General features: G+C 46.4%; 2 long non-coding RNA genes and 1 other non-coding gene across 4 annotated transcripts; all 3 read right to left on the bottom strand.

Moving 5' to 3' along the window:
* Positions 1 to 8419: 8419 nt before the first annotated feature.
* LOC135968834 (uncharacterized) lies at positions 8420 to 32456 on the bottom strand. The gene is made up of 3 exons (XR_010583806.2): positions 32402 to 32456; positions 12594 to 12688; positions 8420 to 10550 (listed from the first exon to the last, which is right to left on the bottom strand). It is a non-coding gene; the product is annotated as an uncharacterized lncRNA (long non-coding RNA).
* On the bottom strand, positions 28774 to 28877 carry LOC123571252 (small nucleolar RNA U13). Its single transcript, XR_006695435.2, has one exon. It is a non-coding gene; the product is annotated as a small nucleolar RNA U13 (small nucleolar RNA).
* Positions 32457 to 50047: 17591 nt separating the features above from the next.
* LOC123570451 (uncharacterized) lies at positions 50048 to 56086 on the bottom strand. 2 transcript variants are annotated; one of them, XR_006694619.2, is made up of 2 exons: positions 55332 to 56086; positions 50048 to 50349 (listed from the first exon to the last, which is right to left on the bottom strand). It is a non-coding gene; the product is annotated as an uncharacterized lncRNA (long non-coding RNA). The 2 variants fall into 2 exon arrangements; XR_006694620.2 differs by lacking the exon at positions 55332 to 56086 and adding an exon at positions 52263 to 52487.
* Between the last annotated feature and the right edge of the window lie 5541 nt (positions 56087 to 61627).

The raw sequence follows: 61627 nt of genomic DNA on the forward strand, positions 1-61627 counted from the left end.
CTTGTCTTAAATTAAAAAAAAAAAAAAAAAAAAAAAAAAAAAAAAGAGGTAAAGGTAAATCAGTGTGTGCTGCTATGAAAAGATCTCCAACTTAAAGGTAAGCCACACAACATAACGTATATTATTCTCCTCTGGATGTAAAACATGGATACAAGGTTTATTGTATATATATTTTTCTATATGCAGAAAAGATTTCTGGAAGGATAATAGGAAATCTATTACCTCTGAGGATGGGGCAGAAAAAAATAAGCCTTACTCTTCATTTGATAAGGTTTAAATGTTTTTACCATATGCATCTATCCAACAAATAACTATTGGGTGCCTATGACATACCAGATACTGATTCTAGGTGCAGGGGATACAACAGTGAACAAAACAGACAAAAATCTCTGCCTTGGTGGAGCTCATGTGGAGGTGGGAGAGACAAACAAATATACATATGAACTTTAGATAATGATAAATGCATGAAGAAAAATAATGTGAAAGGGTGGGATGATGAGAAGTTTGTTTTTGTTTTGTTTTTTGTTTTTTTTTTTGAGATGGAGTCTCGCTCTGTTACCCAGGCTGGAGTGCAGCAGCATGATCTCAGCTCACTGCAACCTCTGCCTCCTGGGTTCAAGCGATTCTCCTGCCTCAGCTTCCTGAGTCACTGGGATTACAGGTGCTTGCCACCACACCCGGCTAATTTTTTGTCTTTTTAGTAGAGACGGGGTTTCACTGTGTTGGCCAGGATGGTCTCAAACTCCTGACCTCAGGTGATCCACACGCCTTGACTCTCAAAGTGTTGGAATTACAGGCATAAGCCACCATGCCCAGCCAAGAAGGCTGTTTTAGAAGAGTGGGTCAGGAAGTTCTCTCCGAGACCTGAAGGAAGTTGGGAGCAAGCCACGCAGTTATGGGTGGGGTGGCAGGTGCACAGTCAGTGTCCTGTAGGAACTGCAAGGAGGCCCTGTAGAAAGACTGCTGACATGTGAATCCAGGGAGGAATCAGCAGGCCACACAGGACCTCCAATTCCATGGTGAAATATTTGGATTTAATTCCGAGGGTGCTAGGAAAACAATGTAAGGTATTTAGCTGGGAATGTTATCTCCATGGTGTTTTCAAAGGATCACTATGCCATAATGTGGAGGACAGACATTAAGGAGGCCAGAGAAGCAGAGAGACTAGTTAGGACATTATTAGACATCAAGACCTGATGGTGGCTTAGATGAGGGGTCTTAGTTCCTTGTGGCTGCTGTAACAAATCACCTTAGTGGTTCCCTTATAGTTCTGGAGGCCAGAAGTTTGAAATCAGTTTCGTTGGGCCAAATGAAGATGTTGGCAGGGCCACACGCCTTCCAGAGGCTCAAGGGGGAATTCATTCCTTGCCTCTTCTAACTGCTAGTGGCTGCTGGCATTCCTTGGCTTGTAACCACATCACTCCAATTTTCAAGGCTAGCATCTTCAAATCTCTCTCTGCTCCATCTTCACATTGCCGTCTCTCCCCTGTGTATGTGTCAGATCTCCCTCTACCTCTCTCTAAAGAGGACATGTAATGGCATTTAGGGCCTACCAAGATAATCTTCCCATCTCAAGTCTCACTCTGACGTCCAGGCTGGAATGCAGTGGTGTGATCTCAGCTCACTGAAACCTCCACCTCCTGGGTCCAAGCGCTTCTCGTGCCTCAGCCTCCCGAGTAGCTGAGATTACAGGTGTGTGCCATCACACCAAGCTACTTTTTGTAATTTTAGTAGAGATGGGGTTTTGCCACGTTGGCCAGGCTGGTCTGGAACTCCTGACCTCAAGCCATCTGCCCAACTTGGCTTCCCAAAGTGCTGGGATTACAGGCGTGAGCTACCATGCCCGGCCCCATCTCAAGATTCTTAATCACATCTGCAGAGACTATTTCCTAAAAAGGGAATATTTACAGGTTCCAGGGATTAGGACGTGGTATCTTATGTGCCATTATTCAGCCCACCACGTCAAGGATGCTAAAGGACCAGATAGTAAACATTTTAAGTTTTGCAGGCCCTATGGCCTCTGTCACAACTTCTCAACTCTGCCATTGTGGCACAAAAGCAACCATGACAACATATATATGAAAAAAAAAAAAAAAAAAAAAGCTGGGCGCGGTGGCTCACGCCTGTAATCCCAGCACTTTGGGAGGCCGAGGCAGCTGGATCACGAGGTCAGGAGATCGAGACCATCCTGGCTAATACAGTGAAAACCCATCTCTACTGAAAATACAAAAAAATTAGCCGGGCATGGTGGCAGGCTCCTGTAGTCCCAGCTACTGGGAGGCTGAGGCAGGAGAATGGTGTGAACCTGGGAGGCAGAGCTTGCAGTGAGCCGAGATCGTGCCACTGCACTCCAGCCTGGGTGACAGAGCAAGAGTCCATCTCAAGAAAAAAAAAAAAAAACGGGCAGAGAGGGGACATGCCTATGTTCCAATAAAACTTTATTCACAAAAACAGAGTCCAGGTCTTAGACTAGGATGGTGGTGTGGTGGTATTAAGAGGTAGGTGGATTTGGCTGTATATTGAAAGTAGAAATGATTGCTCAGGTTTTGCTCAAGGATTGAATGTGAGATATAGAAAGAAACTCACTGGACCGAGATTTGACTCTTGGGATTTGGGCCTGAACAATTGAGTTAATGGTGTTGCATTTAAAGACTGGGGGAGGAACAGAGTTAGGAGTGGGTGGGAATCCACAATTCCACTTGGGACATTCTAATGCTGAAATGCCTATTAGATATCCAAGTGGAGAAATCAAGAAGGCATCTGAATATGTGCATCTGACGTACATATTCACCTGAGAGACATTGTGGCTAGACATACAGATTTGGGAGTAATCATTCAGTGGAATCTAAAACCATGAGACTAGGCCGGGCGCGGTGACTCATGCCTGTAATTCCAGCAATTTGCGAGGTTGAGGCCAGTGGATCACTTCAGGTCAGGAGTTCGAGAACCACCTGGCCAACATGGTGAAACTCCTTCTCTACTAAAAATACAAAAATTAGCCAGGCATGGTGGCACGTGCCTGTAATCCCAGCTACTTGGGAGACTGAGGCATGAAAATCACTTGAACCCGGGAGGTGGAGGTTGCAGTGAACTGAGATCACGCCACTGTACTCTAGCCTGGGTGACACAGCAAGACTCCATCTCAAAAATAAATAAATAAATAAAACCATGAGACTAGACAAGATTTCCTAGGGGAGGGAGTATAATTCAATTTTACCTCATCATAAGTTTTTTTTTTTTTGAGATGGAGTCTCGCTCTGTCACCCGGGCTGGACTGCAGTGGCCCAATCTCAGCTCACTACAACCTCCGCCTCCCAGACTCAAGTGATTCTTTGGCCTCAGCCTCCCAAGCAGCTGGAACTACAGGCACGTGCCACTATGCCTGGCTAATTTTTGTATTTTTAGTAGAGATGGGGGTTTCACCATGTTGATCAGGCTGGTCTCGAACTCCTGACCTCGTGATCCGCCCGCCTCGGCCTCCCAAAGTGCTGGGATTACAGGCATGAGCCACCATGCCCGGCCTACCTCATCATAATTTTTAAGGAGATAAAAATCGTGAGTCTCATACAAACATAAAGTGAGTACATGTCAGGAATTATCTCAAAAAAAAAAAAAAAAAAAACTATCTTCAGCTATTTAATTAATGAGGAAACCAGTAAGATGTTAAAGCTGGGTCAAATGAGAATTTGAGGAACAAAGGTATATTAAAGATAAACAAGAAAGCGTGCTATAAGATGCAAAATTGTTTCATATCCTGTAGTGCAATAAAGTTTCATTCTGGGGGTATCTTTTTCTACAGGGCAAAAATAGTTGCATCTATGGGCGAGAATTGTCTGCACTGCTCTCTGTTTTCCATTTCCACCTAGTCTATAGAAAGGCAATTTAAGGTGCTTACCCTTGTAGAATCAGATTCTCCCCGGAGGATCCTCTAGGCACTTTGCTGAAAAGTCAACCAGTAATCTCTTGTTCATTCCTAACCCTTGGACAACTTTTTCTGACATTGTCATTCAACATTATTGAGCACCTACACAGTGACAGGCACCACTCTGTGCTACTAAAGTATGAACAAAACACAGTTGCCTTCCCTCCTGGTGCTTACATTCTAGTGGGGAGAAATAAATATAATAAACAAGTTCTGTAGTATAAAGGCCATAGGGAGAATGGAAAAAATAAAAGTAGATTATTAGCAGGTTAAAAGGACCAGGAATGCCAGAGTTGGGGAGGTGCGATTTTATTTTATTTTTTGAGACAGGGTGTTGCTCTGTCACCCAGGCTGGAGTGCGGTGGCACAACCACAGCTCACTGCAGCCTCTGCATCCCTGGACTCAGATGATCCTCCCACCTCAGCCTCCCAAGCAGCTGGGACTAAAGGCGTGCACCACCACACTCAGCATACTTTTGTATTTTTTGTAAAGACGGGGCTTTGCCATATTACTCAGGCTGATCTCAAATTCCTGGCCTCAAGCCATCCACCCACCTTGGGCTCCCAAAGTGCTGGGATTACAGGTGTGAGCTCCTCACCAAGCCTCAGATGTGCAATTTTAAATAGGAATAGTCAGTGTAAACGTCATCAAGAAATTGACATTTGAGGCCAGGCGTGGTGGTTCATGCCTGTAACCCAAACGCTTTGCGAGGCTGAGTGGGGAAGACCATTTGAGCCCAGGAGTTCAAGGGTATAGTGAGCTATGATTACACCACTGCACTCTAGCCTGGCAACAGAGTGGGACCCGTCTCAAAAGAAAAAAAAAAAAAGTGAGGGGCAGGGCTAGGTCCAGTAGTTCATGCCTGTAATCCCAGCACTTTGGGGCCGAGGCAGAAGAATCACTTGAGGCCAAGAGTTCTAGATCAGTCTAGGCAACACAGCAAGACGTCGCTACAAAAAAATATAAAAGATTAGCAAGGTGTGGTGGTGCACGCCTGTAGTCCCAGCTACTCAGGAAGCGAAGGCAGAAGGATCACTTGAAGCCAGGAGTTTGAGGGTGCAATGAGCTATGATCACGCCACTGCACTTCAGCCTCGGTGACAGAGCAAGACCCTGTCTCAGAAAAAAAAAAAAAAAAAGAAGAAGAAGAAGAAAGAAATTGACATTTGAGCAGACTGGAAGAAGGCGAAGGAGTTAGCCATGTATATGGCGTGATCTCGGCTCACTGTAACCTCTGCCTCCCAGTTTCAAGCGATCCTAGTGCCTTAGCCTCCCAAATAGCTGGGATTACAGGCACATGCCACCACACTGGCTACTTTTTGTATTTTAGTGAAATCGGGGTTTCACCATGTTGGCCAGGCTGGTCTCAAACTCCTGACCTCAGGTGAGCCGCCCAACTCAGCCTCCCAAAGTGCTGGGATTACAGGTGTGAGCCACTGCACCCAGCAAGATTTTAGAATTTTTAAAAGAGGGTTAATTTTTTGTAATTGATGAAGGGAAAACATGTAAGCAGAAAAATCTGTATCATAGATTGAGTCAAAACCATCTGTTTTCCTGCCTGTGACGTGTTCTTTCAAGTTCTAAGCATACTGGGATGCTGTGGGCATGAGATAAATGTTAAACCAGAAGAATGATTTTAACAATACTGATCTTTTTACCCTTTCAGAATGTAAATTGGCTCCTTTTTGATGGGAGGAGACGCCCATCTGCCTCGCTTTTCCACCCACAAAGAATCAGTCTGCCTGTGTGACAATACTTAAAGGAGAAATTAAAATTTTAGTAGTAAATAGCAATTCAAAAATAGGTTTCTTGAAAGAGAATTTCCTAGTTGATGAAAGTGCTGCTCTTGAGTAGACCTGGAACTCCTGATTTCTAAAACTCCGCTGTAGTAAATGTATGAAAATGTAGTTTTGTTTCCCTGCTCTCGTTTGGGAGGGCAAAGGGGATGCTGGGATTATTTCCATGTTAATTCAAGCAACTGTGTAAAGCACAGCCTTAAGACTTGTGCAAAGATTTCTCAAAGCACAGTTTTCTTCAGTGACAAAAGATGTCTTTCTTTTTCCTCTTGTCAAACACAATCACTCCCAGATAAAGTCAATTTGCTCTTTTGCCTTCAAGTTGGGCTATTTCCTTTTGCCAGCTGACTAACGTTTTCTAGGGCAGGTTGGAATTAATCATTCAGCACCCGGAGATTTTTCAGGCCAGCCAGGGCTGAGGATTAGAAACAATAAAATTCACAGTTCGCCCTCTAACAAAAGGATCTCACACTTGGCCAGAAGTGGATCATAGGCCTCCTTGGAAGCTACAGTATGGGAAATTTTACCAAATAGCCCAATCTTGATTCTCCAGATGTGGCAAATCTTGTTCATTTGTCACCTTCACTAGGCGTCTTGTGCTAATTTATTCCAGAAGTGGTGTGTGTGTTTCTCCCTTCCCCACAAGGTCTCACCATCAAGGCTGAGCACAATTCATTGTCTTATTTCTGAACCCCCTTGGGCCTCCTGGGAGCTTCACTGAAAATCCTCAAGCCCTCCCAAGCATATTTTCATTGCAGCAGCTCAAAGCTCACTGTTGATTCTCCATCCAGCCTCTTCAAGTGACCTGAAACGCCATGTTCTTTCCACCAGGGTGGTGCCTTAATTGGCTACTTTTGCAGAGCCGAGGTCGGTCTGCCTGTGCTCCACAAAAAAAACAGGTCACTTGCCCCTTTACGTCTGGAGCTTCAAGATCACAAGGCAGAATGTGGTCCCGGCACACACCCAGGAGCAGCAGGCTGGGACCAGCCAGCACTTTTAGACGGGCCAGCCTGGGTGCTAGAACAGATGTCAAGGGATATTTGCTGCAAAGAGGCTCCAGAAATAATGTAAAATTGTTCTGTCCTTTTAAAAATGGAAAATGCCTTGGCAGGGTGATATATTATTTGCCTGGCTGCATTTTCTCTCTGTCTCAGTCAAGGCTTGAAAAGTACTGGCACTTCTGCCTTTTCAAGCAGAGCTTGGTGTAACTGGACCACATCTAATGCCTGTACGATGCAAATGAAGATGGAAACTGTTGTTTCCTTTGATGTGTGTGACTAAATGCTCAAAGGGGATATTTTCTTTTCGAGCCTCCAGTGCATAGAGCCTCTTTAAAAATACCTGTTGGCTCCGTCTCCCCATTGGCAATTGAAGCAATTCTTGCACTGGAGACAGCGGTTGGGTACAGTCATGATGAATGTCTTTCTCTGGGAAGAATACCCTTTCCGTGTTTGCAATGATTGTTAAAGTTCTGGAGGGAATTAAGAAGCGTGAAAGGCACGCTAATGATGGGTATCTGCAATGAGCCACTCAGACTTGCCTGAAAAAGTCCAGAGAGCACATTCTGAGGGCAAACTTAGGGATGCAGATGAGTCACAGCTGGAATCCACAGCGGTTCCAGCACTCTCTGCAACCCAGTAGCCTACAGGTCCTGGGAAACCACCCCCCAAAACCCCCAGGCATTGACCAGTCAACCTTACCCCTCATCCTCCCTGGCAAGAGGGGAAACAATGCCAACAGCACTAGGAGAATCTGAGCTCTTCTCCGAATCTGGGTGTTCTCCGGAAGTACACATCCTAGGAAAGCAATAGTTCTGAGCGCTGTCAGAGCTCTAAGCCTCCAAACTGGCTATGCCAGGCACTTGGAACCACTTGCATACCGAGGGAAGCCTGATATGAACCCACCTCGGCCACTTTTTCTTGAATATCTTATTAAGCAAGGCAATCTACAAGAGAAGCTTGTGTTTAAAAGCAAGAACACAAAAGCAAAAAACCATTTGGAACCATCTATAAATCATGATTTGGGTCATTAATTTATTTTATCTTATTTTATTTATTTATTTTTAGAGACGAGATCTCACTCTGTCACCCAGGCTGGAGTGCAGTGCTGCAATCACAGCTCACTGCAGCCTCAACCTCTGGGCACAAGTGATCCTCCTGCCTCAGCCTCCCAAGTAGCTGGGACTACAGGCGTGAGCCACTGCACCCAGCCAGCCCATTAATTAATTAATTTTTTTTTTTTTTTGAGACAGAGTCTTGCTCTGTCACCCAGGCTGGACTGCAGTAGTGCAATTTCAGCTCACTGCAACCTCTGCCTCCCAGGTTCAAGCGATTCTCTTTCCTCAGCCTCCCGAGTAGCTGTGATTACGGGCACACCACCGTGTCTGGCTAATTTTTGTATTTTTAATAGAGATGGGGTTTTGCCATGTTGGCCAGGCTGGTCTCAAACTCCTGACAGGTGATCCACCTGCCTCAGCCTCCCAAAATGCTGGAATTACAGGCATAAGCCATGGTGCCCACACCCCATTAATTAATTTTTAATGTACCTTTTTTCTCTTTTTTGCCTGATAAATGTTTACAGTCTCTTACTTGAGGAGGACACTAGGGAGCCAGTCACTTTGGAGGTGGGATATTAGACAGTAGCTCCACGATGTGACTTTGTCACAGTCAAAGTTGTGTGCCTAGTGCTTAGCTAGGACAGGCACACAACAGTGTGCAATAAATACTGAATGGCTGGGCGCGGTGGCTCACGCCTGTAATCCCAGCACTTTGGGAGGCCGAGGCGGGCTCCCGGGTCAGGAGATCGACACCACGGTGAAACCCCGTCTCTACTAAAAATACAAAAAATTAGCCGGGCGCGGTGGCAGGTGCCTGTAGTCCCAGCTACTCAGGAGGCTGAGGCAGGAGAATGGCATGAACCCGGGAGGCGGAGCTTGCAGTGAGCCGAGATCGTGCCACTGTACTCCAGCCTGGGTGACAGAGCGAGACTGTCTCAAAAAAATAAAAATGAAAAAAAAAAAAGAATAAATAAATAAATACTGAATGAATGAATGAATGAATGCCCAGTCCAGCCCCATCCAAAGAAACCAGAGTGCTGTGGGAGTAGGACATTCACACACAAGATAATTAAAGGGACCAGGAGCAGTGGCTTATACATGTAATTCCAGCACTTTGGGAGGCCGAGGCAGGAGGACGGCTTGAGCCCAGGAATTCAAGACTGCAGTGAGCTATGATCACACCACTGCAGTCCAGCCTGGATGACCGAGTAAGAGTCCATCTCTATAAAAATAAATAAAGAGGGCCAGTCACAGTGGCCCACGCCTGTAATCCCAGCACTTTGGGAGGCCGAGGTGGGCGGATCATGAGGTCAGGAGTTCAAAACCAGCCTGGCCAGCATGGTGAAACCCCATCTCTACTAATAATACAAAAATTAGCCAGGCGTGGTGGCTCATGCCCATAGTCCCAGCTACTCGGGAGGCTCAGGCAGGAGAATCGCTTGAACCCGGGAAGCGGAGGTTGTGGTGAGCCGAGATCACGTCATTGCACTCCAGCCTGGGCAACAAAGCAAGATTCCATCTCAAAAAAATTTTAAAAAAAATTTAAATTTAAAATAAAGAAAGAAAGGTAGCCCTTGGATGGGTATTGTATCAGTTTGCACTGGCTGCCACGACAAAATATCACAGACTAGGGAGCTTCAACAATGTAAATTTATTTTCTCACAGCCCTGGAGGCTGATAGTCTAAGATCAAGGTGCTGGCAAGTTTAGTTCTTATTTGTTGTTGTTTTTTTAATTTTTTTTTTTTTTTGAGATGGAGTTTTGCTCTTGTTTTTTTTGAGATGGAGTTGTGCTCTTGTCACCCAGGCTGGTGTGCGGTGGCGTGATATAGGCTCACTGCAGCCTCCGCCTCCCAGGCTCAAGCGATTGTCGCGCCTCAGCCTCCCAAGTAGCTCAGATTATAGGCACGTGCCATCGTGCCCAGCTAATTTTGTATTTTTAGTAGAGATGGAGTTTCACCATGTTGGCCAGGTTGGTGTCGAACTCCTGACCTCGAGTGATCCACCCACCTCGGCCTCCCAAAGTGCTGGGATGACGGATGTGAGCCACGGCGCCTGGCCACAAGTTTGGTTTTTAAAACAAATGAGTACCAATTCCATTTCCTGCCACACCCATGAAGGTTACATTTTCCAGGCCTTTCATCTGACCATTGGCGAACTATTTAATGCAAGTATCTCTTCCATGTAAGCCCTGATGCAGTTGGTCCTTCAAGCTCCTGCGTTTCTGTCTTCTTTAGTTTGCATGCATGGGCACGGCATTTATGAGTCTGCATTCTGAGAGGCAGTGTGACCAGTTATCAGGACAGAGCAGCAGTGCTGGGTGTCCTCCTGGCTGCATCTGCACGAGCTGTGGCACCTGGGGCAGGGCACGCAGCGTCGATGATCTCCAGGCTCTTCATCTTTAGAAGGGGTTGATGATTCCTATCCTGCCTTCCTCACAGTATCACTGGAATAATCTCATCAGTTCACATGTCTGTCCTTCTTAAACCAGGGTGCAGAGGGGTGTAAGCCTCAGGATAAACAAGGTGCACCTGCCTAGAGCATCTGTTTTAAACTATGATTTTTATATTAAAATAAGCACACACGCATTAGGAAGCGGAATGGAAAGTTGGCATGAAATGCAAATAAAATTGAAGATTTCAAATAAATGGTGTCCTTGCTGCAATCTGTGTGCTTCTCCCATTCCAGTTGCTTTGATAGGAAAGTTTGAGCAGTGCTGGTTATCTATGAAGATGCTTGAGGCTCCCCTCCATGTGCTCATGGAACAATTGCCAGGATCTAGCACAAAGTGAAAAAAAAAAAAAAAATCCAAGCACAAAACCAAGTGTTATCATTTGTTTTAGAAAAAAGCAGGGGAGGGGAGATATTTTTAAATGCTTGTGAGTGCAGAGCATACCTCGGGCTGATACATAAGAAACCATAGGCGGAGTGCTATAGCTCACACAAGTAGTTCTAGCACTTCGGGAGGCCAAGGCAGGAGGATTGTCCAGGTGTCCAGGAGTTTGAGACCAGCCTGGACACCATAACGAGACCCCATCTCTCCAAAAGAAAATAATTATTAGCCAGGTGTGATGGTTTGCACCTGTAATCCTAACTACTCAGGAGGCTGAGACAGGAGGATCCCTTCAGCCCAGGAGTTTGAGGCTACAGAGAGCCATGATCATGCCACTGCCCTCTAACATAGGCGACAGAGCAAGACCCTTTCTCAAAAAAAGAGAAAAGAAACTGTTAAAGAAATAGTACGAATATATAGTACGAATAATAGTATGAAATGCACGTTAAAGGAGTTGTGTCTGAATTAAAGACCTGGGGGACAAGGAGACAAGACACCGGGATGGGAAGGAGGCATCTCACCACCAACCCTTCTGTACTATTTATTTTAACATGCATGCACTGCATATTTGTTAAATCTATCATTTTTAAAAGCAGTAGTTCTGCTTTTAAAATTAGTTATCATTGGCTGGGTGCAGAGGCTCACATCTGTAATCCCAGCACTTTGGGAGGCCAAGGCAGGCAGATCACCTGAGTTCGAGACCAGCCTGGCCAACATAGTGAAACCCCTTCTCCACTAAAAATACAAAACAATTAGCCAGGAGTGGTGGCGGTCGCCTACAATCCCAGCTACTCAGGAGGCTGAGGCAAGAGAAGTGCTTGAACCCAGGAACTGGAGGTTGCAATGAGCTGAGATCACACCACTGCACTCCAGGCTGGGCGACAGAGCAGGACTCCATCTCAAAAAAAAAATCGTTATTATTCAGGCTGGACGCGGTGGCTCATGCCTGAAATTCTAGCACTTTGGGAGGCCAATGTGGGCAGATTGCCTGAGCTCAAGAGTTCGAGACCAGGATGGACAACATGGCAAAACCTCATCTCTACTAAAAATACAAAAATTAGCCAGGTGTGGTGTTGCGCACCTGTAATCCCAGCTACTCAGGAGGCTGAGGCATGAGAATCACTTGAACCCAGAGGCGGAGGTTGCAGTGAGCCAAGATCATGCCACGGCACTCCAGCCTGGACAACAGAGTGACACTCTGTCTCAAAAAAAGAAAAAAAAAAAACCATTTAAATGATACTTATCTGCTGAAGAAAAACACAAAATATTGGACAATAATTATTAAATATTTTGAGTAATAGTGCATAGTAATTGAGTAATAGTGAAATCAAGAGTTTAAATTTCTACTCTCCTTAGCATCTGAGAATCATTTCTCTATCATTTCTACCCATGTCCAGAGAGGAAAAACACACCAGTTCTCATCCTGTGAGATTCTCCCCATAAATAACATTTCATCATAAAAGTCTATCTCTAAGACAAAAGGATGAATCATATTAATTTCTTTAATAGAAGCTTATGTGACATGCATGTCTAACATTGACGATGGTATAACGGGATCATGAATAATAGGATGAAATGCATGCAGTTCACTCATTCATTCATATATTAAACAAACACTAGTTAGATATATTATCTGACACCAAGCACTATGCTTAGACCTGTTAATATAAAAGTAAATAAAAATAAAAAGGATTGCCCCTGTCCTCAAACATTCTATTCCAGTGGTAGAGATAGGGAAGAAAACACATAACTACAACTTAGAATGAGAAATGCAAAGTCTGGAATAGTCAGTAGATGGTTATAAAGGGGTTAGGGGTGGGGTGTGGCAAAACACATGAGCTTTGGAGTAGGGTGGGCTTGGTTTGAGTCTGGTTCCAAACTTACCACTTGTATGATCCTGAGCAAGCATATTCATCCATTCTCGCACTGCTATAAAGAACTACCTGAGACTAGGTCATTTATAAAGAAAAGAGGTTAAATTGGCTTACGGTTCCTAGGCTGTACAGGAAGCGTAGCTGGAGAGGCCTCAGGAAACTTACAATCATGGCGGAAGGTGAAGAGGAAGCAGACACGTCCCACATGGCTGGAGCGGGAAGAAAAGCGAGGGAAGAGGAAGGTGCTACACACATTTGAACAACCAGATCTCACGAGAACTCACTCACTATCACGAGAACAGCAAGAGGGAAACCGCCCCCTTGATCCAATCACCTCCCACCAGGCCCCTCTTCCAACACTGGGGATCACAATTCAACGTGAGATTTGGATGAGGACACAAATCCAAACCATATCAACAAGGTGTTTCCTGAAGCCTCAGTTTCCTCAATGACTATATGGGGTTAATACTAGAACCTACCTCATAGGGTTGGTGAGAGCGTTCAATGATTAAAAACAAAGTGTAAATGACAAAGTGCTTGTAAACCACTCACCCCAGTCCCTGACACAAATATTAGCTTTCCAAATATTTTTTAATTTCTGTGTTTAGTGGATGGTTGGACGTATGGGTCTGGATGGGGGTTACAGATTTCAGCATCTCCACCATTCAAGTGGAGTGAAGTGAGAATATCAATGAAGTTTTAGTAACAAAGTAGGTGGCTCTATAGTGTATGAGATTACGCAGCTAGGGGCCTCAGATGCAGCCCTGGGTGATGCTGATGTCAATGAGGTGGTTGGAGACCGAGAAGAAAAAAAAAAAAAAAAAGGGCCAGGCGCAGTGGCTCAAGCCTGTAATCCCAGCACTTTGGGAGGCCGAGACGGGCGGATCACAAGGTCAGGAGATCGAGACCATCCTGGCTAATATGGTGAAACCCCGTCTCTACTAAAAAATACAAAAAAAAACTAGCCAGGCGAGGTGGCGGGTGCCTGTAGTCCCTGCTACTCGGGAGGCTGAGGCAGGAGAATGGCATAAACCCAGGAGGCGGAGCTTGCAGTGAGCTGAGATCCGGCCACTGCACTCCAGCCTGGGCAACAGAGCGAGACTCTGTCTAAAAAAAAAAAAAAAAAAAAAAAAACAGAAAAGTTGAAAAGAAAACCAGGGAATGTGGAGAAAGGAAGTGAATAGGAGTTTTCAGGAGGAAGTCGCCATAGAGTTAAAGGCCACAGAAAATTCCAGTTAGAGCCACCTTCATTCCCACTCGGATGATTATTAATCAAAAAAGAAAAAAACAGCTGGGTACAGTAGCTTACACCTATAATCCCAGCACTTTGGGAGGCCGAGGCAGGTGGATCACTTGAGATCAGAAGTTTGAGACCAGCCTGACCAACATGGTGAAACCCCATCTCTACTAAAAATACAAAACAATTAGCTGGGCATGGTGGCACGTGCCTGTAATCCCAGCTACTCGGGAAGCTGAGGTGGGAGGATTGCTTGAACCCAGGAGGCGAAGGTTGCAGTGAGCCAAGATCGACTGGGTGACAGAGCGAGACTCTGTCTCAAAAAAAAAAAAAAAAAAGAGAGAGACTAGCAAGTCTTGGCAAGGATGTGGAGAAATTGGAAGCTTCGTGCATCACTGGTGGGGATGTAAAATGGTACCACTGCTGAGAAAAACAGTATGGTGGTTCTTCAAGGAAATAAAAGTAGAATTACCATATAATCCAGCAATGCCACTTCTGGGTATACACCCTAAAAAACTAGAAGCAGGAACTCAAACAGATGTTTGTATACTCATGTTCATGGCAGCATTATTCCCAGTAACCAAAAGGTGGAAGCAACTCTTGTCCACCAAAGGATGAATGGTAAATAAAATGCAGCCTCTCCACAGAATGTAGTATTATTCAGATGTAAAAAGGAACGAAATTCTGACATATGCTACCACATGGGTGAATCTTGAGGACATTAAGTGAAATAAGCTAGATACGTAAGGATAAATACTGCTGAGCACCGTGGCTCACACCTGTAATCCCAACACTTTGGGAGGCCGAGGTGGGTGGATCATCTGAGGTCCAGAGTTCGAGACCATCCTGGCCAATACTGTGAAACCCCATCTCTACTAAAAATAAGAAATTAGGCGGGCATGGTGGTGCATGCTTGTAATCGCACCTACTTGGGAGGCTGAGGGAAGAGAATCGCTTGAACCTGAGAGGCAGAAGTTGCAGTGAGCCAAGATGGCGCCATTGCACTCCAGCTTGGGCAACAAGGGCAAAACTCCGACTCAAAAAAAAAAAAAAAGGATAAGGATAAATATTGTATGATTCCACTTACATGAAGTACCTAAAGAGTGGTAGAATTCACAGAAGCAGAGAATAGAATGGTGGTTGCCAAGTCCTGGGGGGAGGGAAGAATGGGGAGCTATTATTTGAAAGATGTGGATTTCCATCTGGGAAGATGAAAAAGTTCTAGAGAAGGATGGTGGCAATGGTTGCACATCAATGTGAATGTGCTAATGTCACCACGCTGTACACTTAAAGGTGGTTTAAGTGATAAATTTTATGTTAAGTATATTACCACAGTATGTTTAAAAATCAAGTTAGAGGACACATGTGTATCCAACCTGGGTGTTCCTGGGAATTTTGATGAGCACAGTTGCTGTGGAGAAAAAAGTACAGAAGGCCAGGTGTGATAGCTCACGCCTGTAATCCCAGCACTTTGGGAGACCAAGAAGGAAGGACCACTTGTGTGCAGGAGTTCGAGACCAGCCTGGGCAACATTTGTAGAGCTCTCATCTCTACAAAAAAGAAAAACTTAGCTGGGCATGGTGGCATGTGCCTGTAGTCCAAGCTACTCGGGCGGCTGGGGTGGGAGGATCGCTTGAGCCTGGGAGGTTGAGACTGCAGTGAGCTGTGATTGTGCCACTGCACTCAGCCTGGACAACAGAGTGAGACCCTGTCTAATAAAAAAAAAAAAAAGTAAAAAGTAAAAAGGACAGAAGCCTAGCTACAGGAAATCAAGGAATGACCGAAGAGTAAGAAAGTGAAGCCCCCAAGGTGGGGGGCAATGCAAGGTGGGATGAGAAAGATAGAGTTGGAGGGGAGAGAATCAAGGGTTTTTTTTTTGTTTGTTTTCAAAGATGGCAGGCATTTCGTTCTGTTTACAGGTTGATAGGAAGAAGGTTTTAATTGGGTATTTGCTTTATGTTTTGGAATGAAAGTTTTTGCCTCTGATTATAATGCAATTAAGTGTTCTGACTTAACACTTAAGGCTGAGGTGGGAAGATTGCTTGAGCCCAGGAGTTTGAGACCAACCTAGGCAACACACTGAGAAGCCCCATCTCTATTTAAAAAAAGAAAAAATGATTGCGAGAACAGGAAGCATGTTTGTGGGGGAAGATTAAACTTGCCGTTGAAGGCAGGCATCATGTGGTCCCTTGGGCCAGCTCTCTCCCTGGTGACCTGACCCCTAACTAGCATGGTTCTTCCCTCTTCACTCACGAGGAAACGTGAACTTGGAGCTGCTTCAACGTGTCAGAAGGCTGCTAATCAAGAGCGTACTTTCCATTTTCTCCGCCATTGGAAGATCAAGAATAGACCTAGTTGATAATTTGGTAGCCAGTGACTTCTGTTAGCGAGCCAGAAGGCAGCCGAAACACGCCCTGACACTTTCAGGATCAATGGCAATGTGGCTTAAGTGCCAGAAGGAGAGAGTGAACGGGTGATTTCAAGGTTTTTGTTGTTGCTAAGTGTGGACAGTTTCATAAATACCTGTCAACCTCCAGAACATTGAGAAATCAGATGTGTCAGGAGTGGGGGTGTCCCTAAGTGAGTAATGTACACCCCTTTCTGGTGGGATACGTCTCTAGGTCAGTGGTTCTCAAGTGGAGGTCCCTGGATTAGCTGTATCGGCGTTATCTGGGAACTTGTTAAAAATGCAACTCCTGGCCGGATGCGGTGGCTCACACCTGTCATCCCAGCACTTTGGGAGGCCGACGTGGGTGGATCACCTGAGATCAGGAGTTCAAGACCAGCCTGGCCAATGTGGTGAAACCCTGTCTCTATTAAAAATACAAAAATTAGCCTGGCGTGGTGGCAGGCTCCTGTAGTCCCAGCTACTGGGAAGACTGAGGCAGGGAGAATTGCTTGAACCCAGGAAGTGGAGGTTGCAGTGAGCCAAGATCGCACCACTGCACTCTAGCCTGGGCAACAGAGCGAGACTCTGTCTCAAAAAAAAAAAAAATTTGGCTATAAGGTGGGCACGGTGGCTCATACCTGTAATCCCAGGACTTTGGGAGGCTGAGGTGAAAGATCATTTGAGCCTAGGAGCTTAAGACCAGCCTGGGTAATAGAGCGAAACCCCATCTCTACAAAAAGAAAAAAAAAACTGTCTATGTTTATTTATTATGCACACACATAAACAGCGAGGATCACATCCAAGCGTTTCATCACAGGCATTCCACCAGTTCCATGCACACATGTGCAGTTGCCCTGGCAAGCATAACACAACCAGATGATTTACACAATTTCTAATGGTTACAACATCAATATTGAAACCTTTCTCCTCTTGTACAAAGTTTCTCTGCAGAGGAAAATAGTGGCAAAGATGCCAAGTGTTGTTGTTTTTTAAACACTCGTCAAACACGAGGCTTGCTTTTCCAATGTTTGCATGACTGACATCAAACCAACTGTCCTTTTGGCATCTTTTAATGTATCGGTGATGATTCTTTCTAACTATGGGGTAGGGAAAACCCGTCTAAAAGGTAGCCTACCTTAAAGCTTCAAATGCATAAAAACTTGGTCCTCTTCCTTTTCCTTCTTTCTTTCTTTCTTTTTTTTTTTTTTTGAACCTCCCAGGTTCAAGCGATTCTCCTGCCTCAGCCTTCCAAGTAGCTGGGATTACAGGTATGCACCACCACACCCAGCTAATTTTGTATTTTTAGTAGAGACAGGGTTTCTCCATGTTGGTCAGGCTGGTCTCGAACTCCAACCTCCGGTGATCCGCCCACCTCGGCCTCCCAAAGTGATGGGATTATAGGCCTGAGTCACCACACCTGGCCCCCTTTTCCTTTTCTTGAGACAGTCTCGCTCTGTTGCCCAGGCTGGAGTGCAGTGGCACCATCATGGCTCACTGCAGCCTCGACCTCCTGGGCACAAGTGTTCCTCCCATCTCAGCCTCCTGAGTAGCTAGGACTACAGGCATGCACCATCATGCTCAGCTAATTTTTGTATTTCTTTTCTTTTCTTTTTTTGATACAAGGTCTCACTCTGTTGCCCAGACTAGAGTTCAGTGGGGCAATCTCAGCTCACTGCAACCTCTGCCTCCCGGGTTCAAGCAATTCTCCCACCTCAGCCTCCTGAGTAGCTGGGACTACAGGCACGCATCACCACACCTGGCTAATTTTTTAATTTTTTGGTAGAGATGGAGTTTCACTGTGTTGGCCAGGCTGGTTTCCAACTCCTGACCTCAAGTGATCTGGCTGCCTTGGCTTCCCAAAGTGCTGGGATTACAGGCGTGAGCCAGCGTGACTGGCCTCATTTTTGTATTTTTTCTAGCAACAGAGTTTTGCCATGTTGCTCAGGCTGGTCTCAAACTCCTGGGCTCAAGCAATCCTGCTGCCTCAGCCTCCCAAAGCGTTGGTATTATAGGCTTGAGCCACTGTGTCCAGTCTTTTTCCCTTTTTTGTAATAATAGTTTGAGTCTGTACAGCAATCCAGCTGTATGCTGGGTGAGACATTGCCAAGTTTACCAAATGTGTGTTCAGAACCACGTGGAGGAGCCCCCTTCTTACACTCCCACAGTCTGGTGGCCCATCCATCTAACATGGTTGTCTTGCCATTCATTGATATGTTCTTGCGATTTATTTTATTTTATTTTATTTATTTTTGAGATGGAGTCTTGCTCTGTCACCCAGGCTGGAGTGCAGTGGAGCCATGTCAGCTCACTGCAACCTCCGCCTCCCAGGTTCAAGCAATACTCCTGCTTCAACCTCCCAAGTAGCTGGGATTACGGGTGCCCGCCACCACGCCTGGCTAATTTTTGTGTTTTCAGTAGAGACAGTGTTTCACCATGTTGGCCAGGCTGGTCTCGAACTCCTGACCTCAGGTGATCCACCTGCCTCAGCCTCCCAAAGTGCTGGGATTACAGGCATGAGCCACCGTGCCCAGCCTGTTCTTGCAATTTGAAGGAAAATGGCAATGGCCAGGAATTTCCTACGAACAGTGGGTGCTGAGTTAGCATTGACTTAGTATATCATATTTCATTTATTTATGTTTTAGATACAAGGTCTCACTCTGTAGTCCAGGCTGGAATGCAATGGAACAATCACAGCTCACTGTAGCCTCGATCTCCTGGGCTCAGGTGATCCTCCCACCTGAGCCTCCCAAATAGCTGAGACACAGGCACGCACCACCATGCCCAGCTAATTTTTAAATTATTTCTAGAGACTCCAGGTCTCCCTGTATTGTCCAGACTGGTCTGGAACTCCTGACCACAAGCAATCCTCCTGCATTAGCCTCCCAAAGTGCTGAGCTAGGTGTGAGCCACCGTGCCTGGCAGCAGATATTTTCTTACAGGCCTGATGAGACACATCACCTGATTGCTTTCCACTTTCCAATGCCAGAAACCCTGGATAGGAAAGAGAAGCCGCTTGCCCCAGTGAACATGCAGAGGCTATGGCAAGGACAGGGAGAGAACTCCCTCATTTTCTGTATCACTCCCCTGAGACCACTTTCTCTGGGTGAAAATGCCCCTGAGTTGCAATGACAGGCTCTGGGAAGGGGAAGAGAATTCCTCTGTGGGAACACTGTGTCTTCTGGGGATAAACCCAGTCTGCTGCTGGACACAGGGTGGGGAGGGCAGGCTTGAATGTAAAGAAAAAAGAGACTGTGGGCCGGGCACGGTGGTTCACGCCTGTAATCCCAGCACTTTGGGAGGCCGAAGCGGGCGTATTGCCTGAGCTCAGGAGTCCGCTACCAGCCTGGGCAACACGGTGAAACCCCGTCTCTACTAAAACTACAAAAAATTAGCCAGAAGTGGCGGCGTGCGCCTGTAGTACCAGGTATTCGGGAGGCTGAGGCAGGAGAATGGCGTGAACCCCGCAGGCGGAGCTTGCAGTGAGCCGAGTTCGCACCACTGCACTCCAGCCTGGGCGACAGAGCGAGTCTCAAAAAAAGGAAAAAAATAATAAACGAGACTGTGCCCACACGGAGCGCAATGATGGCAAGCCCAAGTTGGAAATGCTCAGCTCTACACCACTCTCCCTGCGCCTAGCATGTCCCCAGCAGCAGGCTTGGTGGGCACCCAAGGCCAGAGCCAGGACTGGGGGAGGCAAGCCAGGAAGCCAGGCACAGCGTCTCCAGAGGTTTCCACTCGAGGGTGGCCACCCTGCGCGTGCGCAGCCAGAGAGTGAGCGCCCCCTTACAGTCTGCACTGGAGGCACCTCGCTTGCCTCCCCTCATCCAAGCCTCCCCAAAGACACAATTAAACGCCACAGAGGATTCTTTTTTTTTTTTTTTTTGAGACGGAGTCTCGCTCTGTCGCCCAGGCTGGAGTGCAGTGGCCGGATCTCAGCTCACTGCAAGCTCCGCCTCCCGGGTTCACGCCATTCTCCTGCCTCAGCCTCCCGAGTAGCTGGGACTACAGGCGCCCGCCACCTCGCCCGGCTAGTTTTTTGTATTTTTTAGTAGAGACGGGGTTTCACCGTGTTAGCCAGGATGGTCTCGATCTCCTGACCTCGTGATCCGCCCGTCTCGGCCTCCCAAAGTGCTGGGATTACAGGCTTGAGCCACCGCGCCCGGCCCACAGAGGATTCTTTAACAAGATCTGGGATCCTCAGAGCCCTGAGGATGATGACGGGCTGAAGCCAGTATCGAGCCTAATTCTTCCAACCATTGCATAGTCAGCAGTAAACTATGCAAGAGGGAAAAGGAAATAGGCGAGGGAATTGGAGTTTGTTTCCAAATTCCCATTTGGCCGTCAGTATCGTGGTGTCAGCAGAAACTCCTTGGTCTCCTTCGTTCTTGTTTCCAGCCTTACTTTCCAAGTTGGGAACATCCTGAGGAAGGCGCTGGACGAATGGCCGGGCCTAGGTTCTCTCTGGTCCTGCCTCTGCCAATGGTACACGGTGGCATCGGGCAAGTCGTGTGGTTTCTACGAGTTCTGTTTTCCTTATTTAAAAACGTACATAAGGCCGGGCACTGTGGCTCACGCCTGTAATCCCAGCACTTTGGGAGGCCAAGGCAGGCGGATCACAAGGTCAGGAGTTCAAAACCAGCCTGGCCAAAATGGTGAAACCCCATCTCTACTAAAACTACAAAAAAAAAAATTAGCCAGTCGTGGTGGCGGGGCCTGTAATCCCAGCTACTCAGGGGGCTGAGGCAGGGAATTGCTTGAACCCCGGAGGCAGAGCTTGCAGTGAGCCAAGATGGCGCCACTGCACTCCAGCCTGGGCCACAGAGCCAGACTCCATCTCAAAAAAAAAAAAAAAAAAAAATTTTACATAATACCTACTGTGGCAGATCACGAGCTGTCATGAAGGTCAGAGAAAACTTGTAAAAGTTCTGTTGAAAATGTAAGATACTCCAGAACTGGGAGGCATAACAGTTGCTATTTGTTCTGAAATAGCTCTCCAAAGAGCTGTGTCTAGCTCTTTCTAGCAGTGTCTAGCCAGTCATTTTCATTTCATTTATTTATTTATTTATTTGAGACAGGGTCTCACTTTATCACCTAGGATGGAATGCAGTGGCACGCACACAGTTCACTGCAGCATTGACATCTCGGGCTCAAGTGATCCCCCCACCTCAGCCCAGCCCAGATATGGGGTTTCGCCATGTTCCCCAGGCTGGTCTCAAACTCCTGAGCTCAAGCAATCCTGCCCACCTCAGCCTCCCAAATTGCTGGGATTACATGTGTGAGCCACCAATGCCGGGCTTACTTTATTCTTCTGTTGTTGTTTTTTTTTTTTTTTTTGAGACAGGGTCTCATTCTATAACCCAGGCTAGAGTGCAGTGGTGCAAACATGGCTCACTGCAGCCTCAACCTCCCAGTCTCAAACAATCCTCCTGCCTCAGCCTCCTGAGTAGCTGGGACTACAGGTACATGCCACAATACCTGGCTAAATTTTTGTTTTTTGTAGAGACAGGTTTTTGCTAAATTGCCTAGGTTGGTCTTGTACATCTGGTCTCAAGCAACCTTCTTGCCTCGGCCTCCCAAAGTGCTGGGATTACAGGCATCAGCCACTAGGCACAGCCCTATTTTCATTTTAAATTGCAGTACCCTTGTTTGAAGTTGTAGGAACTGAGAAAGCAAGCCCTGTTGACTTAAATGGAGACTTACAAAACACATAGTATTTCATTTTTTTCTATGTTATTTCCTATTTGTACTTACAAAGCCTATTTAACCCACTAACCCACTATGCCAAACTAATGCAACTAGACTGCCTCCACACTGGCTTCTGCAAGCAAGGAGGAAATGCAGGCTTCCTTATGAGTAAAGGGTAGATCCAACTTATAAATAACACCTGGCCTGGCCTGAGCATAGAGTCACCCATGACAGGCTCAGGAATTGTAAGAAGAAATGCTTTCCAATATCCAAACACTCATCTCCATTACTTAGCTATCTTCATTCATTCACTGACTTCTCAAAATCCTGTGAGGATTTTGCTGGATACTAGGCTTAGAGAAGGAACTGCAAGCTACCCCCCAGCAAGGGAGACCAAGGACAACCACGCAGTTCCACTGTGAGTATTCCAAGGACTGTGTGTGCTAAGTGCTGAGGAAGATAGAGGAGACACCACCTCCATGGAAGGACGTTGGGAGAGTTGGTCAAGATGGACCTCAAGGGCTGGATGGGAGCCTGGGAAACCATGGCAAAAACCCATCTCTACCAAAAATACAAAAATTAGCTGGGTGTGATGGTGCATGCCTGTAGTTCCAGCTACTGGGGAGGCTGAGGCAGGAGGATCACTTGAACCTGGGAAGCGAAGTTTGCAGTGAGCCAAGATCATACCACTGCACTCCAGCCTGGGTGGCAGAGTGAGACCCTGTCAAAAAAAAAAAAAAAGCCAGATGGTGCAGAAACATCCCACAGTATTGCAGCTGTCTCAGGCCAGTTGTCCCCTATTTAGTCATTTGTTGACGCTCACAAAGGTCTGCATTTCTATACAGGCTCAGGCACTGTTCTTGCCACTGGGTAAGTGAAGGACAGAGACAAGTTCCTACAGTTATGAGAGCTTATATTTTGGTAGAGCAGACAGACAATAAAATAAAAAACAAATGAGTAGAATGGTTTCCTATGTGATAGACACTCTGAAGTGAACAAAGCCAGGAAATGGGATAGGGAATGCCTTGCTGAGTGAGTGGAATGGTGGGTGGGATGTTGTTTTATCTGGAGCTGCGGGTATATTGTGGGGAAGAGCATACTGGTCACAGGGAACAGCCTGCACAATGGCCCTGAGGAGGCAGCTTAGTTTGAGGGACTGATAGGACCACACACGGGAATGAAAGAAGTCAGAACTCAGACAGGCACAGTGACTCACGCCTGTAATCCTAGCACTTTGGGAGGCCAAGGCAGGCAGATCATGAGGTCAGGAGTTCGAGACCAGCCTGACCAATGTGGTGAAACCCCGTTTCTACAAAAAATACAAAAAAAAGAAAAGAAAAAGAAAAAATTAGCTAGGCATAGTGGCGTGTGCCTGTAGTCCCAGCTACTCAGGAGGCTGAGGCAGGAGAATCGCTTGAACCTGGGACCTGGGAGGTGGAGGTTGCAATGAGCCGAGATCGTGCCACTGCACTCCAGCCTGGGCAACAGAGCAAAACTCCATCTCAAAAAAAAAAAAAAAAAAAAAGAAGAAGAAGTAGTCAGAACTCAAGGGGACTTGGCCCTGATGGGGAGTTTGGATTTTATTATAAATGTAGCAGAAATCCATTTGTAGAAATTTTCGGCAGAGAACTCATATGATCTAAAGTTTTTGAGAGCCAGGACTCTGTTTCTTTTTCTTTTTTTTTTTTTTTTTTTTGAGACGGAGTCTCGCTCTGTCGCCCAGGCTGGAGTGCAGTGGCCGAATCTCAGCCCACTGCAAGCTCCGCCTCCCGGGTTTATGCCATTCTCCTGCCTCAGCCTCCCGAGTAGCTGGGACTACAGGTGCCCGCCACCTCGCCCAGCTAGTTTCTTGTATTTTTTAGTAGAGACGGGGTTTCACCGTGTTAGCCAGGATGGTCTCGATCTCCTGACCTCGTGATCTGCCCGCCTCAGCCTCCCAAAGTGCTGGGATTACAGGCTTGAGCCACCGCGCCAGGCCTTTTTTTTTTTTTTTTTTTTTTTTTTTTTCCTGATAGGCTCTTCCTCTGTTGCCCAGGCTGGAGTACAGAGGCGTGATCTGGTTCACTGCAGTCTCGACCTCCCCAGCTCAAACAATCCTCCTACCTCAGTCTTCTGAGAAGCTGTGATTACAGGTGTGTGCCACACGCTCAGCTAATTTTTAAAACGATCTGTGTAGATATGAGGTCTATCTATATTGCCCAGGGTGGTCTTGAACTCCTGGGCTCAAGCAGCCTTCCTATCTCAGCTGCCCAAAAATGCTGGGATTGTAGGTGTGAGCCACCGTGCCCAGGCAGGACTCTGTTTCTTGATGTTTTCCAACCATTTATTGAACTGAATTGAATTTCACTCACTCTACCAAGAATTAGCCGTCTGACCTTGGCCAAATCCCTTCACAGACAACTGCCCCACAGGGTCTTCTTTGCACTTAGTAGGCATTAGCCCAGTGTTTGTTGGATAGAGACCTGCAGCTCCCTCACTGTCATAGGAAGTCGGAGGATGACTCCATCTAGCTCCAGCATTTGCATGAGTCTGTGACCTCAGACTGCTGAAATGAACATAGAGTTATCCACGCTTCTCCAAATGCTTGATTCCAGGTGCCTTATTATAACCCATTTCTCTCCAAAATGACCCAAACCCCTCCCTGGATGCTTGGCCACAAAGGGGAAATTAACAGTAACATAAAAAGTTAAGCAGGTGAGAGAACATTATCACTCTTGTCAACAATAAAATCTGCTCCTGATCTTCAGCTGTGAGGACAGGCACTTCTATTATTTATAGAATACAGATTGTTAAATATTAAATACTTGAGCCTGGGATAGTGCGAGGGTAAAACCAGGAGTGTGAACTTGTCAAAATCGTAAAAATGGTAACTATTTGCAAGGGTGAAGTGCACCTACATTTATTACTGCTTTTATTGCACTATAAATTAAGGGGGGAAGCCCATGATGTGTCAATTTCAAGTTCCTTTTTTTTTTTTTTTTTGAGATGGAGTCTCGCTCTGTCACCCAGGTTGGAGTGCAATGGCGCAATCTCGGCTCACTGCAACCTCCATCTCCCAGGTTCAAGTAATTCTCCTGTCTCAGCCTCCCGAATAGCTGGCACTACAGGCCCACACCACCACGTCTGGCTAATTTTTGTATATTTAGTAGAGACGTGGTTTCACTGTATTGGTCAGGCTGGTCTCAAACTCCTGACTTCAGGTGATCCACCCACCTCGTCCTCCCAAAGTGCTGGGATTACAGGCGTGAGCCACTGCGCCCGGCTGTCAATTTCAAGTTCTAAATGATAGGCATTATCGTTGGGATGGCATCTGAGTGTACCTAGCTCCGCTTCACAAACAGCTCCTAGCCGACTTGCCTAAGACTATGAACTATTTCATCTGGGAAGGTGGTAAGAGAGAGCTTTTCTTCCTTATTTACCACATGACAGAATGGCAGGCAAGTCAAACATTTGATGAACTGGTAATTTTTCTTGTAGTTACTTGCACAGACGTCCAAAGGTTTGTGTTGATGCAGGCAAAAATACTTCTTAAAAATCTTAAAAGTCGGCCGGGCGCGGTGGCTCAAGCCTGTAATCCCAGCACTTTGGGAGGCCGAGACGGGCGGATCACGAGGTCGGGAGATCGAGACCATCCTGGCTAACACGGTGAAACCCCGTCTCTACTAAAAAATACAAAAAACTAGCCGGGCGAGGTGGCGGGCGCCTGTAGTCCCAGCTACTCTGGAGGCTGAGGCAGGAGAATGGCGTGAACCCGGGAGGCGGAGCTTGCAGTGAGCTGAGATCCGGCCACTGCACTCCAGCCTGGGTGACAGAGCGAGACTCCATCTCAAAAAAAAAAAAAAAAAAAAATCTTAAAAGTCGAGGCTGGGTGCAGTGGCTCACACCTGTAATCCCAGCACTTTGGGAGGCGGAGGTGGGTGGACCACCTGAGGTCAGGAGTTAATACCATCCTGGCCAACATAGTAAAACCCTCGTCTCTGCTAAAAATACAAAACTTAGCCAGTGTGGCTGCGCTGTAACCCCTGCTATCTCAGAGGCTGAGGCAGGAGAATGGCTTGAACCCGGGAGGCGGAGGTTGTAGTGAGCCAAGATCGAACCTGGGCAACAGAGTGAGACTTTGTCTCAAAAAGAAAAAAAAAAAACAAAAAAAAACTTTAAAGTTGCCAAACATCTTTTTTCTTTTTTCTTTTTTTTTTCTTTTTTTTTTTGGTTGTTACTGGGTTTTGCTCTTATTGCCCAGGCTGCTGTTGTGCAGTGGCACAATCTTGGCTCACTGCACCCTCCGCCTCCCAGGTTCAAGCAATTCTCCTGCCTCAGCCTCCCAAGTAGCTGAGATTACAGGCGCACACCACCTTGCCCAGCTAATTTTTTGTATTTTCAGTGGAGACAGGGTTTCACCATGTTGTCCAGGCTGGTCTCGAACTCCTGACCTCGTGATCCACCCGCCTCGGCCTCCCAAAGTGCTGGGATTGCAGGTGTGAGCCACCGCGCCTGGCCTCATCTTAATTTTTGTATGATTTTGGCATCCCTCAATTTACCCTAATTTATTTCCTGCCTGAATGTTTCATGCAAATTTAAAACTTAACCCACCACCATTTGCTTCATGACATGAAGTGAGATATCATGAGATTTTTCAGTCTGCCCCTAAGGACTCATAGATGTAAGAACTTGATTTCTTGATTTACTGCTCATAATAAAATGATTCTTTCCCTCTTTTTACAAAGAAGATTTGCACATCCAATTTGTTTTTCCTGTTTAAAAAATGTGTTGAATTAAGCCAAAATATTTCCAATGAAGCACCTGATTCAAACACAAATTCTGTGCCCTGGAATATGCAGCCTCATGTTTAGTAATCACCCAGCAGGGATTATGCATTAAATTATCTCCCTTGAAAACTTGTTGATAGACTTATCAATATTTGGATTAATTTTAATGTTAAAGAAGTAAATCCTTAATGTTTCCACTTTAGGGAAAGAAAACTATGACTTAATTGTATTGCAATTTAACCTTTATTATCTTTTTTTCTGACTGAATCCCTTACAATGATATCAAATTCAAAAATTAACCCTGTCTGCAGGATGGATAATTAATCAAAACCAGGGAAAAGTCAGAAGAAACTAACAAGGAAATCAATCCCTTCATTTTATGTCACATTCTGGGCATTCTGAGGCACATTTTCAATATGAGCCCATCACCTTCTTCCAAATTCTGCTGAAGTTATATTCTGGAAAGATCTAGGCTACTTTCAGAGATGGGAAAACTGAGGCAAAGCAAAATTCCATAATGACAGGAGTAAAAATCAGAAGAAGAAATGATTCAGAAAGAGACTAACCAGGAAAGAGGGAAACACTGGAGTTCAGGGGAGCTGAGATGACCTGCCTGAGGAGAGAGTAAGGACTGGGGATAAGAGAAGACACAGGGAAAATTGCTTTCAAAAAGCTGCTGGCGGCCAGGTGTGGTGGCTCACGCCTATAATCCCAGAACTTTTGGAAGCTAAGGCGGGAGGATTGCTTGAGCTCAGGAATTTGAGACCAACTTGGGCAACATAGCCAGACCTTGTCTCTACTAAAAATTAAAATGCGAAAATTAGCCACATGCAGTGGTATGAGCCTGTAGTCCCAGTTACACAGGAGGCTGAGTCAGGAGGATTGCTTGAGTCCAAGGAGGTCGAGGCTGTAGTAAGCAGTGACCATACCATTGCATTCCAGCCTGGGAGACAGAGCCAGACCCTGTCTCAAGAAAGAAAGAAAGAAAAAAAAGGGCCAGGCATGGTGGCTCACGCCTGTAATCCCAGCACTTTGGGAGGCTGAGGCGGGTGAATCACGAGGTCTGGAGATCAAGACCATCCTGGCTAACACGGTGAAACCCCGTCTCTACTAAAAATACAAAAAAGTAGCCAGGTGTGGTGGCGGGCGCCTGTAGTCTCAGCTACTTGGGAAGCTGAGGCAGGAGAATGGCGTGAACCCGGGAGGTGGAGCTTGCAGTGAGCTGAGATCGGGCCACTGCACTCTAGCCTCGGCGACAGAGCAAGACTCCGTCTCAAAAAAAAAAAAAAAAAAAAGCTAGTGAGCAACCATCCATCCAGTTTAGATCAGGAAGGCAGAGCATGCTCAGAGAAAGATCTCTGGTGAAAAAAGGAGATTTAATAGAATAGATGGAATAATTGAGAGCTTAAAAAATAATTAAGAAAAGGATTAACACAAGTCATGCAAGAAAAAAAGGAAAAGAAAGGCAATTAGACACTCTAGGAAAAACAAGCATATACAAGAAATAATGGCCTGCAAATGAAGCAAATGAAATGTGTCATAATGTTAAGCAATTGGTGGAATATGACGTTTTTTTTCACGTTTGGAAAAATAGTGTAGAGCTCACTACCCAGGCCAGGCAACAAACACTCCTGAGAATGGCATCATAATGGGAAGCCGTTCATGGGTTTCTGACTTTTAAAGTCAAGCTGCAGACATCGCACCCAAGACTTGGTTTTGTTGGCAAGACAGAATGCAAATGTTAACAAGTGAAAAAGTTAAAAAGTGAAACTGATAGATGTTATGATGAGGAGAGGAGGAAAATGGGGTGTAAATATCCTCGTCTGACAAAGTGGAGGATCAAATGAAATTGTGGAAAGTGTATATACAGAGATCAAAATAGATCCTTTTGCAGTTCATTAGCATGATGTGAGAAAACATTTTAAATGGTCCATTTTTGGTCGGGTATGGTGGCTAATGCCTGTAATCTCAGCACTTTGGGAGGCCTCCAGTGATCTACCCGCCTCGGCCTCCCAAAGTGCTGGGATTACAGGCATGAGCCTCCGTGCCCAGCCAGATTTTCTATTTCTTCTTGAATCCTTTCTTGAGTTTTTCCCCCTCTCTTAATGATTGATATTTATATTATTACAGTACTTCAATTATTCTATCCATCACCTTTCTAACTTTTAATAGGCTTATATTTTGATTTCTTATTTTATTTTATTTTTCTTTATTTCATGTCAGATGGGTAACATCCTGATGTCGTAACACATTTTGAGGGAGGCACTCTCACACATGCTAGTGAAAACCTAATCATCATGTGTGAGGAAACACATATTGAGGAAACACATATTCACTCCTTCAAACCCAAAGAATGGACTCGGAGACATGGAGAACGGCGGAAGTGAGATTTTTAACGGCAGTCTTGCAAGATGGGGTGTCTGGTAGGCAGGCACAGCCAGGGCAGCTACAGCAGGTAATTGATCTTCTAGCACGTGGTCCCTCCCCAGGTTGCTCATTGGTCTAGTACTATGGGGTTACAATCTTCCTGGATGTCACCTAAGTTTCGTTATCCCCCTTTAAGGTCAGACCCAGGTCCCCTTCCCTGCTAAAGTTTCAATTTCCCAATCATGAAACTTTCTTCCCTTTTATGGGCTGACCCCTCCTCTACATTCTGTTTGCTTATTGTGACCTTCTAGGTGCATGAGCCATCAGGTTTGTTACATCCACAGGCTGGCTGCCAGTACTCAGATTTATCATATCTTGAAAATGGACTATTTATGTATTTATTTTTGAGATGGAGTTTCCTTCTTGTTGCCCAGGCTGGAGTACAATGGCAGAATCTTGACTCACTGCAACCTCTGCCTCCTGGGTTCAAGCGATTCTCCTGCCCCAGCCTCCCAAGTTGCTGGGATTACAGGCGCCTGCCACCACAACGAGCTAATTTTTTGTATTTTTAGTAGAGACGGGGTTTCATCATGTTGGTCAGACTGGTCTCGAACTCCCTACCTTAGGTGATCGACCCTCCTCGGCCTCCCAAAGTGCTGGGATTACAGGTGTGAGCCACCGTGCCAGGCCAAGAAAATCTCTTGAACCCAGGAGGTGGAGGTTGCAGTAAGCCGAGACTGCGCCACGGCACTCCAGCCTGGGTGACAGAGCAAGACTCTGCTTCAAAAAAAGAAGAAAGAAGGGGGAGAAGGGGGAGGAGGAGGGGAGGGGAGGGGGAGGGGAGGGAAAGTGGAAGGGGAAGGGGATACCTATAACAAGTAAGCAAATTGAATTAGTAATCAAAAACCTTCCTCTACACACACACACACACACACACACACACACACAGACACACACACAGAAGCCCAGGCCTAGAATTCACTGGTGAATTCTACCAAATGTTTAAAGAAGAATTAACAACAATCCTTCACAAGCTCTCCCAAAAAATAAAGCAGGAGGGAATACTTCTCAGCCTATTCTGTAAGACCAGTATTCCCTAGTACCAAAACTACACAAGGCATCACTAGAAAATCACATACCAATAGACCTTATGAAGATACACAAAAAACTCTACAAACTAGCAAATTGAATCCAGCAAATACTAGCAAATCAAATACTAGCAAATTGAATCCATATAAAAAAGATTATAGGCTGGGCACGGTGGCTCATGCCTGTAATCTCAGCACTTTGGGAGGCCGAGGCAGGCGGGTCACGTGAGGTTAGGAGTTTGAGACCAGCCTGGCCAACATGATGAAACCCCGTCTCTACCGAAAATACAAAAATTAGCTGGGCAGGATGGTGGGCGCCTGTAATCCCAGCTTCTTGGGAGGCTGAGGCAAGAGAATGGCTGGAACCCGGGAGGCAGAGGCTGCAGTGAGCCGAGATTACGCCACACACTCCAGCCTGGGCAACAGAACAAGACTCCTCCATCTCAGAAAAATAAATAAATAAATAATAAAAATAAAAAAGATTATAGTGGGGCATGGTGGCTCATGCCTATAATCCCAACACTTTGGGAAGCTGACATAGAAGGATCGCTTGAGGCCAGGAGTTCAAGACCAGCCTGGGCAACACAGCATGACTCTGTCTCTACAAAAATATATATATATATATTTAATTAGTGGAGTGTGGTGGCACATGCCTGTGGTCCCAGCTACTCAGAAGGCTGAGGTGGGAGGATTGCTTGAGCACAGGAATTGGAGACTGCAGTGAGCTATGATTGTGCCACTGCACTCCAGCCTGGAGGAGAGAGCAAATCCTTCTATGAGAAAAAAGAAAAAAAAAAAGAAATCAAGAAAGAAAGCAATTAGCATTCTAAATAAATGGAATCTATGTTCACGGATTGGAAGACAATACTGTTAAGATGCCAACTCTCCATATTGGTCCACAAATTAAGCACAATCCCTATCAAAGATCTAAATGTAAGAGCAAAGACTATACACATCGTAGAAGAAAACATAGGAGTCAAAAATCTTCATGACCTTGGATTAGGCAATAATTTCTTAGAAACATCTCGAAAAGTGCAAGTGACAAAAGAAAACTTTGGTCATGTAAAGGACACCATTCAAGAAAATAAAAAGATAGCCCATAGAATGAGAGAAAATATATGCAATCATATATCTCTAAGGGTCTAGTATACAGAATATGTAAACAATTCTTACAACTCAACAATAAACAGGCAATCCAATTTAAAAAGGACTGAAAGCTTTGTAGAGACATTTCTCCAAAGAAAATATATAAATGACCAATAAGCTTGTGAAAAAATAAGCTCAAAATAATTAGGGATATATACAAATCAAAACCACAATTAGACACCACTTTACATCCATCATGATGGCTATAAGAAGAAAGACAGCCAGGTGAGGTAACTCATGCCTGTAATCTCAGCACTCTGGGAGGCCAAGGCAGGAGGATCACTTGAGCCCAAGAGTTTAAGACAATCCTAGGCAACATAGCAAAACCTCATCTCTACAAATTTTTTTTAAAATAATCAGGCATGGTGGTGTGCATCTGTGGTCCCAGCTACTCAGGAGGGAGTTTGAGGTGAGAGGATTGCTTGGGCCCAAGATGTTGAGGGCAGTGAGCCATGATCATGCCATTGCACTTCAGCCTGGGCAACAGAATGAGACCCCATCTCAAAAGAAGAAGAGGCCCAAGAGGTTGAGGACAGTGAACTGTGATCATGCCACTGCACTTCAGCCTGGGCAACAGAATGAGACCCTATCTCAAAAGAAGAAGAGGCCCAAGAGGTCAAGGACAGTGAGCTGTGATCATGCCACCACACTTCAGCCTGGGCAACAGAGTGAGATCCTATCTCAAAAGAAGAAAAAGAAAAAAGAAAGAAGGAGAAGGAGGAGGAGGGTAAGAAGAAGAAGAGTAGGAGAAGAAGAACAGACAGACAAATAACAAGTATTGGTGAGGATGCCAGGGGTTGACAAGAAGGAATAGTAAGAGTCCTTGTTAATGAAGATAGGGGTTTCTTTTTTGCAGGGACAAAAATGTTCTGGTTTTAGAGAATGGTGCACAGTGGATTTAGAGATGGTTGCACAGCTTTGTGAATAGGTGTACTAAAAACCAATGAATGGTACACTTTAACAGAGTGAATTTTATGACCTGTGAATTATATCTCATTAAAGCAGCAATGAAAAATAAAAAGAAAGAAAAGGGCAGAGAGGGAAGAGGTAGAATGTTTGAGCTAAATCTTCATCTTCCTGTTTAGGAGTCAGAAGGTATTGTCCAAAATTGATAAATTAGAGAGGTGTATTAGTCTGTTTTCACACTGCTATAAAGATACTACCCGAGAGTGTGTAATTTATAAATGGAAGAGGTTTAATTGGCTCACAGTTTTGCATGGCTGGGAAGGCCTCAGGAAACTTACCATCATGGCAGAAGGGGAAGCAGGCATGTCTTACACGGCAGCAGGAGAGAGAGAGAAAGTGAAGCAGGAAGAGCCCCGGTCTAAGTCAGGCACAGGACAATAAAGGAGGCAGTTCGTCTACAACAAAGATTAGTGATTGGAAGGGGAGGAGGTTTGGTCTCTGGTCTCTCCCAGTCATTTACAGAACAAGAGCAATGAGGAAGAGAGTTCAACTATAACCTAAGAAGCAGAAGTTGCAAACATGCCATGTGACAGTCTCCAGGGCTTAACTCCCCACATGGCATAATAAATTTAGAGAGTCCTGAATATTTTTTCTTTTACAGATATAAAAAATATATATAGATAGATATAGATATAGATTCAAAATGCAAGCCTATTTTTGAGGCTTATTTATTTATTTATTTATTTATTTATTTATTTATTTTGAGACAGTGTATCCGTTTGTCACCCAGGCTGGAGTCCAGCGGTGCGATCTCAGCTCACTGCAACCTCTGCCTCCCAGGCTCAAGCGATTCTCCTGCCTCAGCCTCCCGAGTAGCTGGGATTACAGGTGCTGAGCCACCACCACCAGGCTGATTTTTGTATTTTTAGTAGAGATGGGGTTTCACCATGTTGGCTAGGCTGGTCTCAAACTCCTGACCTCAAGTGATCTATCTGCCTCAGCCTCCCAAAGTGCGGAATTATAGACGTGAACCACCCCGCCCGGCCCAAAATGCAAGCATTTTTTCAAAGCTCCTAGAGCTTGAGGCCAAGACAGGGGAAGCTTTGAAAAGTACTCCTGGGACACGGAGATGCAGCTTCGGACCCAGCCTCTTCCTGGAAACTGTCTGCACGGTGAAATCTTGTCTCAGCTCCATGCCTGCTGCTGTTCCCCCACTGCATGTCCTGCTGTGGCCGGATGACCCAGTCTGGGCTTGAGCAAGGGTAATGACTGATACAGATTTTTCCCAACCAGCTGAGACATCAGAGAGTGACAGTGTCAAAAACGGAATGGTGAAAAGAATGAACTGTAAAATTAATTAAATGTCATGCACTCAAAAATGCAGCACGCTTGGAATAAGCACATGGGCCAAGGCTTAAATAGTCAGCACTCAGCTCCCACGTACCTCCTTATTGTCCCCCAAGAGCGTGCCAAAAAATTAGGGGTTCATGCTGTCATCAGTGTCACCACCCCTCAGCTTCTATCGCTTTAATTCCAAACCGCTCCTCTCCTGGGTTGACTCTGTTGCTTAGCTAGCATACAGCTCAGACAGCTCTCCATTTGATCCAGTACTCAGGAAATTTAAGAAAAGAAAAAAACAACCAAAAAAAAAATGGTGTGTAAGGTAATTTTGTCCCGGATCTTTCCCTCCGAGTCATGAACATAATAGATTTGACTTTTTACGTTGTGTGCCCCCCTAAGAAGCATAAAAGAAAGGTTACCCTGGCAAGCAGCTAGAAAAGAGTTTAATTAATCCCAAAGTGTGTGCCTCGTTTGGAAAGCACATCACAAAAGAATCCTGTGTTTACTGAACTAGATCCTTAAGGCTATTATCCCTCCACCAATGGTGAGATTTTTCTGAGGGAGCCGCGTCCCTTGTGGTCTAGAAGGTACTGCCATTAAAACTAAGATCCACACAGGGAACTATGATTGAAGATGCTGAAGGTGCAGGAACTTTGTCCTTGGCGGAGGGAATTGGGGGCCCCTGAGTTTGTGCAAAGTTGTCTAAGCCCTAACCCTGTGGATTTCTTCACTCTCTTGGGTGGAGGGGAGGGGTGCCCAGCTGGCTTTCCCCAGACCATTCCCAAGGAGCAGAAGTGGTAGGGAGCTGCCTTTGGTGTGCTTCTGGTTTGCCATCCCTTTTTTGAAAGCAAATGCTGCCCTACCTTAGCAGAGGTGCTAGGACTAACCAGAAACTGGTTGCCCTAAAATTTAAAAATGCAATCATGGTTTTTTGCTTTTGTTTTTGATTTTGAGACCAGGTCTCGCTTTGTCACCCAGGCTGGAGTGAATCTGTGTGATCATAGTTCACTGCAGCCTCGACTTATTGGGCTCAAGTGATCCTCCCACCTCAGCCTCCCACCGAGTAGCTGAGACTACAGACACACGCTATCATGCCTGTCTCATCTATTTATTTTTTGGAAAGGTGGGACCTAGCTATATTACCTAAGCTGATCTCAAACTCCTGGGCTCAAGCGATCCTCCCACCTCTGCCTCCTAAAGTGTTGAGATTACAGGTGTGAGTCACTGTGCCCAGCCTATCAATTAAATGAGTGACTTATCAGTTAAATTAGTGGCTTTTTTTTTTTTTTTTTTTTGAGACAGAGTCTCACTCTGTAACACAGGCTGGAGTGCAGTGGCAAGATCTCGACTCACTGCAACCTCCACCTCCCAGGTTCAAGTGATTCTCCTGCCTCGGCCTCCCAAGTAGCTGGGATTACAAATTCCCACTGCCAGGCCCGGCTAATTTTTGTTATTTTTAGTAGAGATGGGGTTTCACCATGTTGGCCAGGCTGGCCTCGAACTCTGACCTCAGGTAATCCACCCTCCTCAGCTTCCCGAAGTCCAAAGTGCTGGGATGACTAGCGTGAGCCACCGTGCCTGGTCTTTTTTTTTTTTTTTTTTTTTAGAAGCTTAGGCCACTACATCATGGGTTAACCTTGAAAACATTATGCTAAGGGAAATAAACCAGTCAGTCACAAGAGGACAAAATTTGTACAATTCCACTCACATGAGAGAAGTAGAGTCATGGAATTCATAGAAAGTAGAATGGTGGTTTCCAGAGGGTAAGGGGGTGGCGGGGGAATGGGGAGCTCTTGTCTAATGGGTACAGAGTTTCAGTTTCACAAGATGAAGAGCTCTGGAAATGGATGGTGGTGATAGCTGCACAACTGTGAATATGCTTATGCCACTGAATGGTATACTTAAAATGGTTAAAATAAGCCTGGCGCAGTGGCTCACACTTGTAATCCCAACACTATGGGAGGCACCTGAGGTTGGGAGTTGGACACCAGCCTGACTAAGATGGAGAAACCCTGTCTCTACTAAAAATACAAAATTAGCCACACGTGGTGGCATATGCCGGTAATCCCAACTACACGGGAGGCTGAGGCAGGAGAATCACTTGAACCCGGGAGGTGGAGGTTGAGGTGAGCCAAGATCACGCCACTGCATTCCAGCCTAGGTGACACAACGAGACTCCGTCTCAAAAAAAAAGTGGTTAAAATAGTACATTTTATTATATGTATATTTTACTAGAAATTTAACAAATAAATTGGGCCAGGCAAGCTGGCTCACACCTGTAATCCCGACACTTTGGGAGGCCACGGAGGGAGGATCACTTGAGCTCAAGAGTCCAAGATCAGCCTGGGCAACATAATGAAACCCCATCTCTACAAAACATGCAAAAATTAGCCAAGCGTGGTGGCACATGACTGTGGTCCCAGCTACTTAGGAGGCTGAAGTGGGAGGATCATTTGAGCCTGGGAAGTAGAGGTTGTAGTGAGCTGAGATGCTGCCACTGCATTCCAGCCTGGGAGACAGAGTGAGACCTTGTCTCAAAAAAAAAAAGGCCACGTATGGTGGCTCATGCCTGTAATCCTAGCACTTTGAGAGGCCGAGGTGGGCAGATCACCTGAGGTCAGGAGTTCGAGACCAGTTTGGCCAACATGGTGAAACCCCGTCTCTACTAAAGATACCAAAAATTAGCTGGTCGTGGTGGTGCGCGTCTGTAGTTCCGGCTACTCGGGAGGCTAAGGCAGGAGAATTGCTTGAACTCAGGAGGTGGAGGTTGTAGGGAGCTGAGATCATGCCACTGCACTCCAGCCTGGTAACAGAGCAAGACTCCATCTCAAAAAAAAAAATTAATTAACAAAAAAAGCTCAGGTCTTAGGCTATTAAAAAATATATGGCATCCTGCTTTATTGTAGGTGTTAGCATTATGTTGATTTCAAAGACAGCTTAGAAGCCCAGGCAGGGGCAGCTCAGTGGGCATCTGAGGGCAAGCCCGGACTCTTCTGGAGCCTGGGAGGGAGGAAACTTCTCCTCCTCATGAGTAATGACTGTGGTTTTCTGGCAAACATTAAGGAGGAAGGAACTAAAAATACTTCTCGGCCACTCTGCCAAAACTGCACAGTGCTCGGAACGTACCAGGCCAACATGTTGAAGCACTTTCAGAGTGAGAGGGATCTGCCTAAACACCAAGGTCAAAGTCAATTCACACCTTCGCCTTTGCCTCTTGCTGAGGCGAGAGGAAGGAGGAAGGACGGGGCCCCCATCACAGCTCTAGACCACTGTCCACCCAGGAGAGAGGCAGCGGCAAGGGGAACCAGCCCAGACCCTGCGCGTGTGGTCACAGAGAGGCCTCCCCAGGCCAGCTGCAGGGCCCAGTTGAGCGCTGCCAGGAGGGGCCTCTTCTGCTGCCAACTCCAAGAAGCTAAGGCAGAAAGAGCAACATAGACATTTCCCTAATGCGTCGTCCCGAGCTGCGGGAATCCAAGCCGAGACACCTGCGGAGGGGGCAGAAGAAGGAGAGAAATAGGTGTGAGAAGGGCAGCCCAGGTGGAGCATGGTCCTGGAGGGAGGAGCTTCTTAAACTCCACTGTGCACGGGACTCACTGGGGGCTCCGGTTACAAAGCAGATTCTGATTCAGCTGATCTTGGGTGGGGCCAATATCCCGCCTTTGTAACAAGTGCCCAGGTATGCCGACGCCTGGCCTGTGGACCACACTTTGAGGAACAAAACAAACCCCCCACCCCTCCGCCAGGCACAGAGGGCAAATAGGGATGGGAGTTCAGGGTTGGCAGTAGTGACTCGAGTGTGGTGAGGTCCTGGTTTGGGGACTGAGGAACATTTTCTGAACCCTGCCTTACCATACAGGTGGGCTTGAGAGCCAACGGCCTGTGGCTTTATATCAGGTGTTGTGATGGTTAAGACGGAATGTCAACTTGATTGGATTGCAGGATACAGAGTATGAATCCTGGGTGTGTCTGTGAGGGTGCTGCCAAAGGAGATTCACATTTGAGTCATGGGCTGGGAAATTAGACCAACCCTCAATCTGGGTGGGCACCATCTAATCAGCTGCCAGCTCGGCTAGAATGTAAGCAGGCAGAAAAATGTGGAAAGAGAGACTGGCCCAGCCTCCCAGCCTATGTCTTTCCCCCGTGCCGGATGCTTCCTGCCCTCGAACATCAGACTCCAGGTTCCTCAATTTTGGAACTCGGACTGGCTCTTCTTGCTCCTCAGCCTGCAGACGGCCTGTTGTGGGACCTCGTGATGGTGTGAGTTAATACTTAATAAACTCCCCTTTTTATATATGCATTTTATATATATATTATATATAATATATATTCAATTATATATATCATATATATTCCATTATATATAATATCTATTCCATTATATATAATATATATATTCCATTATATATATATGTTTCATATATATATATTCCATTAGTTCTGTCCCTCTAGAGAACCCTAATACAGGTGTGAAAGAATGTTACTCAGTTTGGGTGCTGCCAAGTGGGTTTGGGGAGTACAGGTACCCACTAACCACTGGGGGAAAGAGTGTCATTGCAGAAAGGGTACACACTGACCCAAATGAGTAAGCCTCAGTGTCTGAAACACCTAGATTCAAATCCCAGGTGTTCCACATCAACCACGTGCCCTTGGGCAGGTCATTCTAAGCCTCAGTTTGTTTATGTATCTATCACCTTTCTGTGACTGATAGAATAATGGCCCACAACCATGTATTAATACATATCCTAACCCCCAGAGCCTGTGAATATGTGACTTCATATCACAAAGGTCTTTTTTTTTTTTCTTTGGTGAGACTGAGTCTCACTCTGTCACCCAGGCTGAAGTGCAGTGGTATGATCTTGGCTCACTGCAACCTCCACCTCCGGGTTCAAGTGATTCTCCTGCCTCAGCCTCCCAAGTAAGGGATTACAGACATGCACCACCATACCCGGCTAATTTTTGTATTTTTAGTAGAGACGGGGTTTCACCATGTTGGCCAGGCTGGTCTCAAACTCCTGACTTCAGGTGATCCACCTGCCTTGGCCTCCCAAAGCACTGGGATTACAGGCGAAAGCCACCTCGCCCGGTCCCCAAAAGATCTTTACAGATGTGACGAAATGGAAAGATGTTGAATTATGGGGACTCTCCTGCATCATCCAGGTGGACCCAGTGGGATCACAAGAGTCCTTAGAAGAGGGAGGCATGAGAGTCAGAGTCTGAGAAGGAGATGGGATCACAACCGCCAAAGTCAGAGTGAGATGTGAAGAGGCAGCACTGCTGGCTTTGAAGAGGAGGAGGAGGGGACCACAAACCAAGGGATGTGGGCAGCCTGGAGGACCTGGAAAAGGCAAGGAAAGGGATTCTCCTACAGAGCCTAGAGCAGGAACGCAGCTCTGCCAATGCCTTCATTTTGGTCCAGTAAGACCTGTTTCCTCCATAACTGTAAGATAATAAATGGATGTGCTGTTTTAGGGCACTATGTTTGTGATGATTGGTTACAACAGGAGTAGGAAATGCATATACTTTCCCACAGGATAGTTACAAAGATTAATGAAATTGGCAGCGGGCAGTGGCTCACACCTGTAATCCATCACTTTGGGAGGTCGAGGTGGGTGGATCACTTGAGGTCAGGAGTTCAAGACCAGCCTGGGCCAACATGGTGAAACCCCATCTCTACTAAAAATACAAAAATTAGCCAGACTTGGTGGCAGGCACCTATAATCCCAGCTACTCAGAAGGCTGAGGCAGGAGAATCACTTGAACCCAAGAGGGGAAGGTTGCAGTGAGCTAAGATGGTGCCACTGCACTCCAGCCTGGGCTCTGTCTCAAAAATAATAATAATACTAATAATGAAATTATGCATCTTGGAACATAGGGTCAAAAAGAGAAAAGAAATTATGCATCTGTAGGGTTCCCAGCACAGAACCCTGCTCTCCTTAAGCTGCAGTTGTTAGCAGGCTTGCGCCGTGTCATGCATAGCAGGGACAAGCGTGTTTATTACTGTCAGGAATATAGGTGCCGCTCTATCGGGGCGCCCCCACCCTCCCCTGCACCAGAGCAATGGAGATTTCTCATACCATGGCTGATTGCTAAATGGTGACCACAGACCTCCTGAATCCACACACTTCGATGACTCTCAGGTCGGACAATCGCTGGAGTGGGGGAAGGAGGAGTCCCCAAAGTAAGATCAGGAACCACTGATGAAGCACAAATGGGACATTCATCCTGAGGATTCCAGCCAGCATCATGCCCTTTCCTTTACCTAAGAGAACTAAAGTCCACTGGGAGAAAAGTCTCTAAACCTGCAAACTTCACACACACACACACACACACACACACACACACACACACACACAATGCCATTTGAGGCCAGACATCATGGCTCACACCTGCAATCCCAGCACTTTAGGAGGCCGAGGCAGGAAAATCACTTGAGCCTCAGAGTTCAAGACCAGCCTGGGCAATGATGTGGCAAGACCTTGTCTCTACAAAAAAATTAGATAAAATAAAATTAGCCAGGCATGGTGGTGTGCACCTGTAGTCTCAGCTACTCAGGACACTAAGACAAGAGAATTGCTTGAGCCCAGGAGTTTGAGGTCAGTCTGGCCAACTTAACGAAACCCCTTCTCTAAAAAAAAAAAAAAAAAAAAAAAAAAAAAAAAAAAATTAACCAGGCATAATGGTGCATGCCTATTTGTAGTCCCAGCTACTTTGGAGGCTGAGGTGGGAGGATCACTTGAGCCTGGGAGGCAGAGGTTGCAGTGAGCTGAGATCACAGCACTGCACTTCAGCCTGGGCAACAGTGAGACCCTGTCTCCAAAAAAAAGCCATTTTGGAAATGGAGAGGCAATAGTGTAAAATGGGCTCATCTGCAGTCACAATTTTGGGTTGAGGCAAATGAAACAGACACAGAATTGAGGCTCTGTAAAGGAGGGGGTGATAGGGACCGAGGCTACTCAGTCCTAACCAGGACTGAGATCTCCTCCTTGGCTCCGGGATTACCAGCCTTAGACATGGGCCCGGGCACAATGTATTATAACTATGAAGTCAGTTCTTCAAATTATGATCATTTCAGGAACCAATTTTTATGAGAAAATAAATTTTAAATAATAGCATTTTAAACTTTTTATGGTTACATTTGCCATGTGACCGGTGACAAGGTATATTTTTGCACTAAATGGGATGCATTCATTATCTCCAAAGTAACACTCACTCATAGGAACCACATTCGCAGGATGAAGGGACAGGCTGAATCAGACAGCCATTCTTTTCACCTGTGACACAGGAGCCCACGTTCAGTGGGGAAAAGCACATGCACACAAGGATAAAGGTAGGATAGTCGGGCCCATGAGTCTAAAGTAGGTCCCTAAAAGGCAGAGGAAGATTCCGAACAGAGCAATAGATTTTTGAGACAGAGTCCCGCTCCGTCACCAGGCTGGAGTGCAGTGGCGTGATCTCGGCTCACTGTCACCTCTGCCTCTCAGGTTCGAGCGATTCTCATGCCTCAGCCTCCCGAGTAGCTGGAACTACAGGCGTGAGCCACCACGCCCGGCTAATTTTTGTATTTTTAGTAGAGATGGTATTTCACCAAGTTGGCTAGGCTGGTCTTGAACTCCCAACCTCAGGTGATTCGCCTGCCTCGGCCTCCCACAGTGCTAGGATCACAGGCGTGAGCCACCATGGCTGGCCCAGACCAATAGATTTTAATTCAGGCCCAGCAAACATAGTAGTTCGCGTGTGTGTGTGTGTGTGTGTGTGTGTGTGTGTGTTTGCTTAACTCATTTGTTTAACTGTTAATTAAATAGTTTAACTTTGGTCTTATACTTCCCAAAACTTCCAAAAACGGAAAACAAACTTCAATGGATGATGAATTATCTACCTATCTCTCCACGTTCCTATGGGAACACAGTGGGTCGGAGCTGACCTGCTGTCTGTGCAGGCCTTCGGAGGTCAGGCAGCAGACAGCTGGAGCGTGTGGATGGGAGGTTTGCTGGCAGGAAGACCCATGAAACTAGTCATGGGAGGCTCACATAGTATCTTTTGTCCCTGGAGAGAAGGACAGGATGCTTTTGTATAGTGCTTTACAGTTTACACACTCCTTTTCTAAATGCTCTGTCACCTGCCTGGAACTGTCTACAGAATTTGTAGGGCCTGGTGCAAAATGAAAATGCAGGCCCCTTGTTAAAATGTATAACTGGATATGGTGGCTCACACCTATAATCCCAGCACTTTGGGAGGCCAAGGTCAGAGGATCACTGGAGCCTAGGAGTTCAAGTTCAAGAGAAGCCAGTGCAACATACTGAGACCCGATCTCTGCAAAGTAAATAAATTAGCCATCTATGATGGTGTGCGCCTGTAGTCCCAGCTACTTGGGAGGCTGAGGCAAGAGGATTGCTTGAACCCGGGAGTTTGAGGCTGTAGTGAGCTATGATTGTACCACTGCTTTCCAGGCAGGACAACAGAGCTGGAGCCCATCTCTGAAAAAAAAAAAAAAAAAAAATTAATAGGAATTTTAAGACAGCAAAACATTAAGCCAAGTACTGGGCCCTCTGTGACTTCCCAGCTGGCTGCTTGTGAAGCTGGCCCACCCCCTGCATAATATTCAGAATTCAACAGTTGAAATCATACCCTATACATTCCCTGCCAGGCCCACAGGCACCCCTTACCCAGCCCGCCCCCTACTCCCAGCCATGCTTTCAGCTGCAAATCACAAAAGCCCAAAACTGGCTTAAACAATAAGGACATTTGTTGGATCAAATGACTGGAGGCCGAGAGAAAGGGTGGGCTTTCGGACCTAGCTAATCCACCGGCTCTGCCTCAGTTTCCCTGCCATGCTCTGAGTCCTGCCCTCTTGAGCTAGTGATGTCATCCTTGGGGCAGAAGCGAGAATAGCTGCCGCAGCTTGGGGCTCTCCCATTTATTTGTGCACAGCAGTGTCCGAAGGAAGACAGACCACTTCTCCCTAAGGCCGTTCCTTACAAACAAGGACATTTCCTTCCCAGCAATGTCCTTGAGAAAACATCAAACTGATCTGCAGAGCCATCCCTGAACCACTCCCTGTCACAGAGGAATGCTACTTGCTGGCCCAACCTCAGATTCTTTGACCAAGAACAAGCAAGGGGAAGGAGTGGAATTAGCTTGATTGGCTTCAGCAGCCCGTCCCCACCCAGCTGGGGTCAAACCACTGCACCACATTGCTGCTGCTCAATGCAGAGTGCTGCCGACCACTCTCAATGACAGTCCCCGTGCCCCGCCTATCCTTTGGTGAAAACTGTCTATGGGCAGCTGTATTTCATAGCATATGACATTGACCCTTAGCCATATTTGATAGGACTGTGGGTCCCCCTGACCTAGAACAGCCAATCCAGGGACTGTGCATCACCCTGGTTTAGAAAGATGAGGTAGCCGGGCCCAGTGGCTCATGCCTGTAATCCCAGCACTTTGAGAGGCTGAGGAGGGGGGATCTCTTGAGGTGAGGAGTTCAAGACCAGCCTGGCCAACATGGTGAAACCCGTCTCTACTAAAAATACAAAAATTAGCCGGATGTGGTGGCACACATCTGTGGTCCCAACTACTCTGGAGGCTAAGGCAGGAGAATCACTTGAACCCAGGAGGTGGAGGAGGTTGCAGTGAGCAGAGATTGTGCCACTGCCCTCCAGCCTAGGCAATAGAGTGAGACTCCGTCTCAAAAAAAAAAAAAAAAAAAGAGCTGGACCAATCAGCTTCTTGCCTAGGGCATTTGAAGGAAGAAACCGTAAGCTTGAGAGAATGGGGCAGGTAATGTTAAAAGTTGACATTCGCAGCCGTGAAAAAGAACAAAATCATATCTTTCTTTTTTAATGGAGTCCCACTCTGTCACTCAGCTGGAGTGCAGTGGCACGATCTCGGCTCACTGCAGCCTCCACCTCCCTGGTTCAAGTGATCCTCCTGCCTCAGCCTCCCGAGTAGCTGGGATTACAGGCATGCACCACCATGCCTGGCTAATTTTTTGTATTGTTGGTAGAGATGGGGTTTCACCATATTGACCAGGCTGGTCTCGAACTCCTGACCTCAATTGTTCCGTCTTCCAAAATCATATCTTTTGCAGCAACAGGGATGCAGCTGGAGGCCATCATCCTAAGCAAATTAACGAAGGAACAGAAAATCAAATATCACATGTTCTTACTTATAAGTGAGAGCTAAAATTTGGGTACTCAGGGACATAAAGAGGCCAGCAATACACCCTGAGGGGCCGGGCCTGTTGGCTCACATCTGTAGTCCCAGACCTTTGATGAGTGGAGGTGGGAGGATTACTTGACCTGAGGAGACCAAGACCAGCCTGGGCAACATAGCAAGACCTTGTCTCTACTAAAAATGAAAAAAAAAAAAAAAGAGCCAGGCATGATGGTGCATGCCTGTGGTCCCAACTACTAGGGAGGCTGAGGTGGGAAGATCACTTGAGCCTGGGAAGTTAGCCAGAGTGCCACTGCACTCCAGCCTGGGCAACAGAGTGAGCCTGTCTAAAAAAAGAAAAGAAAAGAAAAAAGACACTGGGGACTCCTAGAGAGGAGTAGAGAGGAGAAGGAGGGGGACAGGGTTGAAAAACTAACTACTGGGTAATATGCTCACCCCCTGGGTGATGGGATCCATTGTACCCCAAACCTCAGCATCACACAATATTCCAGTGTAACAAACCTGCACATGTACCTCCAAATCTAAAATAAAACTTGGGGGAAAAAAAGTTGACCTTTAAACATTATAACATAGAGAAAGAAGAGAGGCCACAGTGGGCCCTGTGCAACTGAAGCTATGAGGGAGAAAAAATGTGGATTGAATGAGTGTATAAAGTAGATGTAGACTGACAGGCGAGACACAGCAGGAGAGAGCAGGGAACAGGAGGCCTGAAGGAGCCCATGACTGTGTCAAGGGCAGAACACCCGAGGGAAACCCACACACTCCTGCTCCCGCGGCCCCTGGGGCAGCCCTGGGTCCAGAAGTGTCCTTTTGTGGCTGTAAGACTTCAATTCGCCTGTCTGGCTTTTCCTGGGCTCCTGTGCCTGGGTATCTCCTTCTTCACCCACCAGTCTCCCGTTCCTTGAGTGTCTTTTGGTTTTTCTTACAACCAGAAGAGTTCTGTCTTAAACAGGGATCTTAGATGTAATTGCACTTTTCAGCTGAGTAAGAGGAGAGAAATACAAGAAAAGAGCCATTCATTCGCTGAACACATGTTGAGAACTCTCTGTGCCCTGAGTCACTTTGGGGAGACAATGATAACTTGAATCTACAGTATTATTGAGGGAAGAAAGAAGACAGCAAAGCAAGTAATTCTACTGCGATGAGATGAGCATGAGAGGAAGAGGAAGGAAATGATTGTCTCCAAACCCCAGCACCCTCAGAGCCAAATGTCTCCAAAGCATAAACCACACTGGAAATGTATGCATGGAGTTGAAGATGAGATGCAAATGTTTGATAATGAACAAGCATATGGAAATTTATTTCAGCTCCCCTCCTTACCACTATCCCAGACCTGCAATCTTTCCATCTCTATTACAAAGAATTAAAAACAAACAAACAAGGTATATCCTGAGAGCTTTGCACAGATTAATTTTTACAGCGGGTGAAGCCCACAAAAGGGAAGCCTTTGGTTACTGAGAACCGTGATAACAAAAGCAATATCCATGGTAACTGATCAGAAACATAGGAAATCTATGACAAATCTCTGATGAAACAGATAATCAGACTAGATGATACTGACTCATTAATCTAGTTATGGAACCTTCCAAGAAAAAGAATTGTACCTTCAGAGAAGCAGGAGACCCACATTTCAACACAACATCCATCTGTTTCAGGATTCCAAGGGAATCACCTTTTTCTCCGAAAATAGATAAGGATCTGAGTCCCAAAATCTTAGTGTGTGTTGGCAGGTTGAGGGACAGGCAGGAGACATGTAATGAGGAAGAGCTTGCATATTTTGATGGGGAAAATTTAGCCTCACTTTCTTGATTCATTTGTCTCATGGCATTTAGTATATCCACTGGCCCATGTGTGTAATCCCAACACTTTGGGAGGCCAAAGTGGGAAGATTGCTTGAGACCAGGAGTCTCAAAAAAAAAAAATTTTGTTTTTGAGACAGGGTCTCACTCTGTCACCCAACCTCCCCCTCCCAGGTTCAAGCGATTTTCCTGCCTCAGCCTCCTGAGCAGCTAGGACTACAGGCATGCACCACGACTCCCAGCTAATTTTTGTATTTTTAGTAGAGACGAGGTGTCACCATGTTGGCCAGGCTGGACTTGAACTCCTGACCTCAGGTCATCTGTCCGCCTCGGCCTCCCAAAATACTGGGATTACAGACATGAGCCACCACAACTGGCCTGCAAAAAAAATGTTTACACTTTGGGAGGCCGAGACGGGCGGATTATGAGGTCAGGAGATCGAGACCATCCTGGCTAACACGGTGAAATCCCGTCTCTACTAAAAATACAAAAAATTAGCCAGGCGTGGTGGTGGGTGCCTGTAGTCCCAGCTAGTCGGGAGGCTGAGGCAGGAGAATGGTGTGAACCCGGGAGGCGGAACTTGCAGTGAGCAGAGATCGTGCCACTGCACTCCAGCCTGGGTGACAGAGCAAGACTCCGTCTTAAAAAAAAAAAAAAAAAATTTACAGGTATGGTAATATGCCTGTAGTAACAGCTACTTGGGATACTGAGGTGGTAGGATTGTTTGAGATTGGGAGTTCAAGGCTGCAGTGAGCTATGATCGCACCCCAGCACTCCAGTCTGGGTGACAGAGTGAGACCCTGTTTCAAAAAACAACGTTTTTAAGGCCAGGCATGGTGGCTCATTCCTATAATCCCAGCACTTTGGGAGGCCGAGGCAGGCGGATCGTCTAAGGTCAGGAGTTCAAAACCAGCCTGCCCAACATGGTGAAACCCCGTCTCTACTAAAAATACGAAAACATTAGCATGGTGGCGTGTGCCTGTAATCCCAGCTACTCAGAGGCTGAGGCAGGAGAATCGCTTGAACCCGGAAGGTGGAGGTTGTAGCGAGCCAAGATCGCACCACTCCACTGCAGCCTGGGGGACAGAGCGAGACTCCCTCGCAAAAAAAAAAAAAAAAAAAAAAAAAAAAAAAAAAAAACAAAAACAGGTTCAAGCGATTTTCCTGCTTCAGCCTCCTGAGTAGCTGGAATTACAGGTGCGCGCCACCACGCCCAGCAAATTTTTGTATTTTTAGCAGAGACGAGGTTTCACCATGTTGGTCAGGCTGGTCTCGAACTTCTGACCTCATGATCTACCCACCTTGGCCTCCCAAAGTGCTGAGATTACAGGCATGAGCCACTGCGCCCGGCCAAAATTAAAATTTTTTAAAATCCACTGTGGATTCACAGATTGATGTTGAATATTGAAAGGCACATTTAAGAAAGCAGTAAAGTCCCGTGTTTGGGGAACCCTCTGCCCAGGCCTCTGAAGCAAAAAAGGTCCAAGGAAATTCGTGCTAAACTTTGCAGGACTTTAGCTGTGTGTGTGTGTGTGTGTGTGTGTGTGTGTGTATTTCACTCTGTCGCCCAGGCTGTAGTGCAGTGGTGCAATCATAGCTCACCACAGCCTCCATTTCCCCAGCTCAAGCAATCCTTCTGCTTCAGCCTCCCTAGTAGCTGGGACTACAGACATGCGCCACCATGCCCACCTGGACTTTAGCTTAATTCTCACAGACTTAGGAGAGACATGTACCATGCACAAGACCCCAGCGAAGGCCTGGGAGTGATTGCTTGGCAATTAGCCCTGGCCCAGTGGCATTTCTGCTAATGTGGCTTGGAGAGTAACCTGCAACCCTAGGAGTGGATGGATAGGACTTTATGCCCAGCTCTTCCTCTTTCTATGAATGTCTCTATACCCAAAAGCTGGACAGAGTTATAGACCTTCCCCTTGTTGCTTGTGGGGACCTTGTGAACATGCACTATGTGCTGTTAACTTCTGAAAGAAATAGCACATAGGTGGCCGGGTGCAGTGGCTCACGCCTGTAATCCCAGCACTTTGGGAGGCTGAGGCAGGCGAATCACGAGTTCAGGAGATCGAGACCATCCTGGCTAACACGGTGAAACCCCGTCTCTACTGAAAAAATACAAAAAATTAGCCAGGCGTGGTGGCGCGCGCCTATAGTCCCAGTTACTCGGGAGACTGAGGAAGGAGAATGGCGTGAACCCGGGAGGCGGAGCTTGCAGTGAGCAGAGATCGCGCCACCGCACTCCAGCCTGGGCGACAGAGCAAGACTCCGTCTCAGAAAAAAAAAAAAGAAAGAAAAGAAACAGCACTGTATAAATCATATGGGCTGAAATTTAATTATTTATATTACAATCTAGAAAATCAAGACTGTGAAGATGGCCCTAAGGTCAGCTGAAGGAAACGGGAATTGATTTCCTCATGAAGTCGTGGTGTGACAAACCCCTGGCCAGATGTGACCTGGCAAATGTCCACATCTGCATCAAAGAACCCACGCTGTCATCCTTTCATACGTAGAAAACAGATGAATAACGTGGCAAGGAGTGATTACATTAACTGTGGAACAGCTGCCTATCTGATGAATTGGAACGGGCAGCAGTATATGCAAGTTACATTTCAGAGTCAATGAGTTTTGATAATTGAGTTTATCCCTAGCAATGAGTACAGTTCTAGGAAGTCTAGATAAAAGCGTTATGGGTTCTGCTGGCTTAAGTGTTTCCTGAGCAAGGACCATTAGCTTTGTGTGACTTTTTTGGACTTTTTGTTGTCATTGCATCTGGGATAGAACGTCAGTGTTCTCTGGCCTCATTGCCACCCCACGGAATCCCTTTTTATTGTTTTTGTTTTTGTTTTTTGTTGTTGTTATTTTGAGACAGGGTCTCACTCTGTCTGCCAGGCTGGAGTGCAGTGGCATGATCTCAGCTCACTGCAACCTCTGCCTCCGGGTTCCAGTGATTCCCCTGCTTCAGCCTCCCGAGCAGCTGGGACTACAGGTGCACACCACCACACCCAGCTAATGTTTGTACTTTTAGTAGAGACGGGGTTTCTTCATGTTGGCCGGGCTGTTCTCAAACTCCTGGCCTCAGGTGATCCTCCCACCTTGGCCTCCCAAATGCTGGGATTACAAGCATGAATGACCTTGCCCAGCCCTAATCTCTTCTTATGAAGACAGCAGTCGTGTGGGATTAGAGCCCACCCTAATGGCCTCATTTTAACTTAATTACCTCTTGAAAGACCCTGTCTCCAAATAGAGTCACAATCTGAGGTACTAGGGATTACAATTCTTATGAATCATATGAATTCGGGGAACCATAGCATCAAGATTTATATTTACCTTATATATTCATGTTATAATATATACTATATATGTTAATATAACATACTTATGTTATAATTTATACTATATATTTATGCTATATAATATAACCATTATATAGATATTTAAAAATCATCTGTCAATCATGCAAAATAAATTTGATAGGCCCCAGGCATAGTGTGGAAGCGGAAGGAGTGAGAACAAGGTGAATCTGGAAGACCCGGCACATAGCGCTGTAAAATAGCACAGGTGCAGTAAGTGGAGAGCAAAAAAGGTGGTTGTAATTAAATGCTGACCGGGATGGTACAATCCCTAACTACTGCAGGAGCTCAGGGAAGGGAGAGAAACCAGTGGCCGGCGGAAAGTGTGGAAGATGCTTGTAGAGGGGTTGGACCTCAAAGTGTGCGGCGGTTGTAGGTAGGAGAATTGAGGAGGAGCTACCTTAATAAAGAGGTGCAGGCAGAACCACAAGGACTAGCTTCATAGCTGGAGCTCCAGTTTGCAAAGCTTTCTGTTTAAGATCTGGACAGGACTGCATTGCTGGGGTCTTCTCAGCCAAACTCATTAGCTTAGGAAGCCACTACTCAGGGCACAGTATTTAAATATGCAGGACTCTGCCCTTGCGTCTTAATTGATCCTGAAGAAATGCCCAGACGTAACGCTGAGAACCCCAGTCAGCAGGAAGAGCACTTCCTTCATTCAGTGACTTGGTATTTTGCATCTGCATCCTATTGGAACCCACTGGGCAACCTCTTACTGCCTCCGAAGCCCTCCTAGGAACTTAAAAACGCCAGCCCCGGACGGGGGAGAAAGGTGGCGCCCCGCGGTGGGAGCAGTCACAGGAACCTGCCACCCGCTGTCGGGTACATGGCTGTGCGTGTTTCAATGGGACTGACTTTTTTTTTTTTTTACTTATTTTTAAACAACCTCAAATAACAATCTAGAAAAGCCAGACTCCAGAGAACAATGAGAAAATGTAGAGAAGCCAAATATAAAAATATGTGCATATTGCACATGCAAAAAAATAAAACAAAATAAAAAAATCAATTCACTTGCACAGATTACAAGTGGAAATTCCCAGAGGGATGAGTAGATTTTGGAAGAGAAAAAGAGATTATATTTTATGAGAAGAGATACAATAACCATTCTCTTCCCATAAAACAAGTGATGGAAGATTGTCTCTGCTTCATAGATATACACCGCACATTTTCGGGATAATACTAACAGGAAATCAATAGGATCTTTTATATGTGAAAAGACATTATCTCTCTGGACTCCCAGCACGGCTAATCAGGCTACAGAAGATCTTCACGAAAACTTGCCACTGGCCATTAATCTCGGTCCTGGGACAGTAAGTAGCCTGCAAATCCAGATCTTTGTTTATTTTTAAATTATCCTTATTATTTATTTATTTTTTTATGGGGGAGATAATCGCGTTCAAAGCGTCACCCTCCATTAGAGCCACAGAGCCTCCAGATGACACTCCGTGACAAGTGGCTCCACGGCAGACCAGATGCTCCGGAGAGCCCCTCCTGTCCACGTCCACGCTGGGTGATGGCCATGTCATTAGCCACTAGAAGCTTTATCTGGGTATAATTTGATAGCTATGACAGGCTCAGTGGGATTTATGGGATCTCCTGGTTTTTGCCTTTATTGATCTGAAATAGAACCAAAGTTAATATTAGCAAAAAACACTTTGTGCTGGGGTCATTTACCCATGAAAGGCTTTGATGACTGGTGGCTTTGAACATTTAGTATACAAGTGTTCTTGGCCAGCTCCAGGTCATGAGTCTAATGATGGCCAACAGACTACATATTCTGGCCCTCCCTCGGGAGTGTCTAACCACTGTCCTGGTAAGACCCTTTCTTTTTCCAAGAAACCTTAATCATCACAGGGTATAGAGCCCATTAGTATCAAGTTTGGATTTAGCACTGGCTCTGCCCTGGCATTAGTTTGCTCTGGCTGCCCTAACCAAGTACCAAAGTCCGGGTGGCTTAAAACAACAGAAATCTCAGTGGGGCAAAGTGGTTGATGCCTGTAATCCCAGCACTTTGGGAGGCCAAGGTGGGAGGATCACTTGAGGCCAGGATCACTTGAGTCTGGGCAACATAGTGAAACCCCCATCTCCAAGAAAAATACAAAACACACACACACACACACAAATTATAGGCATAGTGGTATGTGCCTGTAGTCCCTGCTACTTGGGAGGCTGAGGTGGGAGCATTGCTTGAGCCCAGGAGGTCAAGGCTGCAGTGAGCCAGGATCATGCCACTCTATCCAGCCTGGATGACAGAGACTGTCTCTAATAAATATACATATATATATATATATATATGCACACACACACATATATATATATATATATCTCTTCTCTCATTGTTCTGGAGGCTTGAAATCTAAACCCAGGCATCCCCAAGGCCATGCTTTCCTTGGTGGCTGTAAGGGAGGATCCTTCCTTGTCTTTGCAGCTTGCAGAGGTTGCCTTGACATCCCTCAACTTGAAGACGCATCATCATGCCCAAAAGGTGGCCGTCTCCTCCCCGTGTCTTCACATCATCTTCCCTCTGTGTGCACCCATGTCCAAACTTCCCCTTCTTTAAAAGGACACCAAGGCCGGGCACGGTGGCTCACGCCTGTAATCCAGCACTTTGGGAGGCCGAGGCAGGCGCATCACAAGGTCAAGAGATTGAGACCATTCTGGCCAACATGGTGAAACCACATGTCTACTAAAAACACAAAAATTAGCTGGGTGTGGTGACAGGTGCCTGTAGTCCCAGTCACTCGGGAGGCAAAGGCAGGAGAATCGCTTGAACCCAGGAGGTAGAGGTTGCAGTGAGCCGAGATGACGCCACTGCACTGCAGCCTCACCACAGAGCAAGACTCCATCTCAAAAAAAAAAAAAAAAAAAAAAAAAAAAGACACCAGTCATATTGGATTAGGACCCACCCTAATGATTTCTTTCTTTTTTTTTTTTTTTTGAGACAAAGTTTCACTCTTGCTGCCCAGGCTAGAGTGCAGTGGTGTAATCTTGGCTCACTGCAACCTCTACCTCCCAGGTTTAACTGGTTCTCCTGCCTCAGCCTCCCGAGTAGCTGGGACTACAGGCATGAGCCACTGTGCCCAGCCTAACGATTTCAATTAAATTACTTCAAAGGCTCTATCTCCAAATACAGACACATTCTGAGGTCCTGGGCATAGGACTTGCCTTCAACATATGAACTGGGGGGGGACCCAATTCAACCCAAAACAGCCCTCAAAAGACTTCCCTCTTAATAAATGCAGACTAGATCATTCCTAACACCATCAGCGTAGATCAGGGGTTCTCAGCCTCGGCACAGTTGACATCTGTCCAGATAATTGTTTGTTATGGGAAGCTTTCCAGAACATGACATAGGGTATTTATTAATAGCAGGATCTCAGGCCTCTACCCGCTAGATGCCAGTCACACCTCTCCCCTCCCTTGTAAGAACGAAAAATGTCCCCATTTATTCATTTATTGCCAAATGTCCCCTGCAAGGGGAAGAGCGCCCCCAGTGGGGAGCCACTGAATTAAGTGAAACGTAGGCCGACCTTAGAGAAGCATCGCAAGGGGACTGAGCACAGATGAAGAGGTTCGACCGCTCACACAGCAGGCAGTGAATCTTTCCTAAAAGCGGCGGATCCTGAGGAACCACCTAAATGTCCAGATTCCTTCATGAATTTCAAGAGTAGTTATTGTGCAGGGTGCGGTGGCTCACGACTGTAATCCCAGCACTTTGGGAGGCCGAGGCGGGCGAATCACGAGGTCAGGAGGTCGAGACCATCCTGGCTAACACAGTGAAACCCCATCTCTACTAAAAACTTCAAAAAATTAGCCGGGCGTGGTGGCGGGCGCCTGTAGTTCCAGCTACTCGGGAGGCTGAGGCAGGAGAATGGCGTGAACCCGGGAGGCGGAGCTTGCAGTGAGCCGAGATCGCGCCACTGTACTCCAGCCTGGGCGACAGAGCGAGACTCCGTCTCAGGAAAAAAAAAAAAAAAAAAAAAAGAGTAGTTATTGTGTGCCAAGTGTACATCAGGCGCTGATCTGGGCACTGGAGGAAAAAAGAGAACAAGACATTTTATTTTTATTTATTTTTTTGGTTTATTTATTTATTTATATTTTTGAGACGGAGTCTCACTCTGTCACCCAGGCTGGTGTGCAGTGACACAATCTCGGCTCACTACAACCTCTGCCTCCCAGGTTCAAGCAATTCTCCTGCTTCAGCCACCTGAGTAGCTGGGATTACAGGCGCCCGCCACCATGCCCGGCTCATTTCGTATTTTTAGTAGAGATGGGATTTCACCATGTTGACCAGGCTGGTCTTGAACTCCTGACCTCAGGTGATCCACCTGCCTCGGCCTCCCAAAGTGCTAGGATTACAGGTGTGAGCCACCATGCCTGGCTGAGAACAAGACATTTTAAAACCCCTGCCTTAAATATCATACATTTGAGTGGAGAAGACTGAAAATAAATAAGATAAATAAAATATGTAGAATGCTGGATCGTCATATGTGTGAATGTGGAAAAAAAAAAAAAAAAGGAAGCCAGGAGGATAAGAAGTGCTGGGAGGATAATACTGAGATTTGTGTGTGTGTGTGTTAGATGGAGTCTTGCTCTGTTGCCCAGGTTGGAGTGCAGTGACACAACCTTGGCTCACTGCAACCTCTGCCTCCCAGGTTCAAGCGATTCTCATGCCTCAGCCTCCGAGTAGCTGTGATTACAGGTGTGCACCACCATGCCCAGCTAATTTTTGTATTTTTAGGAGCAATAGGGTTTCGCCATGTTGGCCAGGCTGGTCTCAAACTCCTGAGCTCAAGCAATCTGCCTGCCTTGGCCTCCCAAAGTGCTGGGATTACAGGCGTGAACCACCACGCCCAGCCTGGGATGCTGAGATTTTCCAGGGTGGCCTGGGCAGGGCTCACTGAGATATGGGGACAGGCTGAGAATGGGGGAGTGAGCACTGAATCATGTGGATTCAGGAAGAGCATCGTAGCGGGAGGGAATAGCCAGGGCAAAGGCCCTGAGGCAGGAGCATCCCTGGGGAGTCTGAGGAACGGAAGGAGGCCTGTGGGGCTGAGGCAGCGTCGACAACAGGGAGAGGGTGGCTGATAGAATCAGTGAGGGAGGGGCGGGAGACAGATGATGGAGGGCTTTCGGGTCATGGCAGAGACAGGCTGGGACCCCGAGAGTTATGAGGAGCCAGTGGAGCTCCTATGTGTGTGGGGGTGGGGGTGCGGGAGGTGGGCAGTAAATCATCCAACATTTAGCAGGATTCCTCTAACAAGGGGCTGAAGAAGTGCCAGGGCAGAAGTCCAGCTATGTGACTATTACTACATCCAAGAGAGAAACAGGGATCCACGGACTAGCACGGTGGGTGGCGTGAGGTGCGGGGAGATCCTAGATGGATGTGTTTGACGGCAGTGCCAACAAGATTCGCTGATGTGCCAGGCATGGGCTCTGAGAGAGCGGGAAGGTCTCTGGCTTCAGCAAATGGAAGACAGAGCCGCGATTAATTGAAACGAGGAGTCAGCAGAAGCAGCAGGTTTGGAAGGAATATCAGAATGTTTGCTGTTTGTTTTCATTGGGGTAAAACAGACATAACATAAAATGTACTAGTTTAGCCACTGTGAAGGGCGCAGTTCTGTGGCCATTAGTACATTCACATTGTTGTGCAGCCGTCATCACCACCCATCTCCAGAACCAGGGCATGAAGCCAGGGCACTTCGACACTGAGTTCCATAGTGGAGCTGGGTTCAAGTTGGCCTAAAGATAGCGTTACAGCTGGCTGGGCGCAGTGGCTCATGCCTGTAATCCCAGCACTTTGGGGGGCCGAGGCGGGTGGATCACCTGAGGTCAGGAGTTCAAGACCAGCCTGGCCAACATGGTGAAACCCCGTCTCTACAAAAATACAAATATTAGCCAGACCTGGTGTCGGGCGCCTGTAGTCCCAGCTACTTGAGAGGCTGAGGCGGAAGAATCAGTTCAACTCAAGAGAGGGAGGTTGCAGTGAGCCAAGATCGCGCCACTGTGCTCCCAAGACTCCATCTAAAAAAATAAAATAAAATAAAATAAAGATAGGGTTATCAGATGTCCCTCTTCTCCAGGGACAGACCAGATTCTAGCCATTGCCCTATAATTGATAGTGGCTCTTCTCAGTCTGAAAAGTGTTCTAGTCGGGGTGATAATATGGCCACCCCACTTAGGACTTTGAAGTAAGAACTCCCAGGCAGCATCTCTTGTAAAGTAAAGATGCAGAGTTTCAGGATTCAGAACCTCCACCTGGGTTCCTCCACCAGGGGCACATCTCAGTTACTTGGACCCAGTTCAAGGCTGGGTGAAGGCCTGTTTTTGCCAGTGACTGAACAACCTTGGGAAAGTCCGTGCACATCGGCCGCTATGTCCTTGGTTCTGGCAGGAAGCAAATGTAAACTCCTGGTCGTGAGGGCAACCGCATAGCCTTGGGTCTCCTTTCCTGCTCCACTCACTGGTTCTGACGCACTAAACAAATGATAAGCCTAGATTGCTAGTCTTTGGCTGTGATATCTCCTGCTAGAATTTCCATCTCTCCCACAGCCTACCCTGTGGGACCATCTGCTTCTTTACAGCAAATCTCACCTCACCTGTTGACATTTACATGCACATGCCAAAACTAAGAGAAAGCCTGAAGAATGTGGGACATGAGGAGCTGGGATGTCCCTGGGTCACTCCACGCTTCGTGAGTCAGGCAGGCTGGAATGTGGTTGACAATCAGGGAGTTATAGATACACATTCCAAAGTCCCCAGTGACATGTTCAGAATGAACGTAACTCCATGACAGGCAAAAACAACAGCCCTTGTTTAATTCTGAAGTTTACATGCACATTGGCACTGTTCTATCCAACCTTTTGTTTCCATGGAAACCATTTATGATACCACAAAAAGAGGATTCTGACCAAAGTAAGGAAGGAATAGCAGCAATGGAAACTAGCTTTCAAATGAGCTTCAGGTAGAGGGACAGACATGGAAAAAAAAAACAAAACAAAACAAGGAGTCTGATATGGTTTGGATTTGTGGCCCTGCCAAAATCTCATGTCAAATTATAATCCTCAATGTTGGAAGAGGGGCCTGGCAGGAGGTGATTGGATCATGGGGGCAAACTTCCCCTTGCTATTCTCATGATAGTGAGTGAGTTCTCGTGAGATCTGGTTGTTTGAAAGTGTGCAGCACCTCCCGCTTCGCTCTCTCTTCCTCCTGCTACAGCCACATGGGATGTGTGTGTTTCCCCTCCGCCTTCTACCGTGATTGTAAGTTTCCTGAGGCCTCCTAACCACACTTCCTGTACAGTCTGTGGAACCGTGAGCCAATTTAACCTCTTTCTTTATAAATGACCCAGGCTCAGGTAGTTCTTTACAGCAATGCAAGAACAGACGAGGATAGGCACAGTGGCTCGTGCCTGTAATCACAGCACTTTGGGAGGCCGAGGCGGGCGGATCACGAGGTAAGGAGTTTGAGACCTGTCTCTACTAAAAATGCAAAAATTAGCCAGGCATGGTGGCACATGTCTGTAGTCCCAGCTACTTGGGAGGCCAAGGCAGGAGAATTGCTTGAACCTGGGAGGTGGAGGTTGCAATGAGGCAAGATTGCATCATTGCACTCCAGCCTGGGTGACAGGGCGAGAATCCATCTCAAAAAAAAAAAAAAAAGAAAGAACAGACAAATACAGAGCCATGCCCAGAACTATTGTTAGGGAGAATGACTCTCTCAGAATGCCCTAAGATGGATGTTTGTGGCCCAGGCACAGCCCACTCCTCCCAGAGTTGATTCTGATGATCTGGCTGGCTGAGTAACACTTCCAAAAACTGCTTTACCCTTATGTTTTGTTTTCTTTTCTTTTCTCAAGAAAAAAAGTGTTGTTCAACCAAGGGGAAAGCACTCTCTGCTGTAACCCAAGCATGCAGAGGCATGGGGTGGAGGAGCAGAAGTCATCCAGAGTATCAGTTTCCTGAGCCTGCTGTAATAAACTTGGGAGCTTAAAACCACAGAAGTTTATTTTCTTACAGCTCTGGAGGTCCGAAGTCCAAAATCTGGGTGTCAGCAGATCCACGCTCCCTTTGAAGACTCTAGGACAGACTCCTTCCTTGCTTCTTCTGGTATTGGTGACTTGCTGGCCTGTGGTTGCTTCACTCCAATCTCTGCCTCTGTCTTCTCATGGCAATCTCCCCTGTGTCTGTGTCTGTGTCTCAAATTTCCCTCTACCTTTTTCTCAAAAGGACACCTGTCAGTGGAGCTACAGTCCATCCTCAATCCAAGATTATCTCAAGATCGTTTATTACATCTGCAAAGACCCATTCTCCAAATAAGGTCCCTTTCTCATGTTCTGGGGGTTAGGACTTGGACATCACTTTTGGGAGTCACGATTTAACCCACTATACCCATATAACAGGAGACTTTGCCTGGCAACTATAAAAATTCACATTCCATTTTGGGAGGCCAAGGTGGGCGGATCACGAGGTCAGGAGATTGAGACCATCCTGGCTAACACAGTGAAACCCCGTCTCTACTAAAAATACAAAAAAAATTAGCCAGGCGTGGTGGCACACACCTGTAGTCCCAGCTACTCAGGAGGCTGAGGCAGGAGAATTACTTGGACCCGGGAGGTGGAGGTTGCAGTGAGCCAAGATTGTGCCACCACACTCCAGCCTGGGCAACGAGCGAGACTCCATCTCAAAAAAAAAGAAAAAAAAAAATTTCACATTCTGAGCACCAAATGGGAAACCCCATAGGTCTTGAAGCTTTGGCCAATTTCGGAAAAATGCATGAGCCGTTCCTACCACTCCAAGACCTGGGCACGGCAGGGAATCTGGGGCGTTGCTATGGTGATTCTAAACCTTGAAACTTTTGTCTTTTCATATTGTTTGCAAGGAACTAGTTATTCAAACCTCATATGAAATGCAGGAATCCAACAGCTAGGCAGTTTCTAGAGTAAGCTCATTGCTTGGAGTGAGAACTCCCCTCTGCCTTCATTGGAGAAACAGCATCTGTGACGTTCTTGGGGTTCTCCCAAATGACCACCATACTAGGCTTAGCAACAACCTGAAACTTTCACTATAATCAGACATATTTGAGAGGGAGGAGGACAGACGAGATAGAAGAGAAATGCTCCAATACCACCCTCCACCACTCCTATTCCGCAGAAATTTTGAAAATGCTTGAAGGAGGCCAGACACAATGGCTCACGCCTATAATCCCAGCATTTATAGAGGTTGAGGCAGGCGGATTACTTGAGCTCAGAAGTTCGAGATCAGCCTGGGCAACATGGTGAGAACCCGCCTCTATAATTAAAAAAAGGAAAAAAAAAAAAAAAAGAGGCCTGGCACAGTGGCTCAAGCCTGTAATCCCAGCACCTCAGGAGGCCAAAGCAGGTGGATCACCTGAGGTCAGGGATTCAAAACCAGCCTGGCCAACATGGCAAAGCCCTATCTCTATTAAAAATACAAGATTCAGCTGGTGTTGTGGTGTGTGCCTGTAATCCCAGCTACACAGGAGACTAAGGCAGGAGAATTGCTTGAATCCGGGAGGCAGAGGTTTCAGTGAGCCAAGATCGTGCCCCTGCACTCCAGCCTGGGCCACGGAGCGAAACTCCATCTCAAAAAATAAATAAATAAATAATAAAAATAAATAAATTTTAAAAAAGAAAGAAAATGCTTGAGGCTGGGTGTGGTGGCTCACACCTGTAATCCCAGTAACATGGGAGGCCTGAGGTGGAAGAGGATCACTTGAGGCCAGGAGTTCAAGACCAGCTGCCGCTACCTAGTGAGACTTCATCTTTATTTAAAAATTAAATAAAAATTTTAACAACAAAACTCTTGACTCTACAAAGATACTGTTGGTAACACGGACAGTGAGTGAAAAGCCTCTGTATGAACAGCTGTCATGATTGGCATGACTCTGTCATGCACATCTCTGGTTACAAGGAGCTGCAGAGGGCCAGGCGGCAGGTGAACGCTTGTTTCTCCAGGAAGCAACAAACTTGGAGAAGGCGTGGCTTTTGTTGAATCTTCCTGGAGCTGTCATGCAAGAAAGCCTGGGAAAGGGAAGATTTGAGTAAGTTCAGTCTGGACAGGATTTTGGCTGCAGATTCTCTTGGTAATTTCCTTTTACATGAAGTAAAACCCTGAGCGACTTTCCTCATGTTAATACATCCATCACCTTCTCGATCCAGCATCCCGCTTCCAGTAGTGTGCTAGGGCCTCTTGTAGCATGCTGAGGTCTGAACACATGGTCTGACTTTGCAGTCATGGCACTGAGCTCCTGAAAACCTACTGAAAAGGAGGATGCGGAGGAAAACCCTCTCCTTGATGGTGTCCCACATGGCAGAAACAGCCTTTGCTCCTAGAATACTTTCAGGCCCAGGATCAGCTTCACAATGAAAAACCAAGACTAGGCCCAGGCACAGTGGCTGAAGCCTGTAATCCCAACACTTTGGGTGGCCAAGGCAGGCAGATGGCTTGAGCCCAGAAGTTTGAGACCAGCCTGGCCAACATAGCAAGACCCTGTCTCTACACAAAATATAAAAATTAGCCAGGCATGGAGGCATGTGCCTGTAGTCCCAGCTACTCAGGAGGCTGAGATGGGAGGATTGCTTGAGCCCAGGAGGTGGAGGCTGCAGTGAGCCAAGATCCCACCATTGCACTCCAGCCTGACAGAGTGACAGACACACTGTCTCAAAATAAAAAAATACAAAAAGATAAACCAGGACTGGGAAAACAGAGCTAAGGTGGTATGTCCACTTGTGAGCCTTCTGGAAGGCTGTGCACTTTTGAAAAGAACCAGAGAAGCCAGGCACGGTGGCTCACGCCTGTAATCCCAGCACTTTGGGAGGCCAAGGCGGGCGGGTCACCTGAGGTCAGGAGTTCAAGACCAGCCTGGCTAACATGGTGAAACTGTTTCTACTTTAAAAAAAATACAAAAAACATAGCCGGGAACGGGCGTGGTGGCTCACACCTGTAATCCCAGCACTTTGGGAGGCCGAGGCAGGTGGATCATGAGGTCAGGAGTTCAAGACCAGCCTGGCCAACATGGTGAAACCCCGTCTTTACTGAAAATACAAAAAAATTAGCCAGGCATGGTGGCAGTCACCTGTAATCCCACCTACTCGAAAGGCTGAGGCAGGAGAATCGCTTTAACCCAGGAGGCAGAGGTTGCAGCGAGCCGAGATCACACCATTGCACTCCAGCCCGGACAACAGTATGAGACTCAGTCTCAAAAAAAAAAAAAAAAAATAGCCAGACGCAGTGGTGTGCGCCTGTAATTCCAGTTACTAGGGAGGCTGAGGCTGGAGAATTGCTTGAACCCAGGAGGCAGAGGTTGCACTGAGCCGAGATGGTGCCATTGCATTCTAGCTTGGGCAACAAAAGTGAAATTCTGTCTCAAAAGAAAAGAAAAGAACCAGAGAATCAAACACATTGTCCACAAAACAGCCCTGCCTCTGCACAAGCAGATGATGGGGGCGCCATTTTCCTGAAACCTTTCCCGTTCCTGTTCTAAACCTTCAAGTGCAGTTTCTTTGTACACTTCTGTTCATTGGGACCACAAGTCTGCCCTCTGCTGGTTAAGGGACATGCAAGCATTATTACAACTCGGAAGGGGACCAGTGTTGTGGCCCCTTAACTGACATTTTTCCCAGAGGGGCAGTGATGTAGGCAGTAATGTACTTACCTCCTAACTCATAGAGACTTTATCTTAGAGTCAGAGCTGTTGAGTGGCCGATAAAACATTCTCTACCTTCATGGGTCACAGATAACATCTACACGCCGCATATCCAGGGAATTCTAAAGCTGGTGTTATCACGACTATGGCTAAAAGTCCTCTGAAACATCATCATATAAGTTAATCTAAAAGAGAAAACATAAATAAACCAAGGAAACACAAAAACAGTCATTGAAAGATACAAACCTGAGTCTGAATCCTGGTCTTTCTATTTACTAGCTCCATGAGCAAATGAGTACTCAATTTCTGTGTTTTGTTTTGTTTATTTTAGATACGGTCTGACTCTGCTGCCTAGGCTGGAGTGCAGTGGGGCGATCTCAGCTCACTGCAACCTCTGCCTCCTGAGCTCAAGGGATCCTCCCACCTCAGCCTCCCAAGTAGCTGGGACTACACTCAAGCGCTACCACGCCTGGCTAAGTTTGTATTTTTTGTAGAGACGGGGCTTTGCCATGTTTCCCAAACTGGTCTTGAACTCCTGGGCTTGAGCAATCTGTCCACCTCAGCCTCCCAAAGTGCTGGGATTACAGGCATAAGCCACTTCACCCTGTTATTCAACTTCTCTAAACCCCAGTTTCCTTAACTGTAAAATGAGGCTGTTTATAATTACATCAGATAATTGTTGAAAAAACTAAATCAGATCATTAATCAGGTAGCACAGTGCAGTGTCTGGCACATTGTAAACATCCTTTAAATTAGGGGTGTCCAGTCTTTTGGCTTCCCTGGGCCACACTGGAAGAACTGTCTTGGGCCACATATAAAATACACTAAACACTAACAATAGCTGATGAGCTTCAGAAAAAAAAAAAAAAAAAAAAAAAAGGGCCAGGCACAGTGGCTTACGGCTGTAATCCCAGCACTTTGGGAGGCCAAGGCAGGCAGATCACCTGAGGTCAGGAGTTTGAGACCAGCCTGGCCAAGATGGTGAAACCCCGTCTCTACTAAAAATACAAAAATTAGCCAGGTGTGGTGGCACATGCCTGTAGTCCCAGCTATTCAGGAGGCTGAGGCAGGAACATCACTTGAACCCAGGAAGCAGGGATTGCAGTGAGCCAAGGTCATAGCACTGCACTCCAGCCTGGGCAACAGAGTGAGACTCCATCTCAAAAAAAAAAAAAAAAAAAAAAAAAAAACAGTAAAGAAATCTCATAATGTTTTAAGAAAGTTTACG

The sequence above is a fragment of the Macaca fascicularis genome, chromosome 1 (assembly GCF_037993035.2).
Source record: "Macaca fascicularis isolate 582-1 chromosome 1, T2T-MFA8v1.1".
In the NCBI taxonomy this organism is placed as follows: domain Eukaryota; kingdom Metazoa; phylum Chordata; class Mammalia; order Primates; family Cercopithecidae; genus Macaca; species Macaca fascicularis.